At 40.0% G+C, this 72089-nt stretch overlaps 1 long non-coding RNA gene across 1 annotated transcript; it reads left to right on the forward strand.

Moving 5' to 3' along the window:
* The first annotated feature begins 1601 nt into the window (after nucleotides 1-1601).
* Nucleotides 1602-52515, forward strand: LOC116449098. The gene is made up of 3 exons (XR_004242235.1): nucleotides 1602-1685; nucleotides 50523-50670; nucleotides 50771-52515. It is a non-coding gene; the product is annotated as an uncharacterized LOC116449098 (long non-coding RNA).
* The last annotated feature ends 19574 nt before the right edge of the window (nucleotides 52516-72089 follow it).

Genomic DNA, 72089 nt, shown 5'->3' on the forward strand with positions numbered 1-72089 from the left:
CTATGCCATTTATTTCAGTCCTGATTTACACACATCAAACAAAATACCTGCAAATCTTTTCCCTTCTCAACTTCCCCAAAACGTCTCGCCTGGCACATTTAAACCAAGACAGTCTGCAAGAGTTGTAAAATGAGTGTGAAATTTTAACTCGGGTCAACATAAAGTGCCCACCTTACAGTCTCTGGAGGGGATGGTATTATACCTTATTAACCTGTTTAAAATGCTGCCTGGAAACTGCTTGCTATTGCACGGGTGGTGGCACTGCTTTTTCTACTTAATAAATGGAGTCCTTGAGTTTTCCAAGTGCACACGAGAGAGAAACTCTTCTGTTCTATAAACAACTGTGTGTCCAGTTTCCATGCACGGATACCCAATTTGTGCATGCAACTGTAGTTATTGTGCATTCAAATGGGGCACACCACTAGTCACGGGCCTGGGCTTCTTGCCAGTGTAAAAGTCAGCCCTTCTGTATGTAGAAAGAGAAAGCAGTATCCAATAGAAACAGTGCTCTGCATGCACTCACAGCTCTTATTCAAGGCTCTCAGAACAATGTCTAACTGTTAATCTTCCCAACACTGCCGTGAGGCAGGGAATATTTTATCTACATTTTACAGTCAGAGGAAACTGAGGTTAAGTGACTTGCCCAAGGTCAAAAGACAGATTTAATGACAGGCTCAGGATCTAGCCATGAGAATATGCTGCCCTGACACTGCCTGCTACACCTTGGAGTGGGTGAGGAGTAAATGTGTCCTTCCCGCAGCATCCGAGCACTGTCGTTTGCTAAAGGTCTAATCCAAGGAAGCGCAAACAAAAATCTGCAGTGGTGCCAAGATTAGGGAAATATCTCCTCTGTGGTTGGGCTCTTTTTGTGTTGTAAATGCAGAGGCTGAAATTTCCAGAGATGTGGATGCCCAATTTCCGCTAACATTAATAAGCTGATGTGTCCAAATCCTGTAGGCAGCTTTGAAAGCCTGTTTGTGCTTTCCCTCTTCCTACTATTCAAGCATAGAGTAAGGTCAGGGCTTTCCCATACCCTCTCCCTTCTCTGCCGGTGGAAAAATTCTGGCCATACCTTCACTTACTCTGCAGTGAATGGATAATGTCACTGGGGATTGATTGATCTAATACCCACAAAAGGCCAGAGGAGAGATTCCCTTGGTTGCCACAGATACTGGATCAGGACCTTATCTTTTTATGGCACTCATATCACTCTCACTATTTTAATATCTGAACATCTTGTGGTTTATAATATATTCCACTTCCTAACTCACCCATGAGATACAGAGGTAGCATTAATCACTTAATCCCATTTTACAGATGATGAAATGAGGCACATCAGACTCCATACTCATTTCAGTCTGAACTACTCTGAGACACTCTTGGCATAGGCAAGAGGATGAGATAAGCACCTGCAGCCAGAGATTTAGACACTGTCTTAGGAGGGGATACTACAGCAAGAATGAACAGCCCTTTGGAAAGTGCCTTTTTTTACATTGACTGCAAAGGGAGCCCGGATGATGAGGTAGTTAAAATCCCTCCCTTCGAGACAGATACTGCTGGGTCAGGCGAATCCCTTCCTAAATGACTTGCCCAATGCCATGGAGAAATGTTGTGGCAAAGGAAGACATTAAGTCCCAGACACAAAATCACAAGGCTGTTTTCCTTGGACTGAGCTTTGATTTCAGGTAAAAGATTTTTTTTCTTAAGGCAGGAAAAAATACTAATAAGTTTAAAACTATCAGCTTTGCTTGGATTAGTCACTGGGAATCTCAGCAGCCGGGCTCTTGAGCTCTGGCCTCTTTGACTTTCGTATGTTTAGATGTTCAGGCCCTAATGAGTTGATCTCGTTGATCTTTAGGTACCTATTCATATGCAAATCCTGGCATTCTACTTTTGCTAAATAGTCTTTGTATTAACACATGAAATAAATTTTTTAAAAAAGAAAGTCAGGCTGTGGTAAATCCTCATACTTAGGTTTGTTTGCATTTGGATAAATGATCATGGTCCCTCTTTATATGATCTTGCTGTACCCCTGTTAGGAAAAGGAGGGGGAGGGTTGGGTGGGTATTGAGAAATCCAACTTTTAATCTCTTCCACATCATTGTAAATGTTTTATCAAAGAAATGAATTGTCCAAGAACTGAGAGATAAAGATGCAAAAATATGCTAATTCCTCAATTTCCTCTTTGGCCAGATTTTTAAAATTACCACAGAAGGGTCCTCATTCTAGTGTCCTAGGTGGTTTTTCTACTAAAAAGACCAAATCTGTCTTCTGAGGCTCCAAAAACCATGGCCTGCCAGAGGGAGGATGCCTTTTCACAGCAGATTTTGCAGGTTCACGGTGCATGTGCATGTGAGAGACCTGTACATCACTGTGCCATGCCAGCACACACTCAAGAGATTTTGAGCATGAATCCTGACCCCAATAGTGAATGAAAAGCACTCAATGACTTCAAAGGGTCCGGGATTTCACCCATCATTTTTCAGACTCTGAAGCTTGCAATCATTAATGGTTTGTTCTAAAAGTGGTGGCTGCAGAGCAGTAAAGTCATATGGGAATTTCATTCAACTCTGTGACAAACTTCTACTATCTCTGTTTAAATGCTGTGTATGGTACAGTTATGTATATAATGCCTACAGTACAGTTATTTATATATTTTTAACTAGATTAGTCACAGAGAGTAATCTGAAACACAAGAAAACTCTTGAAGGGCCTTGAAACCTACCCTGGGCACTACATATACACTTATATGTATTTATGGATGTGTGTAGGCACTTAAAACTTCCAAAAAAATCTCAGCCTTCATTTGAACAACTTGCTTGGAGTTGTAGCTGAGTTTCATTTGCTAAAGAAAAGCTGTTTAGGAGCAAATGCAGGTTGCAACAAAATGTTAGGAACAAACTGTCCAGGATCTTCTTTCACAACAATCCCACGCGCTTACAAATCTCCCTTTAAGAATAAAGTGGTAGTGCAAACACCTAATTAAAAAAACGGCTTGTATTCAGAGTTACTAATTAAAAATCCTCATGTTCCCCCGACTTTTTCCCCCCTCTGTGGAAATCTGCAAGTTATTTAATTGAAGTCCCATTTTGTCGGTGCAGATGCACGAAGTGTCTGAATCATCAAACAGATTTAGGGTGTTTTGATTGTTGTGTGTGCCTCATTGCTATTCCCAGAATGTCGAGCTGAGCTTATGCTGATCGGCAGGACTTAGAAGCATGAAACAGTAAAAGAGTCCTTTCTTCTCATCCCAGCCCCATCCCCCTTGCCCCCCTGGATTTACATTGAAACTTTGCCAATCTCAGATCGCACTCTGTCTGCTGCCTCTGCATTAAAATGGAACTGCTTGCCTGTTTTTTTGGCCCCACACTCCATCTTCAGATTCCCCTTGGCTGCCCTAAGACGCCCCTCATGTTGCTTCAGAGAAACTTCTTTAAGAAGGCAATTTCATTTTCTCTCTATTTTTTCCTTCTTCTTCTTCTTCTTTTTTTTTTTTTTAATAAAAATCCTTCTCTGTTTTTACATTTGTGTGCTGTGTGAAAAGAAAGGAGACAGAGGAGGAGAGAGAAGCCTGTTTTCGTCTAGAGGTGAAAACAGCCTGGTGAGCAGCAGGTGCAAAGCCCCAAACCAGCTGCTTTCTGCTCTCAAGTTGAAGCGCCTTGGTCCCCCACCCTCCACGCCAAGAGCACTTCATATAATCCTCTCATGCAATTCACACTGTAATTGCAGATATCCAGACTGCTAGGGCTCATTTTATTATTATTTTTACTGATAACAAGATCTGCAAACAGGGGACCGGTTGCAGTAATTAGTTGTGTGTCGCTAGGCAGCTTCTGCAGAAGCAACTTGGATTCTTTTCCTTTCTTTTTCATTCTTTTTAGGGAGGGGAGGGCACGACTGCTTTGCCCCCTCCTAGCTCTCCTCTTTTTACCCCCTTGAAGGCCACTCAAAGTAGCACATGGAGAACTTTCCTGCTGGCTCTGTTAGGTCCCTTTATTATCTCGCCTGCCTCTTTCACTCCTTGAGTCGCAGGCTGTTGGATGGGTGCTAGCAATGAAGATTATTGTCTTGAGGACCAGCTTGTTTTCTCAAGGCTCTGCTTGTTACATTGCTAATTATGGGTCTATGGGATCCTTTTCTGATATTTGACTAAGTGGCATGGATTGCTGTGTAATCATTTCCCACTGGGGAGGGGGATCTTTTTTATTATTATTATTATATACCTCTGGACAACTTTTCAGTTGCTTTTATTTAGGTAATTGCTCTTCCCTGTAATCCAGGAATTCTTATTTTTTTAATCATATTATGGATTTCACCAAACACTAGTTAACATGTTAATTACTGGTAAATACACACTTCTTTTTCCTTCTGTTCAGAGTGAATACAGATCCTATGAATGTGTTGTTTGTCATCTGTACCCCTTATGTGTTATCTCTGTCTAATAGGACACTCTTGTTTACAGAATGAAAAGACTGAACATGGACATTTGGCTCCAAACTTTTGTTTTAGATTAGGGCTTAATGAGTTTATGCCTTTTTTTTTTTTTTCTGTTTTATTTTTCAAGCCAAAACATAAAGGAATAAAAATCAGTTTGATGACATAATTATTTTTAATAACCTGAACAGATTTTGCAGTGCTGAGACACCATACAAAAGCCGGGAAAATGGGATCCTTTATTTAGTTGCAGAAAGCTTGATCCAGCTGCCATGAAGTCAAGGCAAATTTTCCACTTAGTCAGAGAAACTCAAATCAGTTTGGAAGACCAGACAAGTTTCTTCCAGTGTGTCCTGGTAACACACCAGGGTCCAAATGGACAAGTGTGGTTCAGACAGAGGGGAGTGGAGTGGGGAGGAGATTCTGGTAGTATTCAGTTATTGGAAATGTTTTCAGTTTGCCTTAAAATGGTTTATTTTCCTGGCTTGTGCCAACCGTGATTTTTGCAAAGCTGTAAGTTACTGAGATCTTTCTTTTATGCTGCAGTCCCATGTTTTGATAAATAAAACTATTGCTAAACTGACCATTGCAAAAAAAAAAAAAAAACAAAAAACTTGAAAGACTCAAAAGCTCCAATAATTCCTCTGGATGAGTGCTGCTGGGAAAATGGTGCTTGGCTACAGTGACTTTAAGAAACCTCAAGTCAGATTGACACAGAACTGGAAAAGTAAAAAAATACTTTATTTTGGGTACTGGATAAGGGAATTCAGACTGAGATGTAAATGAGAACAGTCTAAGGCTGATTTAACCCGTGCCATTCTACCTAAGATGTCAAAGACTCTTTCTGGCAATGAGGAACACCCCAAAACATTGGTGCCCTCTGGGGACAACTCTTCTCATGGGCCTTGACTCATATGTCAGGATGTTGAGCTTCACACCTTTTTATGGCTTTTTCAATCACTCCAAAACTTGTGTGGCAAAAACTTTCAGCTGAGATATGCAGGCCAGCTGAGTGTTGTCAGAATCCAATGACACCACGACAATAATCCAGCCAAAACACACTGTGCTGGTGCAAACCCTCCTTATTTATTACATTGTTTTATAAGGAGATACTTGCCTGAAGAAACATAACAACTCTGAGCTCTGCAGCCTCTGGTATGTTTGCCTACAAAGTTGCATGGCTTAGACCCATTTGTTTTTAAAAATGGCTTGGTAGCCTCTTCTCAAATTTCAACCCAAAGAGCTGCTGGACTTGGAGCAAAGTAAACACAGTCCAATACTAATTCTCAGCAGTCAGTCCAAAAGTGCTTTTCCCTGGGGGGGCCAACAGGGATGTCCACAAGCTTTCAAAATAAACATAATTCAAGGTGACACTGGCACACCAGGACTTGCATTAAGGATATGTCAGAAGTAGTAAATTGCAGGCTGGCAGAGTGGGAAAGAGCAGGTCAAGTGATATTGTGAAAAAAATCTGTGTTGGTTCCTATAAAACTTTCAAGCAGTTCAGTCGGTTCAGTGTAAATGCTGTTATAGTTGTACAACTACGCTGAATTTAATCTACAGTGTCAAAACAGTTTGCATTCTTTGCCATTAGAAATGTGAACTTCTTAGAGACACTCCTGAAGATGAGATTTATTAGGCTAAAAAGTGACAACTCCTGGCTATTTCCTGGAGAAATGTATTATTCCATCTCAACTAAAATTAAAACAGGTCAAGTAAACAACTCTGAAAGCTGGAAAACTCAATTTCTTGCCCATCCAATTATGCCTAGCTAGACCAGCCCGTACAATTTTCCATTATGACTGTTATGAACTGTGTGTGGTCCCCTGACTGTACCATACGAGCTGGAGCACCGGAGCACAATAAGGCATGTTAGGGGCTGTCAGCGTGTTTTAGGATCTCCTAATTCTTGTTCACTGTAATCACATTGCTGTGTACAATATAGCATTTGAGATGACCCTTTGAACAAAATTTCTTATTTACATCTACAGACTTTGGAAAAGTTCCGTTTGAGAGATAAAGAAAGTTAATTTTTTTTTTTTTCATTAGATGCAATCAAAACTTTGGGTGCTAATATAGGAACTTTCTCCTTGGTCCTAGATTGCGGCCTTAGCTGTGCTTAAACATTTTCATCCACGTTTATTTATGTATGGATTTTTCTTTTTTTTTTATACTGGCCTGCTTTGCCCTGTGATCCCCTATCCTGCATTCTGGTTGCTTTGCTGTAATTAATTTGTTTACTCTTTCAGTGCTGCTTGAGTAGAACACTGTAAAATCTTCTTAAGCACCAAAGTACCTCCAGCTCTTAAAGAAGAATCTATTTTTTATTTAAATCAAAGCAATACAATCCAACCAGCTTCTCATTCTCTTGCTCCTCCCAATGCACACATACTTTCCAGCAGTTACGAAACTGTAGAACCATCCTACAGAAAACAGCTCATATTTTCATCTCAGCACTTACCAGCTTTTTTAATAGTGCAGATGGGCTGCAAGAATAATCCTTCCACAGCAAATCAGGAAGTTATGGCACCAGCTTGGGAAAACAGTGACAGGAAGCAGCAGCACAAGCAGGATTTTCCAAAGGTGAGAAGTCCCTCGTCACCTGCAGGAGTATGGAAGATATTTCAGAAAGGCCAGCAAAAAAGGAGGAGCAAATGTCTCATTTGGCACAGTCACAACTTGGTGCCAAGGGTCTGTGAAGGGTAGTGTGCTCAGGCTGGGAGCAGGGTGGGATGTTCTAACTACTGGGCGATGTCTGCAGTGGTGGGAAGGGTGCAGGGGTCCCTGGGCAAGCATGCCTTGTCTCATTTTGGGACACCACTGCATAGAAGGACAGGGCTTCATATGGAGAGGCTGGACTCAGCCAAGGTGGCGTGAGTCCTGCAAAGCAGGAATGGCATCCATAATCACGTTAATTACAGTCATTGAAATATCATGAGGGAATAAGAAAGACTCTGTATTCCAATGTGTGTTGGAATCAGCCCTTTCCCTGCAGGTTAAAAGCACTATAGTGTGGACTGCATGAGGGAGGAGCTGCTCGCTTGTCCCCTCCTTTAACTCCTTGAGGTGTCAGAGTCAGTTACCCTAAGAGATCTCCTCACATGCCACTTGTGCTTTAAGTGTCTCCTCCATAGCTGGTCCTTTGTCCCCATATCACCCACTCATTAAGTATCAAATGGCCAACCCAGATCCTAGTCAACTCTGGTCTTTGTGATTATTTCAGTCAAAAATACCTTTGGGCTTTGCCTCTCACTTAGGAGGATAAATCTACAACAATTGTCCCACCAAACAACTCAAAAGGGTGGGCAATAACTCGCTCACCAGGATGCTGACCCCACCCTCAACTTCCTGCTGTGGGAAGAGTTCTGGTGTCCCCAACCTGCCTGCATCTCTCTGCTGGCATTGCTATGGCATCAGGGAAACCGGTGCTTGCATAAGTCCTGCTCTGTGCCCAGAGCTCTGGGACTCTGTAATAATGCTACAAGATGTAACTTAAATAAGAGCAGTATGTGGGCAGGCAGACACCACCCAGTGATTTGCATGTGCAAATACTTGTACCAAATTTAAAGGCTGCTTGTGAAACTAAGGCTGTAAGTATAGCTGAGGCTTGAAAGCAGTAAAAACCACCATTAAAGCAGTCCATTAAAGCACAATTACACACAACAATAACACACCTAACTGCTGTGGGCCCAATACAGCCATTCCCAAACTAGTCTGAAAGATTTCATATGGCAGGTTTCACATTTTGTGCAACTGTGCTCTACTGGTTTTATCTCTGTATGTATTAGAGCAGCACTGGAAAAACCCAGGTAAAGCTGGGGCCACATCCTGGTAGTCAACATAAAAAGTCATAGGAAGAGATAGTTATCTTAATTTCAGCAAATTTAAATAGACACAGGAGGGGAAAAAAGTGGGAAACAAAAATGGGTTAAGGCACTTGCCAGAGGTTATAAATTAGGTCAATACCCAGGGCTTTAGAGCACTGGTCCAGTGACACATCCACTGCACAGCCCTGCCTCACGCTGACCCAAACACTGAGAGTTTGGTTTCCTCCCGTCTGCACAACACTTAAGACACCTACTAATTTTCTACTCTCACCCGCAATGAGGACAAAGGGCAGATGACTGGATTTTGTTCCTCTGTGGCTGCCAGCTTTTCAAAGCCCTTCCACAAGCTTGAATAACATGTGTTGCATCTGGAGTTCTGAGGGCCATATTTTAAAGGGCTCACCACCCGGCAGCTCCTCCGGGAACTCTGCCGGGAAGCAACCACCAGCCAGATGTTCAAAATAGCTCAGTACCAACTTGCTGAGACCTTTGGCCATTTACCATGGGGTCTGAGAGAGAACAGAACAATTTTGAAAGTCTGCAAAATATAGTGTACTGGGTATTTTTAAAATAAATGTTCTTCAAGATCTAGTACTTGTAAGCCAAATATTTAATGAGCCTTGGTAGCTCAGCTTTGGGCAATCTGGTTATAAAGCTCACCTATCTATGGAAAAAGGAACTGTTTTGCTTTACGAATGGAAGTGCACAAATTCTATGCCATGATTAAAGGGCTTTTTAAAAAATTGCAAATAGTAACAATTTTTGGAGACACGTAAAAGGCCTACTCCATTCCCCCACAGTTTTGTAATGGGATCCTGTTTTCCTTAGAATCATAGCAATTATTAAGTGGGAAAAAGATCTTTAAGATCATTAAGTCCAACCATTACCCAGCACTGCTGAGTCCTCCTCTAAACCACATCCCTAAGCACTTCCTCTACACATCTGCTAAATACCTCCAGGGATGGTGACTCCACCACTTCCCTGGGCAGTGCTTGACAACTCTTTCAGTGGATAAATGTTTCCTAATATCTACTCTAGACCTTCTCTGGTGCAACTTGAAGCTATTTCTTCTTGTCTTATCTCTTGTTTCCTGGAGAAGACGCTAATCCTCACCTGGCTACAACCTCCTTTCAGGGAGTTGTAGAGAGTGAGAAGGTCCCTCCTGAGTCTTATTTTCTCCAGGCTAAACACCCCCAGCTCCCTCAGCTGCTCCTCACAGGACTTGGGCTCCAGATCCTTCCCCAGCTCTGTTTCCCTTCTCTGGACTTGCTCCAGCCTGTAAATGTTTTTCTTGTAGTGAGGAGCCCAGGACTGGACACAGGGCTTGTGAGGTGTGGCCTCACCGGTGCCCAGCACAGGGGACGGTCACTACCCTGGTCCTGATGGCCACACTACAATGGCCCAGGTGCCATTGGCTTTCTTGGCCACTTGGGCACACACTGGCTGATTCTTACCCATAAACACCAACCCTATCATCACCATCATTAAGCTCTAGACAGTTAAACCAGTCCCTAATACACAGAGCTACTCACGGCCTCTCCTTCCTCGCTTGTCCCTTCTGAAGAGGTTACAGCCATCCACTTGCAGCCCTCCAGTTGTGGCAAGGATGGCAAGGATGTCATAGTCTTCCTGCTGCACCATGGCTTCCAGGTCTTCCTGTTTGTCACCCATGCTGCCTGCACTGGTGTCCCTCAAATATTTGTGTGCCTCCCCATGCCTTATCTGCTGAGAGCCTGGGGACTTACACCCATCTCATGTATCAAACAGAAGGGTGGCTCCCAGTGTTAGCAGTGCCCACACTCACTTCCCCCATGTCAAAGCCAAACTCTTTAGCTTTTAAGTGCTTTTATTCATTTTTATAAGCCAAGAGTGACATGTTCACCAGAGTTCATCACAGCTCTATTTCTCCCCAGCCCCCCCCATTTAATTTTAAGAAGGGGCCAGCCCCAATATTTGAAACTCCTGCTCCATTTCTTTCCATTCTCTTTTTCTTCCTTCCTTCCCCCTCGCCCCCTCCCTCCATCTCCTACTCTGTCCCCTTCAGAAGCCCCCAGGATGACACCGCTCATTGATGCTTCTCCTTCATTAGCATTTCAGCAACTTGGCTCAGTAGTTTCAGAGACAATCCGTCATGAGAAAACTGAAGAATGTGCCCCATTTGCATGATTCTGTGCCAGAATGCAACTTTTTCTCAGCTGTTCATTGTGTAATTTCCCCTTGAGCCTTCAACTTTCCCATGAAGTCCCAGAAATCATATTATAGAATTCCAGACCAGCTGCAATGCTCCAAAGATTAGTTTTATGGACATTTTAACCAATCTCACAGCTCGACAAAGAGAATCACATACATAAGAAACATGGTTTTACTTTCTGTTGTTAGGAAAGGCAATGTGCCTACTTGAATAAAGTCCTTTGAAACTACAAGAAGGAATTTATGCCCCATGATGAGAATGATCCAATAACTGTTGTGAATCCTTAGGCATATTTTTAACTTCCACTTGTACTGCCTTAATTATTTTATTCCTCTTACAATTAAATGTTTGTAATCCATTTTGAGAGTCTTTCTGAAATGAATGGATATGCAAACAACTTGATTGAAATGCTCAGTGCATATGACTAAAAGTTACTGGCTCTCACACATCAGCAGAACAAATCAAGCTTTTCGTTAGTTGGTTTTAGAAATCAAAAAGTGGATTATAAAAAAAGACAGGCAGATAAAACCTGCTTCTAATTACTTTCTAGAGGGCATCTGAGTTTGTAGAAATAGAAGAGTTTATTATATGAAAAGTAAGCAAGGAACTGAAAATTGGTGTGAAGCAATCAAACTACTTTGTCAATTAAAATGTATCCCATTAGGAAAATTAGGCACCTGTTCCACAAAAAGTTAGACAATGGAGCATGGGAGGAGAACACTGCATTTTAACAATCTGGTTGCTAATTAAATTCTTTACTTTTTCCTATGTATGCCAATAACTATCATTTTTCCCATGTCATTTTTAACCTACTGAAACAGAACTCATTTTTAATTATTCTGCCTCTTAAAACCAGCAGATCTCTTCAATGCTTTCGGAGCCAGAGCATATAAAATACAAGCATTTAGATAAATATTTTAAATACTGTCTGGAGACTTTTTAATACAGATTTTTGTTGTCCCCCCCCTCCCCCTGTCAGTGGGGTTGGCTGTGTGAAAACCATCTTTGCTGACTCAGGTAAATATATGAAACAAACACAGGGACACACTCACACTATGGTGAGTGTATACTTATATATATCCTTGCATTGTGTGTGTGTGTGTATATATATATATATATATATATATATATAGTGCAAAAATCCTATGGAATTAAAGCTTGCCAAGATTAGGACTTCTTAAACAGATAAATTAGGGTTCTTCCGATGTGAAAGATAGGGTTGGTTTTTTTTTTGGTGAGAAGCTCACACGGTGATTAGAGTGAGGTTGTGGAAGATTTCATTAATTATAGGTGACTGGTTTTCCTCTCAGAGGACAGCTCAGGTCCCCCAGCTCCCCCTTGGCAGCTCATCTTAAATTGTTGTCTAACCTTTCTCTTAATTCAGCTCATCTTGAGCTGATGGGAACTGCTTTCATTCCACCTCTTGTGGAGGTAATGAAACAATCTTCTTATTCACTTGGTTCCTCTGAGCCAGTGACACACAACAAAAAACCCAGGGCCCTGATTAATGGCCGCTAATTAGCAATGTTAATGACCAGGTGTCCAAGAGCATGGCCAGCTTCTCTCAGCATGGAGTGATCCCTCAATGAGGGCTCTGCAAATCCAGCCCCAGTGACCCTTCCCCTCAGCTGCCAGTAATGAAGCTGAGCTCTCTCATTACACCCAGGAGAGGCTCAGGGGGAGGCCCAGGCCTTGAGAGCCAAACCCTTTCCTTCGGCTCTAGTGGGCCTTCCATTAATTAAGGTCAGCATTTTTGCTCTCCATCCCCCCCAGCCTCAGCCTTTTCCCCCTTAAAAAAAACCAACAAAACAACACCAAAAATCCCCCAACCCTCAAAGGTAAAAGATTTGGATGAAGGAAGGCTTAGTTTTTTCAGCTTTCTCTGCTTTCCCAGTGAAAAAGGTGCTTTTCCCCAGAGTGTTCAGGCTGCTTGCAGCCCCTCTTTCCCCTCGTGTTTTGAGCCCTCTGGATCCAGCTATGGACTGAGGGAAATCTTCACTGGATGCAGTTGCTCTCTGCCAAGCCTTCCCTTCCACCTCACAGTGAATAAGTACTTGTAAGAGCTCGAAGATGGAGAGATATTTGCGCTGGCAAAGCAAAAAAACCCATGTATATCAGCTAAAAACCCAAATGCACATCTCCACAGCTCAGGCTGGCCACACAGAAATGTATTCATATATTATTTCTCATCAACACTTTTGTTATGCTTATTATTCTTAATTTTAGACACATAAAAAGTGAGTTTCAACATAAACAGCAAGTAAAATATGCTCCTTTGGCTGCAGTTTGTAACTCCTTTCCTGCAGCAGCTCGAAGTGGAGGTGCTGTCTGCTCTCTGCCTGTGGGCTTGGGACAGCAGAAAGGGGAATTCTCCCTGTCCAGCTGTGGCCCCAGCCTGGGCTGCCAGCTGCTGCCCGAGCCTCTGATCATCATGACACAGCCCCTGTCTGTCAGGACAGGCTGGGGGGGATGGCAAGAGTTTTTAAGTTCTATAAATTGATCTTGATTTTGGCGGGAGGGAGCCTTTACAGGATGGGAGATGTTTTATCAGTGTGCATGCAGCACATGGCTACAAAAAAAGAGCCAAATGTTTAAAGAAATACAGAACTGCTTCATTTTTGCTTTTGCTTTCATTTTGCTTAGCAAATGTAGTGATATATGGAGCAAGGAAATACTTGTAGTGCACCTGCCTGCAGCCTGTGTGGTAAGGCTGAGCACTTCTGGAGTTTCCAGAAACTTCAGAAGTTGACTTTATTAGCTTAAACTTTGACAGTGCAAATGTTTTCTTTTAGCTGGAAGAATATTACTACAAGTTTCTAATTTTTTCCAGTTGTGCACTGTGAAACGAAGGCACAAAATTAACATGCACTGAAAGGGAGTAGTTAAGGGAGCTGATGGGACGATAGGAAGCTTTTTACTCTAGGTCACATCTTGAGCTGGAAGTGACAGAAAGTTAATACTGCAAGAATGCCATTTGGTGGCTGTTCTAAGATAAGGGGGAGCCAAGCTCAAGCCTTAATGTGTTAATGCCTTCGCAAGTGCATTAACAGTAGTTGGGGACGTAGCTGGACACCATACTGCACCAATTGTTTTCCTATAAATCCTTAAGGGGGTGATTTCCATCTAACTGTGTAATACTGTCTCCTTCCAAATGACAATTATTCTCTGCTCTCTTGACCATCTGGGAATTACAGCAGTGACTAACATGGCAAATTAATATCAGGGTGATAATGCATTTGGATTTCTCCAGTACAATTTAATGAGTTACAGAAAAGAAAAGGTGCTGCCTTTTGACATGGCTGGATGCTCAGGCACAGGAGGTGACACTCCAGTGACAAGGCTACACTCCAGCTTCTATGCATAAATAAATTATTAAACTTTTCATTCTTGCCTCGAGACAGTTTTACTGGCACCCAATTTGACTAGAGAAAAATCTTGCAAGATACTCTGGTTCATTCCCTGTCGATTAGTTGCTCTCCATGGATCCTTGGACTTTCTAAGCAGATGCAGCCTTGAAATTGTGCTGCTTTCACCTTGCACACAGCAGGTTATTCAGTAAGGACCTGCTCTGGCTCTGGCTTGCTTCACCTGAAACTGTAATCCTACAGTGGGTCAGCTGTCTTTTAAAAGGTGTTTTTGAACCTGACATGGATTTTGAATGAAAGTTTACATCTATTCCCTATCCAGAAGATTGCATTGACTGTCATTATAGATATGAAAGGTTCAGTTGCCTGCTCTCCCAGAGACCTCCTCAGAGATTTTGGGTAAGTTACTTATGGCCAATGAAGGTTGCTACTGAAAAGATGATATAATGATGGTGAGTGCATCAAAAATAAAAATGAATTTAAAAAGCTGATTGAAAACAAAACCCACCCAAAACCCAAAACCAAACCAGAATAAAAATTAGCCTGACCCTTAGCTTCCTGTGAAGAGTCATAACACCATTTCCTTTATTTTCTGAATTCAACACAGACTGAAGCAAGGACTGACCCTTCATGTGCATTTCTGTGGCATCAAAATCCTATGGGAAACCAGTGGCAATTGAGGGCTTTAGCTACATGACATAAAGAAGAACAACTCAGTTTTCAAAATATTGTTCACTCCTTGTAACATCATTTCTAGCACCATGCTGTTCACACAGCCATGAAGAGCAAAGCAACTCCTGCAAACTGTAAGAGCTTTTGTAACTCCATCCTACACATCTAATTGATCAGCTATGCCAAAAAGAACAAAAGTCTTTCTATAGCTATAGTTATTCTATTACAGGTTATGCAGATAAGACTACAACTAGAGCCAGACACATTTTTTTCCAGATAAACCTTTTCCACTGACAAATACACATGATCACAAACTTTTCATGAATGGGCATTGAGTTCATCTCTTTTCTAGCTACAAGTCTGAAAATGTTTTCAATCTAAATTTACTTGCAGTTAATTAGAAAAGTCTAAGAAGCTTCAAACTGTGAAATATGAAATTTTTTTTTCAGTGTTTTAGTTAATCAAAATTTTGCCAAATTTTCACTTCAGGCCTTCACCTCTGTTATTGCATACACACCCCTGTTATTGAAGAACCAGTTACCTGAACATCTTCACTGGCCTCCCTTCTGCCTCCTGGAAGCTTCTCCTTTCAGGCAGTGGCTGTAATGCCTTTTAAAAGTATCATCAAAAGTATTTCCTTCCTTACATTAGAGCATTGCTGAAGCCATTGCTTAAATAAAACAACCAGAACTCTGACTGCTCATTATCTAGTGGTAGTTCATTTATGAAGAAAATAGGGATCAAAAGCAAAGTTTTGCCTAGTTCCAAACTTTGACAGGCATTCGGACACAGCTTCTGTTCTGTGTCCCACAGGGAAGGAAGAAATGAGAAACTCATGAAAGCAGTGACCATCACGGGGACCAAATCCCAATCACTGATGCCAAGGAAGTTCTGAGACTGACTCATGTAACAATGAGCTAGACCCTTTGGAAGATGAGACCTACATGGAGTTGTGAAATCAGCTGACAATAAAGATGCTCATTCTCCTTACACCCATACTGTCCCTGTTATGTGCCATATTCTGTTTAGTAAACTCTTCAGCAACAGCAAAAATAAGTCTCCAAAACTACTGAAATCTTGGCACTGGCAATATTTTGCTTTTATTCCATCTTGGTTTATGCCTGCTATAAAGTCCCAGTAAGGATAAATCTGAGGAGTGCACAGCAAGCATAGAGTTTGGGATAAATGTTTAGATTGCTGAGTTAAATTCTTGGTTTATCTGACAATTTACTTTGCAACTACACTTTTTCAGGATTTTATGGATGATTTTCCAGTTGCTTTTTCTAATCACTTTCCATTACAATCTTTTGCCTGTTTTCCCCATTGAAAAATGGACGTAGAATTACTTTTTCAATAAGACAAGGTGGAAATTCATTTGGTAATGTTTGCAAAGCAGTTTGCAATGACTAGTTTGTAGCTGTGCTAAATACAATGTACTATTAATAAAGTAATTAAAGAAAAATAAATAAGGAAGGAATTATGTGGATTCTGATAAAAGGCAACTAGTAACAAGGGAAGAATTTTGCCCATTATTGGAGCACATAGCTCCATAGGCAAATTAAAGCAAAGGCCCTGTCCTCAAAGTTTTGGGCAATCCAGGCTACATAATTGATTTGAGAAGAACTACTCCAGGCTACTGTGTAATTACAGAAGTATTCACTCTTCTGGCTCCCACTCTCCTTGTCATGTTCTACCTCATTGCCCTTTATGCTAAAGCAAGCCTTTGTTGATGAGGGAACGGAAGCAGTAAGGACAAATAAAGCAATTAGCAGGTAGGGGGAATGCTACCACTGTTTAAGGATAACACACAGCTTGTATTGGGACGTTTATTAAGTAGAAGTCTAGAGCCTGCAGGCCAGAAAGAAAACACAGGTAATCCAGAAAAAAATCCAAAATTTTAAAAAGACCCTTTCTCTTATGTATGTAGTATTCAAGAAATCTTGGCAGGAAATAAACATTTTCAAATAGTCTATACAAAACACCCATGATGATTTTACTTAATATATTTTTAGTGGCTTTCTAATTCTAATTTCTAATTCCAGCTTTCTAATTTTACTTTTTTAAAAACCAGAATCTCATCACAAGAGCGCTCTTCTCTCCTGTTTCATGTGTGCATTGGCAGTAAGCAAACACCAATTTTTGAAGGGCTAAAATCTCATTTAAAGTTGCTGCAGAGCCAGCCAGGAGAGGGAGCCAAGACCTCGAACCAACCTTTCTTCCTGGCTCTCTGACACCCTGGGAAGGAAGCTGAGCCATTTTGGCCAGGGCTCCTCTGTGCTCACAGGGCTTGTATGAATGCATTGCATGAGGAGGGGACAAAAGTGACTGGGAAAAAAAATTACACATGGAGTCCCCAGGCGTCAAATGTTGGATGACTCATGGTATAAGGGAAAGAAGAAAGCAGAAGGATAAATGAGGACCAGTGGAAACGAGCAGTACTGTAGTTCCTCACTCATCAGGAGACCAGGACTGGAGATTGTTACAGTCCATGGACTCTGGTTCTCTTCATAACTCATTAACAGTTGAATTTGAGATAGGTATGAAGAAAATAATAGATTTTCTGCTGAGTGTGGTGGACTGAGATCATGGATGGTCTAAACTCAGATCAGAACTGCAACCCCAGGCACTGCAATGCGCTGAAGTGCTGCTGCTCCTCCAGTGCTTGGGTGGAGTTTGGGTTCTGATCTCCAGAAATAAGTCTACATTACCCTTTATCTCCATAATACACCAGCCCAAGGTGGAAGGCCATTGCATGGAAAAAAAAAAAAAAAAAAGAAAACAGAGAACATGTAGAACATGAGAGGACAAAATAACCATGTTTTTAACTTTTAAGAGAAGAAATATTAGAAATTAGGAGGATCATTTCATTCAGGGCAATTTTTCATATTTTTCCAGCTGAAAAACTAGAAGAAAGGAGAAGATTCTGAGCCCAATTTAATTTAATCTCTTTTTTTTCCATTTCCAAGTTTTCAGTATTTATAAATATAATTTCCCTTCATTTTCTTCCAGTAAAATAAAAGACATTGAGACCAGTCTGTAATGGAGAAAGCAATCATTAGAAAAATTTAAAAATTCTTTTTTGCTAACTAAACTGAAAACTGTATTTCAAACTAAAACAAAAATGGCTTCATTTTGACTCCTTTGTCCTCAAACTTTACTCTGAAATGATAAAATGTTGAAGTGTACACTTCTGGCGTTTTTTTCTAAAAATCTTTAGGAATTTCATTTTTCTTCAAGCATTTTAAACATTTTTAATTATTGCAATTGCTACAATAATTTATTTGTAGACTCAGATAACAAATTAGTTCCTCAAATTGATTTTTTTACTATATGGTTTTGATTTCTTTTTGCTCATAGTGCAGATACCAACTTCTCAGAAGTGCATCCAAAATAAATTAATCATGAATAGTGACAAACTGAATTGAAAACAAAGAGAATTTTTTGTTATTTTTTAACTAATCTTACAGATCAAAGTATTTGGATCGGAGACAAACACGTTATACTTTATTTCCTGAACTACTTTCTCTTTCTGGAAGCCTGGCAGTATTTCTTCAGGCACTTCACCCAAGCTTTGAAATGGTGAGGTTATCCAGATCCCCCAACAGGAAGTGAGGGATCAGCTTGGAGATGTTTCTGAACATCAACCCCAAGAATAGAAATCAGTGGAGAAACTTCTCACAGCTCTTTTCTGGAAGCTCAGGGGAAACAAGTTAATATCTGTGCCTAAAGTTAGATGCCAGGAGCATTTTTTACTCCTTCTGGTCTCTGCAGAGCAAGATCTTCCTCAGGCAACACTGATACCAATCTGCAGAAGAGAAGACTGAGGCACATGGAGAGGCAACTCTGCATGGAAATGGTTGGCTGGAGACCTGAACCAGATATCTGAAATCCCATTCTGGTGCTCTCTCCTTGAATCACAATGTGCTGGGATGCAGGGAAATCTGCCTTGCTACGCTTGCTTTGTACATAAACACACAAGTTAATTTCCCAGACTTCAGAACCTGGCCACGTGCTGCAGAACTCTATGGATTATTGTGTTTCCAACAAGTGGGAATAAAAGCTAGAGCCTGCTGTATGAATGACTGCAGACTGTGTCCTGTCAGTGGCTGCGTGGCAGTGGCAGAGGCAATATCATGAATCCCCAGAGCTATCCTGTAAATCTTTGTTAAGTCAGGGGGAGTTTCAGGTCTGTTATTAAATGTTCAATTACAATCTGCAAGCAACAACAGAAGCAAATTGATAAAAATAGGGTAGGAGACAATAGATTTCAAGCAAAGGAAACCACTAAAATATGTTTTTGTAGAGAGTCTGGAGTAATATGAATAATGAACAAATTTGTAAAAATCAAAGTCTATTTGCAGATGAATAATAAACAGGGAAAAGGGCAGGACTGGCTGAATGAATTATGCATTATGAATCATTTAACAAGCATCAATATCTATAAAGATAATGGTTCTAATGTAAATAACAAGCTTTAATATTTATGCAGCCTTAATAGTCTGGGGAGTCTGTAATGACAGCTAAGAATTATATCTCCCCTCAGTGTTTTTCAATGGAAAACAGGTTTATCACAGTGTCACAAACCCAACACAGTTTCATGCTAGGTTTGATACACCCTTAACTCCACTTTGGACCCCGTCTGCCCTAATGCTGGAGTCTGGACAGAACCACCACTTCTAATTGACAGCAATGCCATGGCAATAAAATCAGAGCCTTCTGAGCTAGATATCACAGAGCATTCAAACAGTGACAAAGCTGGCTATTTCACTTTCTGCTTTGAGATAAGGATCTCTGTACCAATTTAGTGCAAGCTCAGCAGTGAGAGGAGAAATGAAATGAAAAGTGCCCTCCCCTCCCCTCCATGCACACAGTTCTGTGTGGGAACAGGAGAGGCCCCAGAAAGACCTGTGCAATCACAGCTGGGCTGTTTGTTGCCTGGCCCTGTGCACAGTCACACCTTGTTGCTCCTCTGCCACAAGAAAGGGCCACCCAGCCCAGCAGTCCCAAGGCAAAGGCAGAAAGGTTTCCATAATTCCTGTGTGTCATTCTCACCTCACGGAAGTGCCAATGTGCCAGCATGGGCACGACCCTGCCTGGGCTCCCACGGCTGACAGCAGTGCCAAAAGTCAGGGAGTGACTGGGAAGGGATTGGGTTTCTCTACCCCCTTTTTGTTAGACTGAGGTTACATCACAGGAAAAATTGTTTATTCACAGGAGCAAAAGCAGCTGAATGCAGCACCATGCACCCAGCCCCTGATCATGGCAGCAGAGGGCCCAGTTTTCCCAACCATTCTTTCTCTTTCAGAGCAAGAACACTGATTCCTAAAGAATTTTCACACAGACCTTGGGGAGACAAGGTTGCCATGTCCATTTTCCTTCTGTGTGGCCATGGATTTCTGCAAAACCTGCTTACTTGGAGGTCTGATCTGGTACTTGGAGGTCTAATCCCCAGCTCTTAATTCAGATGCAAAACTGGCACATACTAAGGGTGACGCTATATTGAATTGCATAGAACCTGCAAAATATGTTGAGGGTTTTTTTAGAAATAACTTGACCTGCAGGATATTAATATAATGGCAACTACCCCTGCAGGATATAAAACTGGCACTGACTCTAAGAACTTCCATTAGTGTTGTAGGTTTCTAGGCCCAGTAATGGTCATTTCATCTGAACATGTGGAAATAAAACCAAACCATAATAGGACTTAAAAAGCATTCAATGCATATTTGTCCATAAACACATCATATAAATAAAAACTCTTTTTAAAAAAAAGTGCCAAATGAATCAATGTGTATTCTATTATGGAATAACAATATCCCTTACCACATGTGTTGCTGAAGCAAATAACTTTAGCTGGTACAATAGTATTTTCCATTTTGTGGTACAGTTTATATTTTGATCTATTGATTAAGGACCTGCCCCTGAGGAAGTTAATGACAAGAGTTCCCCAGGCTTAAAAGAAGGAAAAATGTGTAAAAGATTTGGCTGCAAATAAGGAAACAAATGTATTTCTCCTCCCTTTCTCCTAGCGAGAGTGAATGCTGAATACAAAACCAGTTGAAGACAGTGAAAAGATTTGCTCTTTACTTCAGCAGCTGGAAGTAAAGTTTTGGATCTGGCCCCTAAGCATGTATGCGTGAGATAAATTTTGGCACTACTGGAAACCCCACCTCATACCTCCCACTGTGAACATGTCATCTTTCTATGTGCTCATGCATGCCAAAGCTTTATCTCTTTTGAAATATTGCCCAGAATCAAGCTATGTTTACTCAAGTAATAGGAGATTCACTTATATGCAATAATTTCTTCAATGGAGAGGCTGTCTTTCCGCAGTTGTACTTTGGACTTTGTTCCTAGTTTAGCTTCTGTTTTTCTAACTTGATGTTTTTATCCAGGTTTGACAAGAGGGTTGGATTTTTGTTGGGTTTTTGGTTTTAGTTTTTTTTGAAGTTACACACCTGGAATTAGCTTTTCCTGCCAAGAATTACAGTGCACCTGGAAGTACTAAATCATTTAAATCTGTTTTTTAGTGGTTTTGCACAATGGAATTGCATGTCTTTAAATCTTTCTTACCTTTTGCAAAACTAAATTGCAACTCTAGACAGAACATTTTATGAGTATGTAGATAGTGATATCATGAGATAGTTGTGCCCTACTAGTGTCTGCCTCTAAGGATCCCAGAGGCAGTTAGCTGAGAACTACATCTCCGGGTTTCTTTCCTCTGCGGTGGCTCTGCTTACCTACATAACATATGGAAATGTGAGCATACACTTACAGCAGATTGTTTGCTATGTTTACACCAGTTCTAACACTAATCCCCATTAATGTTTGATATTGCTCCCAAAGAGTTTAAATAAATGTCAGGCCTCAGATCCATTGCATACGTGTTAGGCATCGTATAAACTTCAGGTAGAAAGATACTGGAACACTGTGGGGTGCCCTTTTTTTTAACATTACTTTTACTGACTGGATTAACCACATCAGTGTATGCAAAGCCCTGCTACTTTCATGATTTCTGTCATCACATTTAAGAGTCCTATTTTCAAGAAAAACATAAGCCAGTTTCACATCACCTTAAGAGTCCAGTGTCTTGCTTCTGCTCTCAGTTACTTCCATTTATCAAATGTGTGTGTGAGTGCAAAGTGAAAGAACAGCCAGATGCACACAAACATAAAACTTTCTTCTCCTCTGTTAAAGAATATCAGACACAGCCATACTAGTTGCACTTTGCTGCAGAACAATAACCACCAGGGTCATGGCATAGATGGCCCCAGGCTGTGTAGCCCATCCAGCAGCAGCCTGGGTGCCTTAACTTGCAAGAAAATATTTAACTGCTGTGCAGAGAGATGTGCAAGGGAACACCCTGCGGACCACAGAAATGACAAGTGCCAGGCAGATTCCCAGCTCAAACTGCTCCTTTTCCCAATATGAGCTGTATGTGCTTACTGGGACTTTATTTACTTTACAGTAGAGACATCTAGAGACCTTCATTCTTAGCCCACTACGTGGACACTGAAGATGGTCAGGCCTCCTCTGTGCCAGGCATTCCCTTTCTCTCTCACCTTCCTTTCCCAATTTGATTATTTTACATGAGGCTGTTTCTCATGCTGATTTTTTTTTTTTAATTACTGTTTCAGAGGCTCAGCTCTGAGGCTGCAAAGCATTCCTATCCACCACCACCACCTCTATCAGACATATTTGGGATGCAACCACTTTGCATTTAGAAGACTGCTTCTCATTATGTTTACATAGTGCCCAGTTCAACAGGACCCTGATCTTAGCTGAAGACTTTCTGAAACCCTAGTATTGTCATACAGGCAATAGCAACAATATTCAGCTACAAAAGTCACCAGCACAAACGAGCAACACTGTGGGAGAGTGCCTGGGGACAGCAGTCAAGAGTAGAAAGTGGTTATTGAGACAGGCTTGTAATTGAACAGAGTTGATCTGCTCCTTTAGGCTAAAGACAACTAATTTTCACTTCAGCCAACCACAGAAAAAGTAAATAAAAGCTGTAGACACAGCCATATCTCTTAGAACACAGTGTTGTTTAGTAACAAAAATAATTGGACTTCACAAGTTAATAGGTTTTGCAGCAGGAGATAATTTTATGTTAAATGATTAAGCTGTGTCTCAACCTTTGCTGGGCTCATTATATCCTTTAAGTAGTTCAAGTTTCCAGATAACCAGCAGCAGGACCAGGTAAGCAGGCAAAATTAGTATGGCTGGGAAAATTTGTATCTGTCACACAGGTCTGGTTCCCACACACTCTGGTTACATCATTACTTAGTCTGTTAACTAGGAAACCAATTAGGCCAGAGAGCTACTGTCAGGTGACCAAAACACGAAAATGCACAAGAAACCCTACCCGAAAGATGGGATTTCAGCAGAGGCCCACAGATAGCCGACTCCTCTTCTGCTGCACTGCAATTTTCGTATTTCATTTCACCTTTGCTTTCAGGCTGAGCTCTGAGGTCCCACAGATTGATGGTTGAAGGAGCCTTGTTTCTCCCCTCAACAGGTGCGCTGAGAAAATTGTTTCCTGCATCAAAAATTACACAAAATTATGTAATAATTTCTCCCATTCACTATGGCAAATTTCCTTCTCCTTCACACCTTTTAATTTACAGGGTGAGAACAAGGCAGTAGGTGCAGAATTGAATGCTGCACTTTGGTTAACAGTATGTTCATCTTAAAGGAAAAGGTTGTGTAAGACCAGGGTGCAGCTAAAATTCAAGGCACAAACACCTTCAGCAATGATTGTTTGTTTTCTGCAAATGCTGAAGACATTTCTCCATGCACAGAGGAAGCACAAAGGTCTCTGGGCTCACCCTCAGCAGAGAAGTGCACGGGCAGAGGAGGCCAGCATAGGGCACTGGGAGGACAGGTGAAAGCTAGTTTCCTGTAAAGCATGCATAAGAAAGGAATAAATACACCTAATTTCTATATTATATCACTGATCTGGCTAAAATACAGCTTACATGACTACAATATTTTTTATGTGCATGTACTGTAGACACATGCTCATTATATATAAATGTATGTGTATGGCATACTACAAGTGATGCAGATATTTTCTAGCTTGCACATCTTTCCTGATTCTGGCATCACCTGAAGAGCTCACTGACCTGCTAAGTCTTTGCTCTTACCTACAGAAAACCTGCAAACACCTTCAATACCTTTGCTCTGGGCCAAGAGCACTAACAAGCCACACGTTCTTATGTTCTTGTTCAGATCTGTTTTCTGTTAGGACAAGGAGAAAGAAGGAAAGAGTTGATTAAACCTCACCTCAAAAGCCTCAAGAAGAGACTTCATGAACCAGAGGAGGGCAGGCTGAGGGCACAGGGGGCCCTCCCCCACTGGAGGGTGATACTCAAGTACCAGCACTGCTGTTTGATCCATAGCACAGTGCCATTGGGCTAGAGGGCTTCCTCCAGTGTGGCCCCCTTCATTTCTGATGACCTGTTATCTTTGGGAAAATTTTTTGGAAAATGGTTATCAGAGGAAGAAAACTAATCAGAAATACTTTCCTTCCCAATGATTTTGTTGAGCAGACGGTTTGATCGGTGGGTAGAGAAGAGCAAACCAGTCCCTGCCGGATGCCTGTCAGCTCAGGGAACCAGGCTCTCACATGTTTTCCAGCACAAGCTCCTCATTATTAATTCATGCTCCAGGTCCTCTGTACATGCTGTTACTAATACTAGGTTTCAACAGAGTAATGAGCAACAGCAATAGACTGACTATCTTAATATATTTTAAATAATGTTTGAAATATTGAATTTGAGTTTGGATTTTTAATTAGAGCCTGGGCAGGGTATTGACAATCTTCCTACTGTTTTGCAGCCAGCAAGCAAATAAGATAGGGATTGTTCTGATCTGAACACTGAAAGCCAGTCTGATTTAGGGGATGGATCTGAAATACAACACCAAACTTTAAAGCATGGGGGAAATTTGGCTCTAGCTTCAGCAGACAGACTTTGACCCATCCCTATACTAAAAAAGGACTTTTGATATGGGACTTTTGTAAAAGTAAATAGTTGTGAGACCAGCACTTACAGATATGCTCTGGAACATCCTGTCAGTGAGTTGCCCAGGGACAGTTTGACTCTCAAGGACACCACTATTATTAAATAAAGGGGATATGGGGTAACTGGGCATAGAAAAAAGGGATTTTTGTGGTATAAATATAAATATATAGTATAAATTGATACCTTTAGGACATATACAGTAGGAAAAAAAAAAATAAGGCAGGCAAGCTGTGGGTCTGAAACCCTACAGGGCTTCCAAGTCCTTCCCACTGCTGTGCTGCAAGCAGGAGCATAGGTCAGCATCTCTTCCTTGGTTGGACATACATATATTAAAGGACTCATTTAAAATTGGAGCTGGGTAAAGAGCTAGAGCCATTTTCCTGTGAGCATGCTCATTTCTGAATGTGCTCCCTTTGAGAGGGAGTTCTCAGTGAAGACTTTGCTGTTCTGGAACTCACTCCTCCCACTTGGTCTGTTGGAGTCTGAATACATTGACCTACGGGGCACAGTGCGAAGCCTAACTATTTTCCCAGGATTTTTCTGAATGAATGACTTGAGTAGGTAGAGGGAAGAATGTTTCATTTGTACAGTACATGGAGGCTTTTAATTAATAATGTTCCCATTTGAATGCCTATTGTATTTTTAAACGTGCTTTGTACATAGACCTAGAGCATCGGATAACTGCAGGGGGTTTTTTTTCCAATTAAAACAAAAAGAAATCTCACAACAATGTGGCATTGCTGCCACATGTCTTTTTGTGATATCTTTATACAGTGCCTAGCACAGTAGTCTCTGATCTGGACCATGACTTCTAAGTGCCAGCACCTAGACAGAACTGTCCAAACTATGCCAGATCTCAAGGAGATGAAGTTTCACACCAGTTGGAGAGCTTGACCCTGCTGATCATCACTGTAATGCTGGGGATGTTCTTCAGTCAGTCGCTGACATTAGAGAAGTGCCCAGGCTCCTCAAGGCAGCTTTACCTTTTTCTTGTCTGGGTTTGGAGCTCTTGAGAGATTGGGTCTTTTCTTGGTTACGTTGGGCATTTCATATTTTTATAACATGAGAAACAGCCTGGTGAGTCTTCTCACAGCAGACAGGTTTTGTCTAATGAAAATAAAGGTCTTTGTAGGAATTGAAGTTTGTACTGGTTCCTACAGTTTGAGTAAGAGTTTTTCAATATTTTTTTTTTTTAACCTTTCTCAATAAAAAGATATTCAGTTTCGATATCACAGATTTCCAATTTTTTTTGTCTGCTTTGGTCCTCTCCAAACACCCTGACACAGCCTGAAGAAAAACATTTTATATTTTCGTATTAAAATGTCTCCGAATTTAAAATTTTCCTACAGAGAGATTTATTTAGCTGTTGGGTTCAGCTGGTGGTCTGTGGGTGAAATGTGATTCAGGGAAATGCTTTTATATGGTCCAATTCTTTCTCCCTGTGGGAGATGCAGGCACCTTTCCTGTAGGGCATGCTTCTAAAGCACCTGAGTACATCATTCTGTGCCCGATCACCACATTTTTCTGATTTCAGTCTGCTGTTACTTTTTTTTAAATCTACACCTGGACCAGGGTGTCAGATATTTTAAGGAGACAGGTGAGGGCGCTGCCAGCAAACTGGAGTTTTATTGCTCAACTCATTATATTTAAGCTGTTTTCTTGATGAAGAAGTTGTTGTGCAAAGACAAGTACCCAACAGGCTCTTTCCACACACTGCATTTGTCCTTGTTGTTTCAGTTCTCTCTGTGTTTTGCTGCTGGAGCAAACCACCCTTCCTGAAAGCCTTAAAAACCCCTCCTGCCACCTCCGCTTTTTCATTCCTTTTCACTGAGTAGGCTGCCAAAATTGATTTCTGGTTATTTACTGCAACATCTTTTACTCCATTGCCATGGGACCTTCCCTCCCTGATCAGGCAAGCGCATGGCAAAGGACCAGGTGAACTCAAACCTGTCACCAGAATTTAAATGCAGACCTCCTTTGAGAAACACCATGGAAAACCACACCATTTTTCATTCTATCTGAAAACCCTGTAAGAATCTTACACTTAAATCAGGTATTGCACAAGCTTCCTTATGTAGCTCACCACAACCCTGATCTGCACTACTCTTGTATTTCTATCTCCCTTAGGAAAGATGGAATGGTTTGTACTGAACTGTGAGAAGAGCTCAAATTTCTACAACTTCTGCCCTTACATGAGGATGCACAAGGGTCAGTTACAAGGACAGGGCTGGGTTTAGCTTTAAGACAAGATAAAACACCACTTTCCAGAAGAAAAGCGCTGATGAGATGCATTATTCCTCAGAGTAACTAATCCATTGCAGGTACAATGGTCAGCATCTTATTCTGTTTCTTGATTTTACTATACACATGATGCATCTTCAACAGAGTTAAAGGCCCTTAACTTTCCATTGCTTTTGCAGTCGATGGAATCCCAAGAATATTTTGACTGGAAAAAGATCATACTTTTCCACAGGAATGACAGTACATAGGTAGGAGGAATGAACAGTTTCAGATCTAAAAGCCCTTCCTATATAAAATATGTTTTAAAAACCAGTTCACAACAAAGTGCTCTCAGGCAGTTAAGATCTACATCCAAAGGGATGAGGTACAATCACACATATCAAGTGTCCAGCACTTCAGAGTATAGATGTTCAGCTGTGCTTGCTTACGCTGGCAATGAGATACCAACAAGCAAAAGAATAGTTTACTGCAACTGCCTTTCCCTTAAGGGTTCCTCTTTTAAGACACTTTTCTGAACACATGCTATGGTGGAGAATGTTGTGACTGAATTATTCAGTCTGTTTTGTGTTAGAAATTTGTACACAAAGTCTGAAAGATTGGCAATCCCTGCTCTTTTCTGATTATGCTGAGTGTGACGAGCTCTGGGACACAGCCTTGCAACAATGCTAGGAAAGAACACACTCCAGAGTGACTGAACTGACTCCAGAGTCTACAGCAGACAATAACTCTTCAAAATAAGCCACACAGGTAGTGATAACCCATTACAGATACCTAACTCCCAACACTAGAAAAATACGAGTGATAGTGGGAAATGCTTACAGTGGCTCACCCTGGGTGTTCACATCTGTCAAAAGCAGATGTTTTTTCTCCACCTAAGCTAGACTGTAGTTTTGGTGTTCTCAGGTCCAGAGCACCCATGGGTATTCAGACAACATCCCTGGCTTGCTATGACCATTCCCATCTCATCTGGCTGTGAGGTGAGGTGGTAAGATCTGTATCATATTTCTATGAGCTGCACAAATACTGCTTCCAGATTCAGCTGCTGCAAAACATTTTACATGAGTCTGAACAAAGAGCTTCCAGCTGGTCCAGGCTGAAGCAACATGTTTGCTTCCTTCTCCCTTTCATCTCTAAGCTCATTCATGCTGAGAGTGAATATAATTGCTCTCTATAAATACATTCAGGTTAGGCACTAAAGCAAGAGAAAAGATACTTGAGCAAATGGACAATGATGACACAAGAACAAATGATTACTAATGAGTAATGAATAAATTCAACCCATAAATTAAAGCTTCTGAATATCAAAAGACTGAAGTTCTGTTCCACCTTTCCACTAAAACTAGGAAGAAAAGAAATAGAATTATTTTGTCAAGCTTAGTAAATGTATAGACTATGAGATACAGTTGCTTACAGCAGCAGAGGAATGGACTTGGTAATATACAAGATCCCTTCCACTCCTATGCAAATAGTAAACACAAAGTATAAATCACTGCCTGGAGTTTATATGAGTCTTCTGTTTTACTTTTATTTTAGACCCTTTGGAATCTGACTTTTTTAGTGTTCCACTAAAGTTGCTCTTGCAAAATCTCTTACAGGTTCTTGATGTAAGAGCCAACACCTAATAATTTTTGTTTCTGACTTGCCAGATATCTACTACTTGAGCATGAGTAACCTGATGGCTTATCTTCCTCAACTTCTGTGAAAGACTTTCTTCATCTGCCTTTTTCTCCTCTAGAAGTTCCACAAGTTCAGTTGTGATTCTTTTCTCATGTCTCTTTACACCTGACCTGAAAATGTAGCCCTTCACAGAAATATCACAGTAGCCATTCTATTCCAAATTACCTCCCTTTCTCTTCAGACTTTTCAATGGACAACTTGCTACCACCCAGCACAGTAAATATAACACATGGTAAATAAGAGACCTAAAGCCTGTTTGGGGAATTAGTTACGGTGTCAACAAGGAGATTTTCTGAATTAGGCTGAACAACCCCGACAGAATCTTCTTCCTACCTGTCACCCATACTTAGGAATTGCAATTTCTGACCCGAGCTTCTCTAGGTCCTCATGCTTCAGCTCTGTGGAAAATTTACCAGTTCTCTCCTATTACACAAAGCTAAGGGTCCTGCACTCATTATATTGTGTGCTGCTGCTGAAATTTCTTTTTTCTCTTGTTTTGATGAGTGCAGATTTAACCTATTGCCTGCCTGCCATCCATCCATCCATCCTGCTGTAGCAAGAAATATTTTTTGTTGGCCAGTTTCCTTCTTAGGTGTCTCTCAACTATATTTCCTTCTTTTATCAGATGATACAAGGCTTTGTCTTTAATCACAAGCTCATTTGTTGACCTCCTGCATCATGTTGAGCCCCTAGACATGAGCTCCCCCTCACAATCCACCCATGCACCTTCCCACACCTACTTGCTTGATTTTCAGTTTATGTTTTTTTCTAGCCTTCATCTCCTGGGAGCAGCTCTCTGGTGACTTCAAGTAATTTCATTATCCTCCTTCAAAATGCTGATGTAAACTCTTCTGACAAATTACCTACAAAAAAATCAGACCAAAATTTTAAAGTTATTTCTATGATTATTATTTATTAATGTCATCAATAAGGTTTGACTGGTTCTTTGTGCCTCCTCCTATCTTGTCTGTTATATACTTTATAAATGGTCATGGGCAATGACTGGCCTCTTAATCTGTATTTATACAGGAGTTAGTTCAGTAGTATTCTGGATCTTGAGAAAGCCCTATGCTGATGCTCAGCTGTGACAACAGAAGAAATAACACTGTTGGGCCAGGAACATTGTTCTTTCTTTTGTTCCAGCTACTGCCATTCCCTGTCCAACAGCGAGTACTGTTCAGGGGTTTCTGGTCTTTACTTTTTATACTGGACCTCTGGGACTCCCTCTGCTTTGCTGACATTCCTCATAATGATTTTTTTTCTGGAAGAACAGAACTGTCAATGCATTGAATGAAGAACTAGGATATTTTTAGTGAGAAGACCACTGAGGTGACTTCATGTCATCCAAAGAGCAAACTGAGCGTGTCTGACTGTGTTTGCAGGGAATGGGAAAAAGAAAGGGAACCAGTGGAGCTGTGGTCTATTCCCAGGTCTCCTGTGGCTACTTTGCTGGTGAGGTCAAAATTTTTCACACTTTTGGGAGTCCATTTCCATTTGTGTTTTGATTGCCTTTGAGATTTCAACTAAAAGCCTTCAAGCGAAGGGACAGTAACATAATGTTTTGAAGTCCCCAGCACAAACTCTTTTAAGTGATACTGTGACCTCCTGCACCACCATCTTTTTTATAACTCAACATAATTAGACCCAGAAAAGCGGCCAGTCAAAAACTCTTTGCTAAGGGGGAAACTGTGCCTTCTTTCGGGAAAGATAGATATATCACAGAGCTGTAAGTCAGCAGGTCCCATGATGATGGTAGCAAAGGGCAGCCAGCAGCCAGCAAGGCATTAGAGGGGGGAGAAGGAAGAATTTTCTGCAGCCTGGACAGAATTAACTGCAATCAAAAGTCCTCAAGTCAACTGTTACCAGGCATGGAAGCAAGGACCTGCCAGCAAGGATTTTGTAGGCAGGGAAAATGCTATAAATGACTGATTTTGATTTTATTTCTTACCCAGCTACTTTGTGTTTCCTCTTATCAAAAGATTACCCTTCTTGTTTGTGCTCTGCACAACCTGGCTTTATAGTTTAAAGTCTGACAGACTTCTCTTGGGAGCTCACTGTTGGCAAAGGTCTAGAAGGCAGCTCCATCTCAAAGCTCTGGCCAAACCAGAGTCATATCACACCTCCACAGTACAAAATCCTTGACCTAACATTTTTCTTCCTTTCCATATGGCATACTAAGAAGGAAGAAGTGGAAAATATATTAAATATAACAGAGTATTGATCTTGGTAATACTGTACCCCATATACCAAAAGCACTTTAATGCCATAATGACTCCATTCACAGTGAATAAGTTCAATGAGAAAATGCAGGTGCATGCCCACCAATTCACCAGAAGAGGTTGGCCAGTCTGTCAATAGGGTGCAGAGACTTCTTCTGAGCTCTTTTCCTTCCCCACGATAGCCCTTAGGTAAAAGTTTGCAGGAAATTCAAATACCCGTGAGCTGGCGGAGTTGCTGCTTCACATGCCCTAACAAACGTAAACACTTCTGTTTCAGCACATCTGCCATTGCAATACCTACAGCTTTTCCAGAACCAAAGGATTAACTTTATTGTGCTTTTGCTCAGCAGATCTGGTAACACAATATTGTACTTCTAAGAGGACAGATTACTCACAAGTTTCTGGATGCTACATCTTTAGAAACTCACTCTACTTAAAGATAAGTGTTGAATCTTGCAATCCCAGAGACATCCAACTGATGTAAAAAACAGTTATACCAACGGCCAGATGGATGCTATTTTTCCTCAGGTTATTTGGATATTCCAAAGTAATGGTTCTATTATTATTTTTTTCACTTTAATATTAAACAGATGCAGCTTGTTTGTAAAGACTGTTATGAGCTACTTTTTCTTTAGATTTATAAAATAAAACAATAAAAGATGTAAGGAGTTAGGAGGAGGTTTTGTATTACTTTATCATAAAAGGAAAAGAGAGACATTACATCAATATAATTACATATGTATTAAAGAGCACTTTATGGATCTGTACAGAGAGCCCCATTCAGCGTTTCTAGAAACCAGGTGTAATGCCACAGACATCAACTATTTTATTTTTGGTAAGGGTAGACTCAAATCTAGAAGAGTCATATTTCTGTATGTGTGTCTGCTTGTGCAGCTGAGTACTTCAAACACCCTTTATTAAATACTGAGGCACTTACAGAGGCATTTTCTGGGAAAGTCAGGTGCCATCCTAGTTTCTGGCTTATGTTTCAGGATAGCCACCATCTTGTCCCAGTCTAGGGACTAACTGTGAGAAGTGCTGAGATCTCCCATTTTCCACCACAGCAGCTGAGATCTCTGCTGTACATTGGCCCTGCTGCCCAGTACTACTAGCAAGGCCTGAAGAGACTAAAAATGAACGTGCACTTGTATCAAAGCAAGCAAAATATGATTGAAAACCTTCAGAGCAACTTGCCTGCTCATCAGTTAGGAAGTTTCTCCCACAACCCTGGTGTCCCCCATTCAGGTGATCTCTTCTGTGGAGTGTTTTGCCCTTTGACCTAAGGAGAACCCAAGCCTCCAAGTGACTATATTTCACCAAAATGTGTACTGTGACTGATTTATTTACACAGACATGAGGCAATCTAATTGCAAAGGCTTGGAGATAAACCATCTCCCTAAAGTAGATGTACAGTGAGAATGTCCACTCAGCTGAAGGCGTTCCATTCCTCACAACCAAGAGAAATTGGCAAAACTGATGAGCTATTTGTTTTGTGAATAGGCATCCTTGAAATGTGAAATATTTAATCACAAGAAGTATTGTTATTGCTGCTATTTATTTCACTTTGTCTCCAGTTACTTTATTTTATTAGAATATGAGGATTTCTTCTCAATCAGATTATAAAACAACTTGCATTGTAAGAGCTTAGGTTCAGACAGTGATAATTTTTTAAACATTCATTTTGTCTCAGCTGGTAATTGCTATGCTAAGTTCTCGTTCGAAAGCAATACTACTATTATTGTTGTGAAATTCAAACATTAAGATTTCAAAGACTATTGAGTGAATGACAAAAGTACAGTTTCCAAACTATAAAAATATATTTTGACCTTAGTTCTTACAAGTACTATGCAGCCAACATGGAATGAATCCATTCCATTTTAATGTGGAAATAATCTTAACTGAGGAAATAACACTTAGTCTTGCTGCAAGGGAAACTGGGCTTATTTGACTGAGTTCTGAGAGTTTAAATATCCAGCCTGATAGGCACATAATTGAAATGCACTTCAGAGTCCATGTTGGCAACATGCTGAGCATCCTCCCTTCCCAGGGGCTTTAACAGGGTTGAGGCTGCTGAGGACTTCTCAGGTTTGTGCTGCATCCCAGAATTGTGTCCGTAGGATCAAAGGACTGTGTGTGTGGGTAGAGCTCACTTTGCCATGCTGTCACTGACTAGTCTTAAGAGTGGATGGCTTGAACTTCCAAGTCTTAGAATAAAAGGAGGTCTTGAATTCAGGTGGTGTCATATGACTTTTAGAACTGTACCATAACATGGTCCCTTCCTGCTTTTACAGAACAGTGTCTCTGTTTCCATGTCTCCAAGACAACTTGAAATTTGTTTGTCAGATCTCCCTCTTTGCCCTGACAAAATATTTCCCTGTGCCAAAAACCTAGTTTACCAGTTCTGGATGCAGACACTTCATTCACTCAGTAGGGATTGGTAATTACACATAATTCTAAATTAATTGAAGATAAAATTCAAGCTGAGCAGTCCAGGTCTGAGCTTTTCAAGACCAACCTCAATATAAACACCTCTATAATGAGCATGTAGACAGTTCATAATCTGCATCTGTGTGACCATATGTAATTTAGTTTCACATGAGTTTGCTTCAGGCAGTATGGCAAAGCTCCAGTAACATATATACAAAATCGAAGCTAGTTAAGATGACTCTGAGCTTCACGATTGCTGATGGCATGGTTCTGGGCAGGGGACCAAAATGGGCTTTGTGGATGTCACCCTGTCACCCTGGAGCTGCTATGCAGTGTGTTACTGTCTGCAAAATGATCCCCTCCTCTCCTGCCAGGGGGCCACTGCATATACCTGCTTCACTCTCTACAAGGATGAACATGGTACAGAACACCCAGTTCAGTACAATGCAGGAGATGTGGGTTGGGGTACAACTCCTGCTCTTTCAAAGCCACCAGCTGTGAGCTTAAATAAGAGGCACAGCCCACCAAAGCTCAACTTGCAGCATGGGAACAACAGCCCTTCCTGCCAGGAACTGGGGAAGGTGACCACACACACAGGATGATGTCTGGGGATGTGTTAATTGTGTGAGCATCAACCCCTAAAATCGAGGTGTGAGTGGTGTGGTGCCTGCAGGACCCTGTTCCCCGTGCATTCTGGGGAGAGGGTTTATCCTTGTTACATCAGAACGGACCAGTCAACATGGGATAAGTGCACTCTCAACATCAAAGGGTATTCAAAGCTAATTGAGATCAAGTCAGGCCATCTGCCAGGCACCATAACAAATCCTCTCCATCCTCTGTGCAGGGAGCCAAGGTCCTGTACATTTCCATAGCAGGTATTCCTTCTCTAAGTTGGGTGACCATTACAGACTTTGATGAGGTAGGCACTATGAACACTCCAGAGAGATGTTCTCAACTGTTCTAAAAGCTGCCAAACATTTCAGTTTACTTCAATGTTCCATTACCTTGCACTTCTCCTACAGCTATATTTGGCAGAGTTTTTCTACTGATTCTCTGGACTAGTTGTCCTCTCCCTTTGGCAAAATTATTGGTCAGGACTACAGATCCAGTTCTGCATTAATTTTTCAGCTCTGCTTATAATGCTCATACTAATAAATATCTTCTATTCCAATAGCATTTATCCACAATCAAGATGGAAACCTGACATGCCCAGCTGGGAGAACAACAGCTTACCATTGGTTTTATAAAAGTACCCAATAGAGATTTGAATATATTTTGCAAGGTTGGGTTTTTCCTTTGGGGAAAAAATAAAATTTAAGATCAATCTCTATGCCAGAAAATGTGGACAATGAAAACAGATGTGAGCATTGACTTTTCTGGCCCTACCTTTGGGAAAGTGCTTCAAGAAACAGAACTCTTCAAGGAAAAATTAAAATTATAATAAACTCCTGTTGAAAAAAAAAAGTGTTCATCTGATTCATAGTTTTGATGATTAAAACCCCATTTTCCCCCCATTATCTTGAACTCCCAAACTGTCAGGCTAAGGTACTCGGGTTTTCCCTAACACAACAATAAAAGCAGAATCTGTAGTGATAACCAAGACCAAAGATAGCCTCCACAGAGTGCTCATAGAAGCAAAATAAAAAATCAAAACTGCTGCAGAGAATAAACAAATACTGCGACAGCCAAAGCTTTATGATGGCTTGAAGGCTCTACCTGCTGATAAGCAGCGCTTTAGGTACTTCTGTGGCCTCTTTACCATAATATCTTAAAACTTCACACCTAAATGATCACATTTTCAGAGAGGCACTATTCATCTCAATTGTACACCAGGGGAGTTGAAGCAAACACAAAGATTAAAGGCTTTTCCACCAAGGTATTCAGGTACTTGTATTCCGATTGTTTTCAAACGGAAGGTAGGAGCCTGAGTATCTTCAGATTTTCTAGGTCTGTGTGACTGTCTGGAGGCCACAGGGCAATGATGTAGCAGAACAGGAAAGAATTTTAACAGGAAATTTTATCCAAATTTATTTTTAACTCTGGTCTTCCTACCAGCTACTGGTTAATACCAAATCAATTAGATCATCTTCCTTGTGTTTCATATCATCCTTATTTCCAAATCCTGCCCTACCTCTCTAACTCGGGTACAAATACACAATGTTGCCTCAGAAAAAATGCTCTTTATATCCCTTTGCAAGGTACAGACACCTGTCATATCAATGCTGCCACACACGTGGATCTATAAAAGAGTTCAGTATAAATTGTTGAGACTGTTCATCAGTTTTCATTTTGACCAAAGGGCTTGTTGGACACAGCAATTGGTAAGGACACAGGGCACAATGATTTGTATTAGAGGAAGTAGTTGCCACCCTGTAACATTTTAAAGGTTTAAAATTGAGAAACGAATTTGCATTAACTTCTGTGTCATGATATCACTTGGGACAAATACTCATAGTGTATTTTCCATCATCTCCAACTCACTGTTTAATCTATTTGTATTCCACAGTGTTTCTTGGTTTTGTCCTGTATAACATACAGAATAAAGAGATTTATGCAGCCAACACTTAAATTTTTGTAATAACTATTATAACAGTAAATGAATGTGTGTAATAATGACAAGTTGATTGAATGTACAGTTTGCATGTACAGTGTTCAAATCTTGCATGCTTAACTTTTGGATGGACAAGGAGGCAGATTGCTTATATTAAGTGGTTTTTGACATGCTGTTCAAGTTTACCAGCAGAACAGGGAATTTCAAAGGCTTAACACTTTTCTTCCTTATTTCTACTGGTCCTCACAGGAAGAGACCAGGGTCTTCCAGGCATCTGTGGACCCTAGGAAGAAAACTATTAACTCACATGCTTAAAATTAAGCAGTGTTTGGAAGGTTTGTTGAATCAGAAAATACAGGCTTACATTAGTTATTTGGTGAAATTAATTTTTAAATAACTTCTTAGATGAATGTAAATTGGTTGTAATTGTAAACTTGGCTCTATTTCACTTAGTACTCTTTGCTTGGGTAATGTGTGCTTTGACATTATTTCCATTTTACCACATTACTAATGTGCACTAATCATGTTTTTTCTTGTAAGTAAATAGCTGGGGTGTTGCACAGAACTGTTTGATCAGTATAGCATGATTTAAGAGAATGGTTATGCCTTTATTTGTTTCATAATCCTACTTAACATCTGTATGAATCATTACAGTAAGGTGCGTGTTAATAACAGCTTCCACATACACATTTATATATACAGAAGTTAAAATATTAACTGCCTTTTATTTCAGTAGATTTAAAGTGTCACTGTATTTTTCCATTCAAGCAAAATACTGAAAATGTTTCACTTATCATATGTGTTTTCTCCCCCCACTGACTTGTGCCTTACTCCATGAGCGATATCAAACCATGTTGCATGATTTGAAAATCGTGAGCCTTCTGCTTTTCAAACTCTCGTGTGAGAAAAAGGCCACTTTTGTAAGCTCCCTGACAATATCCATAAGGAAATCTCTTGGGAATAAGAAGGCATCTTGAAAACAGACACCACCAATCCCATTTCAAATCTCATGTGGCAACAGACCAAGCTGGTTCTCTGCACACCTCATGTATGTCTGGACTGTCTGCCAGTGGACTTCCTGCACCCCAGACATGCATTCTTGAGAAGTGGGGGGCACTGGAGGAGGGAGATGGCCATGTCTTAAGAGAACATTGCATAGATCCATTCAAGTGAGCCTCTGTGGTCTCTTCCTTCCTTCACCATCTCCCTATCTTTGCTCTTCCATAGATACCCCAGACAAAATTTATCTCTATGTTGATTTAACTGTTCCATCCTTAAGGCTTGAGGAAATGCAAACATTTTGTTTTGCAACAGGCCAGTCAGAATTTGATTTGTCAGGCTTTGCATAGAAAGAGGCACTAAACCCCTATGATTTCTTCCTTCCCCACTACATGTCATGGGCTACAAACTCTAAGGCAGTAGTACCATGTCTTCACTTGATGCCAGTTTATATGGCCCCTTTTCTGGCTTTTTGCCATAACAGATTGCACAGATTGGCACTTCTCAGCAGACCACACAGGAATTACACCCTATTACACAACCCTGCTGCTCCATATTGTAAATACCTCTCTCCATCATTTCAGTCACCATCTCACTCTTTTGTATGTGGCTTGAATGTGCTAATCTTGAGTTCCAAAGTGTTAATTGCAACCTAGAATATGAAGAGCAAGAAGGAGAGGAGAGTCACAGCTGAAAAAGAAGAGGTGCAGACTCAAGGGGTGTGGATGTTGAACAAGATGCAAGCAGTTGTGTACCTTGTCTGTGACCTGCTGGCAGGGCCTGCCTGCTTGCCTGCAAAAACCTCATCTCAACACTAACACATGTCCCACACATTAGTTCTAGTCAAGAGCCACAAGACAGGGTAGCAGGAAAATGCCGCTGTAAGTCCTGGAGTGCCCTGCTTGGACGAAACAGGATGTTCACCCCAAGGTGCTCTGGAAATCCATCATTTCAGTCCTGAAGCTCATTCAGTAACTTGCCTGCTGCCCCTCCCACCTTAACCCTGACACAGACCTACTTAAAACAGAGGCCATGTTTTTAAAGATCTCAGTTCCTACTTAAGTCCATATGTTTCAGGCCAAAATCCTGATCATAGAAGTTAAAGGAATTTTATCCATTGATTTATGTGGGGCAGAATTTTATATTTGATAATTTATTGCAGAGAAACTCTTTCAAAACTTGTGGCATTTCACCTGCCCACTGGAGTTTACTTTCCAAATCTTGTCCACTACTGACAGCAGAGACTGAAATTTTTGATAGCCACAGTAGAAACCACATATTTCATACCAATCATATTAGAACATATTAGCGAATAACCAACAGGAACATTAGGTAACTGATAATCACAGCTTGTATTTGCATAGTACAAAGCTTTTCATCCACCCAAAGAAGCTTTGAGAAAGATATAGGCCATAATCAATGGAGTTAGCCAAAATAAACATGTCCATATTAAAAATGATTAAAAAAGGATTTTAAAAAGTTTTAAAAAATTATACCCTCTTGTAAAAGCAATTTATTTTAATTCCCTTCCCTACTTACCAAATTTGAAATATTTCACAATGGGTAAGAGAAAGCTATTAACAAATGCAACTTCTAGTGTCTTTTCTTTTCTGGAGAAAAAAAGGGAGAAAAGAAAAGAGAAAAGGTTTAAAAGAATAGTACCCTTCCCATAAAACATTATTCAGTTCACATTTCAAAATGCAAGTTCAGACTTTCAGTAATTTCTCCTCTTGTATATAAAGTGCATATAAAATACTCTTTTAAGATGAAGTTCAATGCTGTTCAGTGGGCACATATAATAAGCAAGTGCACTGGGGTAAACCTGCATCTGAATCATTAAGTGGTTGCTAATAATGTTGATTATATTCATTATGAAAAATTCACTGTATAGTTTGCAAGTGAAATACCCCAGTCTTGTCAGCCTGAACCTGATCTCAGCTGTATGAATCTCACCCACTTTAATGGAGCAGAGTCAAAAAATATTCTACTGTAATGACTTATAAAAATCAGCCTCTCTTAATTTCCAGGCACATTAAAAAATTCATCAAGCCATGCATCCCGTGATAAAGAGTTTCCCTTTTATAGCTGAAGTATAATAATTTCAAGCTCTTGAAAACATCTTAGAATAATTGATCAAGCCCCAAGGTTATGTACAAGCCACATTTGCACAACAAATATTACTGTAAAAATTGTAAAAGGCACTGAAGATAGTTTCACTACAGTTTGGAGCTTATCTACATGAAACCATCCAGAAAGGTCAATTTATATCCCTGAAAGTAGGTGATATCTACACCCTGCAGTGAGTAATTCCTGAAATTACCTGCTTTTCCAGAGAAACACTGCTGATACTGGTCAGATTTTTCAAATTTTCAAGTATGTCTTTCTCAGTTCCATTATTATTTTCAGTTCAGCTCAGCTGAACATAACAGTTTGCCTCCTCTTTAATGATGCACTGAGTGGAAAACAACATACACCAGCCTTTTCAATCACATCAGTAATACTGCCATTTTCTGAATTTTATTAATTTTAATAGAACTTTTAATGAATATTAATTTAAATAGAACCTTTAGATTAATTTTAGTTAAAAAATATTGTTTTCTATTTCATCAGGGCACTATTTATAATGAAGTGAGCCAAATAAGAACCAAATTATTTTCTCAGGTGTGTGTACAGTATCACTTATTAAATCCTCTGCCTGCTAAGCCATTGAATTGTTCACATATCTCACCCAAATTAGTTTAGTCTTAACATAATTTTAAAATTATTTTTAATATTTGCTTTAACAAATATTGTCATATTTTGAGATATAAATTCAAAATAGAAGAAAATAAGTTTAGAGTTTTTCTACTTCATTGATAAGTAGGTGATTGTTTCCTGGTACATCCCATTCCTTCCACACTCTGTGCCAATCCAGAGTTGTTACCTGCATTAGTTTCCTCTAGGCAGAAGATGCTGTTTTCCAGCAAACTAAATGAAAACTCCTTTATGTGCATTGACATGGGAAGCAATTGCTAAGAGAATATCTTTCTTGTTTTGTCTCACACTGCCCCAGGGCTGGGCAGACGACAGTTGTGATCTTTCTCATTGACTGATTTTAAAACCTGGTAAGAAAAGAGGAAAACCTTTTAATGAGGTGAAATCACAATCCCTTCTTGAGTTACTGGGTGATTTACCTCACATTGCTAATGCAGATATATAGATATGTTTTTTTCCTTTAAGATGGGAATTCAAAATAGAACTGCAAGGTGATTACATGATTTGAAAAGATTTTCTAAGTAGTATTTACAGGCTACCCTTGCTGTGTAACAAACATTCATCCAGAAGAAAAAGTGCCATAGGGAATATACAGATAGCCAGATTACAAACAGACAGACATGCAAATTAGAGATAATCATTAAGTTAGTAAAAAATATCACTTAGGAAAAGAGTATCAAGTGAAGAGATGACTACAAACAATGGTAAAAAACAAACAGAAAAGACAAATGTCTGCATTTTTAGGAGGAAGAGACAGAAAATAAGGCTAATTAAAATGGTGGTAAGATGAGAAGAGGGCCAAGAAAACAGAGACATGAAAGAAGAGTAAATACTTCAAGTATCTCTGAGTTAGCTACCAAATGAAAGAAGTCAGGAAGCCACAATGATGGTCACAAAGAAGGAAAGATATCAAGAGGGAATCAGAAAAGATGGACATCAGCGGATATTGTTTTCTTTGAAGAGGATGGCAAAATCCTCCTCGGAGATCAAAGGAAGCACAAAGGAAGTGAAAGGATTTATTGACCAAGTGTCATCCTTAGCTCACATACTCACTTCTCTAGCTAGAAAATAAGTGAAATTCTTGGTCTTACATAATATCTCAGATAACTACAAGCAGAATGTCAGCTCAGAGGAGCCTGTAGACAGCAAGAATATCTAACACTTTCTTGAAACTCCTATAAAACAGCAAAAGGAACTTCCTGAGGATGCCAAAGAAGGTCATCTTACACTTATTTTGGAAAACAATTACATAAAGTGTTATATGAGAAGAACTCTTACATTGGAGCAAAGTTGAAAAGGAAAAAGATTACCTTTTTAAAAAGGTTAAGTTTGAGCCCTTCTGTGCTACCTTTACTGACATTTAAGATTAAACAAGAGATTTCACTTTTCTAACAGTTCTGCCTGGAATTTTAGTGAAGCCACAATCTTGTGTCTTATTAAGTTTCACACAATTTATCACGACATCATAAATGCATGACTTCAACAAACTATACCTGAAAAAAGCTGTTTGCATTTCAAAGGTCTCTAGTAGATTTAGACAGCTCCTTAACTAAGAAATTATTACCATGAAAGCCATGATAATAACAACAACATGAATGTGTTTTCTTCATTAAAACTTTCCTCCATGGAAATGCAGTCTAAAGACCATAGGGAATGTGCTGCTATCCAGGTCTATGTCCAAGTGTGCTTTCTGCAGGGGTTATGTTGGTAGCTGTATTATCTGTGCTACACTTACACCCAGCCCCAGTAACACTGAGGATTTATTATGCTGAACATCACAAACAGAAAATGCCAAGGTAGAGTTTCTGCCCCACAGGGCTCAGTCACTGGGTAACTCAACAAAGAAAAGAAAAGATACAGAAAATAGGGATGAAATGAAATTTTCAAGGTCCTGCAGTGAATCAGATTCTCCAGGAAGACAGTGGGGATGTGGTAACTTTGGTGCCATTTTTCAGGAGGGTACCAGCATCTAGGCTGATGAAATTAAAGGAGGATGTCTCAGTGTTTGCCACACCAGTATTCTTTCCTCACAGTGCTTTCCTTTAGTCAAATCTTTCATCTGTTTCCCTCTTGTCCTTGCTCAGGTGCCTCCTTTTGCTTTCCTTCTCTTGATAGTTGCCTTATTTCCTCTCTTGTACCCTTCACCACTCGCTCCTGGGGCAGGGAAGCAGAAGAGAGAGGGATTGGGATTCTCTTCGTGGTAAAAGCTCAACCCTAGTAAGACAGACTTGGGCAAAGTACCAAGCTCCTATTCACAAAAACATCTTGCTGGACAATTGTACATCTAATTTGCCATTTGCACAGGCAATTTATTCCATCATAACCAGGACAATTATTTGTATGAGTAGGTGCTGTATTATGGGAATGAAAATCAGCACTGAAGTGATTTTATTTAGTCTCCCTAAAAAAAATGGTGTCAGATTTTGTATACATTCATGACACTTGTCTTACATTGCCAACCATCAGTAAAGTTAGTGATTGTCATTAGCAAAAGAATCAAACATTGACTGACAGTAAAAGCTAGTAAAATATTCACTTGTCAGTAAAAATGGCAAGATAATTTAGAACTTTTCATTGCTTTGGCATAAGTTCCTGGACTATTTGAGTACTTTTAATATCAAAGGGCTTCATTTATCATAGTTGAAATGATGGGTTGTATAAAAATTGACACATATGACCATAAACAGAAGTAGTAAGAATCCCAAATTGCCTTGAAAAATGTACTCCAAATTGCACAAGTTAAATCAAAATTTGAAATCTAGATATGAGTGGGAAGACAAAATGCAACTGGAAAAAGCTGCCCAGAGAAGGTGTGGATGCCCCATCCATGAAAGTGTTCAAGGTCAGTTTGGATGGAGCTCTGAACAACATGGTCCAGTGGAAGGTGTCCCTGCCCATGGCAGGAGAATGAAACTGGATGAGCTTTAAGGCCCTTTCTAACCCAGGCCATTCTATGATTCTATGATTCTATGTGTTTGAAAGATTGTTTAAATTGAGTAAATATTTTGAGGAGTGTATTTTTCCCCTCCCCACTGAGGATCATTTTCAAAATCAAATAATTTAGGAACCTCTGTCCTTAGTCCTTTGCAAATGTACTCTCTAATGTTAAAGCATGGGTTGCACAGGCTTGGACACAGTGGTGATTGCTTCTAGGTATCAGTACCTGCATTCCCTGTGACCACCACATGAATTAACAAGGCAAAGTTCAGTTTCAACACCACTGCTTGACTCATTACCACAGCCCTCCTAGTAAGTGAGGGGGAGGCTTCACAGGGGACCTGCAAAACAGCTGCCCTCTGGGTGTCTTGTTTTGGCGGCCTTTTCCATCTGTTTTACCTGTCTCCCTTTCTGAATAATTTATTTCACCATCTCCCTAAGTAGAGCACCTGGCCTAGGGCTAACTCTTTCACCTAAATTATTCAGAGCTGAAAACTCTTTGGTTTATACTCAGATAATGTAATGACTTAACAGGACAAAGCCCTTAACTTTGAAGCAACTGTGAATGTTTCTAGGCTCTGGACTCTGTTAGCAGTTTGAAAGGTTGGCTGTGTAAACTATGTACAAAAGCACCACAGAAATCCTTCCTCCTCAAACATCTTCAAAGCCTCTTTCAGAAGCTAAAACTTTCCAAAGCAGGGTTCTTTTACCTTGATGCCTCTCTGCCACATCTCAGTCCTGCAGGAAGCCAGAGGATGCCTCCATGTGTGTGCACTGCAGCTGGCTTGTCCCTAGTCTTTATGCAGGAAAAGACACTGAAAATTGGCTGCAGGGCTGGACTTTGTGCATGTCTGTTCTCTTCACAAGCAGGTTTTTGTTCAGAAACACCAAAACTCACCCCTGTGCAGTGCTCCCATCCATGTTCCATACTTCACTATCTTTATCTTATGAACTCTACAGTTAAAATAATTCCTCCCTGCCTCTGTTCCTAATAGCACGGAGAGCTGCCACGCTCCAGCAGAAAGGGGCTGTACAAGGTCCTTGCCCGGGATGCCACAAACCAGCTGCTCTCAGACTGAAGGCTCACTGGTAATTTTGGGTGCGACTTTTTGACTATTCCTGTCTGTACTGACTGTGGCTGAGGGAAAGATCCAGATTGCTTTTAAACATTTGTTCCATTTGTTTTCCCACAATGTTTCCACCGTTTTTAGCCTTTCAATTATGCTCAAAGAGCCTGTGATCAGCAGTTTTCTCATTACTTTTGAAAATCTTGTATTGATTGTTTGGAAGACATTCAATACAAGGAGATGATCTCCTGTCTTACGAGATACTTGCTTCAGCAAGTGTCTTTATTTCTGAAAGAAGTTTTACTTTCAAAAGTCATGATATCAAGGGCATAATTTGAGATTCCAAATCCAGGGATATCTTAAAGCCTTTCCCACTTTGGGTTAAGAGGGAATGATAATTTGTCCTGAGTGAGAAAATGAATGAACAGAATATTCATAAACAAAGGGACAGTTTTTGAGGAGGCTGTTTCCAAATGGCCCTGCAGTAAAATATTTAAAAGTTAATTTGTGCAATTTCTATCTGGGTTATTCTGGATTTACCTCAGTGTCACAAAGACAGGCATGGGAAAAGAAAAAGAATTATTAAAATGAAATCAGTTTTGGAAAATCAGTGCGTTGTCACTTCTACAGTCAAGAAATCCCAAATATTTTTCACATTAATTTACAGGAACCAGCATAGATGCTGTTGAGAGAATAAAAAGAACATACAGTAATCTTTATCCTATCCTACCCAAAGCTAAAATTATTTTCAGTTGGATTTTTTTCTGCCTAAGTACCAAAGAATTTGACACACTTTGCAGCAACTAGCATTGTCTGTTTACTGTAGGGATGTGCATAATGCCCATCACTGTTGTTCTTACAGGCACTATATGAACTGTTTCATTTTCCTCTGAGAAGTTTATCAAGTATCAGGTATTTGCTTCTTGCTCCAGCTTGGGAAATCAGGGTCATGGATTTCAAATGAAGTGCTTTGTACTCTCCAAGGGCAGTGAGAAAACACAATAGTACAGACAAAATCTAATCAAAGTATTTTGGCTTTTTGCCTCCTTTTTATTTTACAGTGGGAGAAAAAATTCAAGGTGCGACTTGAATCCCTTCAGGAGTTCCCTTCCTGTGTGCGCTGGCTCTCGCCAGAAACGCGAGACTGACACAATGATAAAATGCGCTGCCAGGTCCTCTTGCCCATTCAAAGACCCTCCCTCAGGTATCAGGTGCCTTCCCTGAGCTTTGAGGTCAACCAGACACCTCCCTCGAGGCTTACCTGGGCTGAAGGATACATCTACCCGAAAATCCGCTCAGGTAGAGCAGCTGTTATCTGAGCTAGGATCAAAGTCCCCCTCTGCACTCCCGAAAAACATCTTCCAAGCTGGTCTTCTTTCTCCATGATTCAAATGAATGTTGAATGAGTCTCTGGGGACAACAGTTGTTGTGTTGAGGAGTGAGCTGTCAGAAATATTTTATCATGAAAGTTCAGTTCCTTTCAGGGCCTTTTATTATTAATAGTCATCGCTGCAGGGGAGCATTAAACACAAACTCTATTTACTGTACAAATTGATATATTATAAACCACAAAAGCCATCCTGGTGCTTTGCTACTTCACCTTCCTTTTCAGCATGCTAGCATGAGGGAATCTTTAACCTTTGTGTGGCTAGAATACAGACAGTGAATTTTGGTTTAGCATGGCCAGTCTGGACTGCTCAGAGCTGCTGATTTTTTTGCGGATCACTGTCTTGAGGAGTGGGTAGAGAACAGTGACATCTGTACTCTATGAAAGGCAAGACATTTTGCTCCATAGTGACACTGAGTTCATCCATACAAAAAGGCATTTATCCCCCTGAAAAGACCACAGGATGTGTCCTACAGGATCTTATGTTTTTGTACCAGATTTCAAGCAGCTCCCACAGCTTTCTGCTGCCTGCTAGGGCATTGCACCTCATGCAAAAGATGGGCATGTTTCCTGTAGGTGGCTAACAGCCTGATTGCTTCAGCAATATCCAGTGACAGAGGTGAGGGAATAGCTGCTCTGTGGCATAAGAAAACATGGCAAGATGAGTCCCAGCTGTGGGAAGAACCCAGCCTGGCTCCAGCCCATTGTGGCTGTGGTACCATAGGCAGAAGAGACTTTGCAAGGTCAGTTTGCAGTGCTATATTGGATTTTAGCGGCTCGGCAGAAAACTCTCAGAAACAATCCGTACAAGGAGCAGTAGAAACGAAATGCAGCAGGACAGTGAGAGCCCACAGGCAGGGCAAGTAACAAACAAAAAAATACCATGTTAAAAAACGGCAGTCTATTGTACTTAGTCGAAGACAGGCCCTTGGCCTTGCACTTTCTGTCCTCTGCACTTTGGAATCAATCTTAAAATACCTCCCAGGTTTCTCAATAAAGCCTTAAAATCCTGCTGAGGAGAGACAAGTCTCTCCCACCGGCCACTGAGAGCAGCCACATGCTGCAGGGGCAGGGGGGTGTATGTGTCACAAAGACATCGCTCGGCAAGTTGAGGAGTCAGGATCCTGCAAGTGGCACCTGAGCGAGCTGCAGATCATGAAGCATTGACTCAGGGAGCCACGGTGTCACCACACAACGAGGCAGCAGGGGTGACACAGCCTGTGCAGGTGTGCTGAGCCAGCAAGTCACAAAGTACCTCCTCAGCAAGATGTGATGCCAGAAAGTCACAAGAGCGAGTGACTCTGCAATTTTACAAGAGCTGAAAGCAGTTCTAGAGAGCAGTTTAAGTGCAATGCACCCATGCTAAAGAGGCAGCACTGTATGGCTGACATACTGTGGCCTCTGACATGTCTCAAAGGGCTCATAGTCCAGGGAGAGTCTGTGGGAGATTGTAGCTCTAAACACAGATTCACAGTAGTTACAAATGGGTAGCACCAGGAGAGACACAGGGAATCAGAGGGATGTGATGCCTCTGTTGCTCTTGCACTCCCTAAAGTTGTGTCTCTGGAACAGGTTTGAGGCACAACCCCAGGGAAGGTGGATGGGGGACCCGTGAAGCAGCTGCTGTGTGTGGAGACAGCGTTGCTCTCCAAGGCTTTTGATCTGGTCTCTCATGAATATTGTATTCAGTGGAAAGAGCCAGACAGCAAGGGGGTGGAAAAGACTTCTTTTTAAAGTACAGAACATGTACTCAAAAAGAGTGTTCAGAAGTGCTTCTTCCAACCTACAGTATGCTAAAGATTGGTGCTTGGTACATTTAAAGGATGAGAAAAAAAATCACACCACTCAAGTATAGCAGTGACTTTTTTCAGTTGAAGAGTTTCTGGTATCCAAAAATGTTGTGTGTGCTTCTGACTAAAGTGGTTAATAACAACTGAAACTTGAGCTTTTTCTTAGATAGAAAGCATACTGAATCTTTCCTTGTTACAATAAGAAAACTCAAAAAACCAGTCCTGTAATTTTGTAACCAGACTTGGACAAACTTCTGAGAAGGACCACACACTAGATTAGATTATTTAGATTTGTTGTGAGAATAGTTGACATGTGTTCCCTTCCCTTTCACTGTCCAATCTTTGTTGTAAAAGTGGACTCATGTTGTGCCAGTTGAGATTAATATTATAACATGAAAGGGCTAGGTTTGTATCATTTTCCATGCTCGTTACATTCACTGATGTGGGAATAGAGTTATATTCTACCTGAGCCACTTTGTGTTTTTTGGCCAGGATTAACAGCACACCAATACTTCACAGATTTAGGTGGGTAGAGCACCTTCCCATTGGCATCAAATACTGTGGGTGTCAAAGTATCTAAGACTTTCTTTCAGACTGTGAATTATCCTTCAGATTACTCTAGAAGATCTTGTCATGTTCTTTACCCTGACACCTCTTTTGCTTTTTTCTTAACAGGACATGGGTCATGACTTCTTGCTCTGACAAAAATTCCCCCAAGAATGTGTTCTGTTCCTTCCATTTAAGCCTGTATTCCACTCCAGATATTCTTATTACCATCATTGTCACTGGATGTAGAATTTGTTATGAAGTTTCACTACTCTGTTCACTGGGCACACAACCTTATTAACATGAAATAATGCTCCATCCCACAGCCATAATTTCAAACATCCCCACAGTGTTCAGATAGGTGATACTATTTGTAAAACACATTATTAGAAAATTTCATTATTTTCACCAGCTACTTTTAAAATCTAATTCTTTGAAAGTGCTATTATAGTGCAGTTTATTCATTAAAAGCAAGGCTAATGTTTTATGTATTTTAGGTGTAACTTGAACCCAGAAAATGCCAAACTATTTACATTTATACAAACCCTTGGAAGCCATTTCAAAATGATACAACAGGGAAATAGTTGATACAATGGTTAGATAACATCAAAGAGTGGTTTGGGAACACAAATCATGATCCTTGTGAAAACTGATTCCTGAAGAATTAGCCAAGAGAGTTCTAAGTGCATTTCTTCCTATTTGTTGAAATATAATGTTTGTTCTCATTCTTCAGGTAGAACCTGGCAAGTCTATATTTGTACTTGTTGATCTTTCCCAACATAAATCTCTCCATTGTAGTCATATCAACAATATGTTTTCTTTACTTTAGTAATAAAATTTCTTGTAACATATGCTCTTTTAGATTCAGTGTGCAGTATTTATCAAGTTATTGAGGTTACAGTTACAGAACATTCAGTATAACATGCAAAGGACAATGGAACTTTGCACAGGTGTAAAATCTCTCTGATCTTCTTTTGCCAGCAATTAAAAACCACCTAGAGGTGTAAGAGCCCTCTGATCATTCTTTTACTTAAAAGAATGTGTGAACTTTGCTGGAATATGTCCTAATAAGCATGATGATACATCCTTAAGCATAAGACACACATTGCTCTCAAAACCTCTTTAATGTAATCAAGTAACAGACCATATCTCCCATTTCACTGAAATAATGCCTGGATATATAACTGCTCCTACTCCGAAATGGACACTGCAATTTCCTTGACAAAACATCAGCAAATCTTTGGCTACTAATCTTCATATATGTAACTTTCTTATTTAATAATTTACTAGGCAAGATTTGAGAGGAAGGACTGAATTTTCAGGGAAAAAAATTACCTGAAAAGCTTGCTGAAAATTTAATCTGTCTGTTGCTTAACACTTTCATAGCATGATAATTACTTTGGAAAAGTGTGTGTGGGAAAACCACTTCTTGTTCAGACTCACCTAAGCCTGAACTGATTGTCAGGGATGTGCCTTTCCTGGTGTTATTTTGGAGGATGATGAAAAGCCACCATTATCTTTAGGACATGGTTTGTCTCAAAATTCCACTGTGAATGTATGTAAGTACAGCCATGATCTTACCCAAAATGTGTGCTTACCTGTCTGTATGGATATACACAACTGAAATACACTGACCAAGACACACCAAGGTGGTTCTTACTGACATGTCATAGAAGCAAGACTCTGTCTAACTCTCCTAACTCCAGGTAAAACTCAAGAGTTTAATGTACTCATCACCATTTGGGCTGGAATTAACTGGGATGCATTTGAACAGAAGAAGATTTATTGAGTTTCTCACAGATTTAGCCTGACCCCACTAGGTATGAGAACTTATTTGGGATTTGCTACATAACCAAAAAGGAAGTCCTACATGAAGATCTCAGCATCTAAGATAATCAAATTGTGAAGGAGATGAAATCACTATGTACTGCCTCAGAAGTAACCAATAAATGCCAGATATACCACACTGAAGAGCTGATTGTGTACCCACTAACACAGTAATAGATATTTATCTCAAATAAGCCATTTAATTATTTACTCTTTTTACTCTTGATAGAAAGTGTGTGCCCATGCACATCTCATGTGCAGAATGCACAAGTGGTCTAAAAAATATTTTTAAAATAATCATCAAATTATGCATTTGGAGAATTAAATATGAAACTTGGAATGTGAAACAAACAAATAAGACAATTTAGAAAAGATTAAAAACAATTGTTCTGTTACCTTGGCAACACATTCAAGGTGCAGCCAATCAGCAAAGTTGATGCATTGTTTTGACATACATGCACATATTTCTAACATAAATAGCAACAGAGACTTAATAACAATAGGTTTTAAAACTAGGAACTGATGTCATTTTGAATGTGTCAATCAAAGAAACCTATGAAAGTGTTTCTTCTATCAAACTGACAGTAATTCCATGCTGGAATGGCTTTATAAGAGATAGCAGACTTCTGACAGGTCATACAGAAGATGTAAAATCTGTAATTACATTCTAGTTTCTTGGATTGTGTCCTTAAGTATGTCTAAAAAACTTTGAGAAGAAAATAAAACTTGAAGGCTATGATATATCATTCATTTCCGTAAACAAGTAACAAAAAGAAGAGCAGCATATCTGAGAATGGAGATGAAATATCAGACTGAAACAATCTGCCTAGCCCTCAAAATAGATGCACTTAAACTTCTTGTCTTATTTTATGATTGACTGGTGCCAGTGAGGTTCTGCAGCGTAAGTTTTCAAGGATACTAAAAATTAACAATAGGAGAAATGTACAGAGGAAGATTGCTGATGGGATACAGAGCCTTTCACCTCTCGGTCAGTGGTTTGAATCTGGGCTGTGTCAGCAGTAACAGGAAACCATTACTTTTTGACATGTGTCAGAAGTGTGTATGGAAGGAGTGCATCAGCCATCCTCCTCCAGACCTTGATGGATACGTGCCCAAAAGCGACCCTCAAAATGAGAATTCTTCGTGACAGCCTAGAAATAAAACTGGTGTCTCCACCCCTTCCCAGAGAGCATTGTCCCATTGTCCCAACCCCTCAGTCTAAGACCACACTACCATGGGCTGGCCTTTGAATCAACACCGTGGGGAGAGAACTTCAGCTCTAATTGAGCAACATTTAAAAATCTCATTTACAACTAAAATACAGTTGAACATATTTGTACATTTCTTCATGGGATCAACAGTCTTCAGGAAAGCTAGGGTTTTACCTTAGATCTCCCTGCTTTCAAAACTCTAACTTTAACCAAAAAAAAAAAAAAAAAAAGGAAAAAATAAAAAGAAAAGAAAAAAAATAAGGCACACATTCATAAAATCCTCAGATACAGAAACAAGCACCTTATTCTGTCATTGGGTGGGATTAAGTTACCCATTCTGGCACATCATCTTTTTTCTTTGACTTTTTCCAGATTTATATGACTCTCATCATAGCAAATGCTCAGAGAGAGGAATTTCCGACTGGAACACATTGAAAATAGAAAGGAAATAACTCACTATAAACAGCACTGAGGAGAAACAAGTGAACATGCAGGGTACCACACAATCCTTTGTCAGAACGTGAGTGGTGTACTTTTGTCTAGCAGCCATTATCTTTCCTTAAGAAACACTGACTTTTACTTGGAATTTCAATCTACATTTTGATTGATTTCTTTTTCAGGATATAAGAAGAGTGATGGAAAGGACTGGGGATAAGGACAAGGAAGAATTGAACAAAATAAAAAGTTTCCAGCCATGCTGTCAGGTTTGGTGAAAACATGCTGAGGATTAACTGTTTCAGTGCTGTGGGACCTGCAGGGTAATGGAGGCGAAAGAGATGGGAAGTTTCCTTGTGCATCAAACTCATAAGGCTTTATGCTGCCAGTCTTGTGGCAGAATCTCTGTACCCAAAACACTGCTGAAGTGGGGACAACCACAGTCAAGACTTGACAACAAACCAATACTACACAAATGTAGTCCTTAAAACAAATGTTTTAGCCATAAATTACCAGTTCCCATTGGTGGTACTTGACTTTCTGCAACATATTTTATGGAGCCTGAGGTGAGACAATTCCAACCTGACACATTGTGAATATATTACATCAAAAGATTTTTCTTCAAAAGGTCTACTTGTTAGAATTTGATTGTCAGGTCAGCTTGGACCTGAACTTAATACACTGTGCAATATGTTTCTCCACAGTCAATGTGCTCCCTATGTAGATAGATACTTCATCTAGACAAGTCCAGGTTCTTGTAATCAGGGTTTGATTCCTCTTCCTGGTCTTTCTGCTTGAAATTCAAATAGCAACACTCCTCTCCTTCCTTCTGATTAAGTATTTTCATAACTACTTTTGCACACTGTTTCTCACATATTTGTTCCATGTATGGAAAAGAACATATGGAGCCAGAGGTCTGCAGAGAGGACTGAGCCCTGGGACTGATGGAGATAAACTAACTGTATAATTTTGTAACTGGAAACAGAAAAGTAAATCCTTTTAGCTAGAAGTGGAGCAGAGAACTGTCCATGACAGCCTGATCACCTTTATCTCAGAAGCCAGTAATCTCACACTGTAACTCCTGTCATTCATGCTACAACATTAGAGAGACCAAGGCTTGATTTAAGAAGTTGCCATGGCAGAGAATCCACAATGTCTCCGGGTATCACAGATTAATTATCCTCCTTAAAATATAATTGATTCTATTAGGAATGCCTTTAGTTTCCATTTTCAAGCCACATATCATTATATCTTTTTCCTCTAAGACTGAAAAGTTAACTAATAGTAAAAAACCTCTACACTGTTTAATGCTTATAGTCACCTCTTAAGCCAAGCAGAGAGTTATATATATAGCAGGCCCAGTGAGGAGGAGGAGGAGGAGTTGTATATGATGAGGATTGTATAGGAGGCAGCAGGAATTCAATAACTGTACCAGAACATTAACATTTTTCATAATCCATAAAAAGATGGATGCCTTTTATAGAACTCTGGTACATGTATTTTCTTGTTTTATCAAACATTTCAAAAATATAAATGAGTGCTGAATTATATTTCTATAAACTTAGTTAGAATTTACATCTTCTCCAGTCTCCTCCCATACATTTAAATCCCCATCCCACACTTTAATACTTTCTTTTTCCTGCTTTTTTCCTTTTACCCATTATTTTCATATTAAGAAGCAATGATGGATCTAGGAGAGCTCTGTGTGACTCACTGATAAGTCTTTTCCTCTAGAAAATTGCTCTTGTAATTGCTCTAAAAGCAAAGCCTCCAGAAGTGATGACTCAGTGCAGGAGGTCGGACCAAGCAGCACTGCTGAGCAGCAGCAAAAGATGGATCTGGGGGGGTCTAACAATAGCTCTGAGTGCCAGCAGAGTCAAATTGGCTGATTAACAGCACACAGGAGATACAATAAACACAGGGGTGCCAAGTCCAGCCTCGTTGTGTCTGTCCTGAGCCACATCTGCACTAAGGGACACTGATCTGCTGAGCTGAATATTCTGCAGGTATTACCTCATGCTACTGAGCAAAAATCCCTTCCATTCCCCAGTATCAGTAGCTTAAGCTTTGCCAGCCTGTGCACAGGAGTTCATGAGAATCCACTGCTGTGCTGCTTACTAGTTATTTCCATTACAAAGTCCCTCAAGAGGTTCCAGTATGGAATGAAGGCTCCTTGGGCTCATTAAACCACCTGGAAACTCCCAAAGATGAAAGAGGTAGTTTTAGTCCTATTAGGTTCAAGGCAAATTTCAAACTTGAACATCAAGGAGGTCAGGCCTTTGTTGCTATTTAAATATAACTGTATGGAAAATGAAATCCTGCTGGAAAAGTGAGTGTAAAGATGCCCAGAAAGGAGAGAAAGCTTTAATACAGTACTTAAAAAGGGATTTAGTGCATGCTGGCTGCTATTCTGTTAAATGTTTTTTGTAATCAAATCAGAGCCAGAACAAAATGCCACATCTTCTTTTATGAATGGGTTATTAAAGGAAATAGAATAAAGAAATCTGAAGAAAAACTTTCTCGAACAACAATGAACTAAAGTCCTTAAACTACATAAATTCCCATGAAATTTGCACAAGGTTGTATCTTGTACATATCCCTAAGCCAAACACAAAGAAAATGAAAAAATATATATGTATGCCTCCATGCAGGGGTTCTCCTCTGTCTTTTACAAGCTGGAAAAAAAAAAAAAAATTCATGAAGTTTTACTTCTGGATCTTTCACTGAATTATTCCAGAAGTACAAAGACAACACAGTGCCTCAGTCTGTCAGTAGCAATGGTGCTCAGTGTTTATAAACTACATTTTCTTTATTTTTGCGACCGAAATAGTTTGCAAGCACTGACTAAGCCTTGTGACCCCTGTGTGAAGAGCAGAGCATTATTAAACCCTTTCTCAGCAGACAAGGACAGACAGGCCATGCACATCCTGTGGAGACAAGTGAGGAAACTGAGATTCAGGAGAGCTGCTGCAGATTTCCACTTTCACCTCAAGCAGAGCAGTGAATTGCTTTGGCCCAAAACATTATAGTAGTTATTCATTAATTACACTAAGACAAAGCTAGATAAATTTGAAGATATATGCCTCAATTCCTGTGAATTAATGGGAAGAATAAATAAGCATGCCCAGACTATATTTTCAAGACGCAACAGAGACTGTACACCTAGAAACATCCAGAGTTATTACCTACACAGAGATTCCTGGTAGCTAGACCCATTCTTTAAGCCATCAGATCTTGTGATTTATGATAGCACTGTAAAATAGTTAATTTCCTAAGCAGAAACATATCTTAATATTATGAACATAAAGTTTTTACTGATGTAATATATTTGCCTTTTCTATGAATCAAGATGAAACAGTGTATAATAGTTGTAATTATGTTGTATAGAAATGAAAAGACCTTAAAGAACAATAGGTCTCTCAAAGTGTTATCTACCCCTAATTGTAATCTCACCTAATGAACAAGGATTCTACACACAGTGGCGAGCAAGTGCCTGTTATATTTTTGACTGCATATTCTTTACACTTTTCCTTCTCAAACTAATTTGTGACATCCTGCAAAGCCCTATCTTTCCATAAAGTTGAGCACTATGCTACATGAAACATAGTTCAACAGAAATGTAGGTCAATTTTTAACTGTCTTTCCTTGAAATGGAATTTTTTTACATGCAAAGGGCCACAGAGAAAAAAATAAATTGTGTCTCATAGTCTTTACAAGTGTGGTAGGTCTTTTAGCTTAAAAGCTGCCAATATGGAAATAATAGGACATTTTAAACCATGTAAAACAGAACAAAAATGATGAGATAAAATGAGTCTGAGAAGTGTGATGGGTCAGAGGAGCACTGAAGGATGCTGAAAAAGCCCATTCAGGTTAGGTGGGTGGGGGAAGCACAGAAAGAGGGCACTGTGGAAAATTAAAAAGATTTCACATAGCTGGGCTAAAAAGGGGGATTACATAAATAAGTAAGCTCCTCACAGTAAGCAATCGCCATAGCCCTGGGTGCCTGACCCACCACTTGGTCCTCCTTCCTTTTATAGGCCCTCCTGATGGAGCAATTTGCTCCAGCTGAGAGCTGCATACCTGGGCTCCCTTGTAATCCTCAATGAGGGCAGACATCTGTGGTAGCTCGGGGACAAAATATTAACCCGTTCCTTCCCAGAGTCTGGGGGATTTGTACTTCAAAAGTAGAAGTCAAAAAGCTGGGGAAGAGGAATCAGCTTTTGTGCTAATGCTCTAAGACTAGCCCATGGAAAAAAATGCTATCAGAGATACAACTGCATGGTCAGTATTTTGGATACCAAAGAACTTTGGCTACCAAAGAATTCTCGTTAACTATAAGTTACCAACCAGGACAGAAACATCTACAGTGCAAAGCAAAAGAAAAGTTTTTACCAAATGAACAAACTTAATTATTCAGACAAGTTTGGGAGGAGATAGACCAATTGACACAGAGCCCAAAGGTAATTATCACAGAGCTTAATTAAATCCTATCTCATTTCTGGGACTGTAGCAAAATTTTGTTGTGAATTTGCAGCATGACAAAGTAGGGTGCAGAACTGGCCATTAGGTCTTTCTAGATGATATAAAGCCCTTCACCTCATGAAGGCACACCACCCTCACCCCCAGTTTCTCATCTTACACTTAATTAATTTTTTTTAACCAAAATAAAATACCAAAGGCAAAACAATTGTCAGCATCTTCTGTCTGCCTTGCAGAAAGTACTGCATTAGGAAGCTGACAGCAAAAGTGCTGCGCTCTGTTTCTGCAGGTCTGAAACCCTGGAGTGCATCAGGTACCTGGGGGATTCACTGACAAAGGGGAGAGGAGACAAAAAGGCCTGTTCAGGTTGCACGGCTGGGTAGGGAGCTCCCTGCCCTGACTAGGGTGCTGAAACCTGGCTGTTCAGGGAGAGTTGAAATGTGCAGGCATCTATATGCAGGGATGCCTTCACTAGGAGGGCTCAGGTGAACAAGAAGGGCTGTTTTCCCTCTTCCTCGAGGGAAGTTAAAATAGGCTGTGTGTTAGTATGGCAGACAAGGGTTTGGCTGCTCAGCACACGGGCCACTTCCCCACCAGGGAGAGTTTCCTCTTTGGTGGTTTCTGGTAACTGACTCAAGACCCCATCACAGGATCTGATTTTCAGAAAGTACAGAGGATCCAATGCACTGAAAATCAGGTCAGATAAAGATAACTCAGAGTTAGATCTCCCAAATCACCAGCTCTTCCTGAAAGCTGAAATCCCAATCCCTTGGTTATACTTTCTGTCTCATTGTTCCTGTGGCATCTCTCAACACCTTCACCTGAGACAAAGCCTTGGTTCTAAAACCCACCCAGCCTCCGTGAGACACATATAGGGAACCTTTGAGGATGAATCAAATGAAAGAAAGAACAATTGTTTCTTCCAAGACTTCAGGGTGTTTGGAATCTGTGTCCCTCTTATTCAGGATATATTTATTCATTCTTTTCAAAATGAAAGTCATATTCTTTTGATTTGTGGGAGGGGTTGCTGCAGCCAGGAACTGAAGCCTCCCTTTTATTGTTGCACAAGATCTAAAGGAATAACAACAATTAATAACACCAAAGAATTGAAAGGAAACTGTTTCATCTGAGCACTTAGGTGAGGCTAGGTGGATGAGTCTTTAGCTGCAGGGTCAGGTTTAGGTCACCTTTAGAGCTGGAATCAGGACAGGTTTGCAGTGTTGCACCTGGTCTGCCGGGCTTTGGTGGAGGAGCACAGGCAGTAAATTGAGCTCTTGCCTCGTGCCCTGACAGCACATCACTACAAGCCATCTTCTCCAGGAAGAATAATTTTTTAATCCTGGGTGCCCCATTTTTTCCATTAAGACTTAGACTCTTTTAAGGTGAGGCCCACATTGAGAGATGAGACATTCCAGCAGCTGACATTTAAATAAAGTCACCAAGTTATGCACATGTACTTGTATTGAGGTGAAAACCCCTTGCATACACAGGCCTACTTGAAAAGAGCAGCCCCTTTGTTTAAGTTTCCTGTGTTCTGGTAGCTTTGACTAGAAGTGACACCAGTGCTTCATTTCCTGACATGAAGTTCCTGAAACCACCTCTTCAGTTTAATGTTCCCTGTCTTTAATCCTCTCTTCACTCACTTCTTCCAGACACCTTCAAAGGTGGTCCCCTGGCAGCTAAATGCAGCTTCAAACTCTCCAAAACTTACAAAAGTAACTGGAAATAACTTTTGGTGCTCTGCATTAGTGCTTTATGAATTGCTGTCCATCACTATTTGATTTGGGTTTTAATTACTTTAAAAGCATGTGGTTTTCAAGAGTTTAAAATCATTGACTCAACGGGAGGCAAACGAGCATTACAGGACGAGATCTGGAGGATACTGTACCCTAAAGCAACTCCTTTCTCAGCAACTGCTGACCAGCACTAAAGGATAACAGAATCAACACTGCATTTCTTTCTTGCCCTGCTCTACTTTTTACTGTAAAGAAAGCAAATACTACTTTTGAGCAAAGCAATGTCTTTTGAGAACCTCCAGAACAAGGACCACCGCAAGCTTATCCAGCTCAAAATGCTTTGCTAATTCCAGAAGTCAGGTTTTGCTACCTTTAAATTCATTCTCAAAGCTAAATATGATCTTGAGGAACATCAAATATCAGCAACCTGTTATCTATGACTCATCACTATCACAGCCAGTAGAGTGCTTACAGCTCAACCATAAAAAACTTTTTGACCAAAATATATTATGCTGTCTTTTTAGGACAAAGTTGAGGATTTGTTGATGTGGATTTTAAATATTCTGCCCTAAAAAAATAACCAAATGAAAATCAAGTCCAAAGTGTTTTTCAGAATACTTGGCTTTTACCCTAAAACAGTGAAATAAGATTTTTTGTTTAACTTTATTTTAGATATCCCAGAAAAAGCAATTGGTTACTAACTCACTGATTTAGCATCCGGAAATCTCCCTGTAAGTGCCCAAGTTCATGTAATACTCCCTTTGGGCTGCATTTTGCATTGTTTGCTTAGTTGTCTGTGAAAGGATTAAAAATTAATAGATTTGGATCATCCTAATTTTGTTTCAATATATTGATTTATACTGGAGCCCTCTTGTCCGTTCCCAGATAAAAGAAAGATCTTGGCCTGAAAGATCTTCATTTCAAGCACACAGGAGAAGAAAAAGAGAAGACGTGTCACAGTTTCCCTTTTATAGTAGGGCCACAGAACTTTTAGGTGACTTTCCCAAACTAAAATATCCCCATTTTTGTAGACACCATTTTGTATCTCTAAAAATTAACAGAAACCAGCAGAAATAGGTATGCTTTGGAGGGCCCAGGGAATGCCTGGGTCTCTCTATGTTTACGCTTGGCAGTTAAAGTAAGTCCTTCAGACTTTTAAACCCATTCCAAATTTTCAGAGCTGCACAGCATGCAACTGAGACAACGATTTGACCACAAAGATCAAGATGATGTAAGTATTGTTCAAGAAAAATACAACTGAAAAAGATTCTAAAAAAGTATCAGGGGCACTTTAAAGTATTTCTTTAAAAATAAAAATCATAAAACTACCTCTGTTGACTCCTGCTGTTAATGTGCTTTTATTCAGGCGTTTGGAAACAATATTACTTTGCAGAGTAGACAGCTACTGTCAAGGGCAGCTTTCTCATTTGTGGTCACTTGTTATGTACTGTGAGTCTGAGAACTAATAATGTGCATTCTTCAAGATGGCAGAGAAAACAGGCCCCTGACTGCACAAAGAGGGAGAATAATTCAAAATGGTTGGTAACTTTGATGCTTTTGAAAATTTTAGTGAGGTAACTTTTAATTAAAGCTTAAAATAAACGTTTAACTTGTCTTGCCATATGAAGTTGCTTCACAGACATTTATCAGCACACATATATTTAGCAGCTGCCATTCAGTGTAACATCCATGTCTATCATTGTCTACTTGAAGCTCTTTTCATGCACTTCAAGTGTATTATGAAAGAGCAATTTCCTTATTAACGAGCAAACTCTGATTAAGTTACTTAAGCAATTGCCCCACCAAGTACTGAAGACAGAAGACAGATTGTGCAAGGACCCCGGCTCAAGAGCACAGTTGAGAAGGACAAGTGAAATTGTTAGGCTAGAAAGGGAAAGCTGGTACTCAGTGCCTCTTCCAGTAGGAAAGATCCAATCCACCCTTTTTGCCATCCTGCAGTGGATGCATACAGCTTCAGTCCAATAGTATCCCCACAAATATACATGTGGATAAGGATGAATCCTCTGGAAAGTATTTAACAACTGGGCTGATTCTTAAAATGCATCAAAATTATGATACTATATAAGCCTTCTAAAAAATTTTTTTTTCATGCTAAATGCAATTTCTAGCAGTAGAAAAAGTACTGTACAACATGGTCTCCAGCTCAATTTAAGTTTCTTACAATTACGTTCTGCATTTCTGTTTCTGTTACAATCGCTTTTCTGTTTCCACTTGTGGAAGAAATCCAACAGTACATCATTAGCATTATTCCATATATACCATAGATGTTTTTAAAGGTCAATTTGTTTACAGGAATACTTTCATTGAGGATTAATGATGACACTGTTTTGACCCCTCTGACCTTGATGGGCAGGAATGTACTTTTCAAGCATCCAGAGCCCCTCTTCACAATTTGTCTAATCCTACATCTCCCCTGCCCTCACAGGCTATTTGCTGTTAGTGGCCACAATAGACAAGCAATAGTACCATTATAGGCTTCTCTAACAAAAGACTTTCATGATCATTTTCTAGTGGCTTGAAGATTGACAAGATCCCCTCCTGTTACCCAGATGCATTTTCCCCTCCTTCCTGGTGATTTCTTTTCTTGTTTCCAAGGAGGAAAGTGCCTCCCTGAGTAGCGACCTCTCTCTCTGCAGAGAGACCTGCTAGAAACAACAAACATTGCATGTTAAACCTCCTCCGAGAGGGCATTATGTACAAATGGAGTGCCAGATCTTCTTTGATAAGGTGTACACCCGTGGCACAACTTAAGAATCAATTCAATTATCAAGACACTAAAATGCCTTTTGAAGAATGTTCCTGAGTTAGTCAGAGGCAGAGAGCACAGCTTATATATGAGTCTAACTTTGCCAAAGTTATTTCAGGGGAAGAAGTTGCACAGAATTGCTCCAGAAGCCTGATTAACTAACTGGGCACTCATCTGTTGGTGAAATCCTGAGTGTGGAAAATAAAGCTATCCCCCTGGCTTTGTCACATCAGTTGTCCTATAATGCAGTTAGAATTCCACTTTTCTGCAGGTTTTCCTTACTTTCTGTACATACGCTGGGCTATCTGAATAGCATGTTTATTTTTCAGAGATGCAGAACATTTGTACCTCTCACTGGTACATGAGAGCATGTCTGATAACAGAGCCTTCCATCACTCAGGCTGGCTGCTCAGAGATTGAGGTGCCCTTTCTCTGCCCCAGAGCAGTCACTTTGGAAAATTTCAGCTGTGCCATCTTTGTGCCTCATTTATAACATGAGCGGGTCGTAGTACCAGCCCACGCTGGAATATTTTCTGAGGGTTACAAGTATTTTGAGATCCCTCATAAACAGTGGTGCAGATTAAAATAGTAATACAAATGTTAAAGCTTATTTTTTGTCTATGATTCATATGTAGAAGAAAAAAAAGATCAGTGCTGACCTTTTCATATATGGCACTTGACATGGTAATGAGCTTTGGAAGTGTGCAATACACTTTAACATAGTCTGGACACTTTACAGGAACATCTAATTGACATGTTAGTGTTTGCTTTTCATTTACTAAGAATAGACATTCCTCTGTATTGTCATTTGTAGAAGAGGAAGAACAAAAAAGCCACAAATAACATTATTTCAAATCCTTGGATCTCAGTCCCTTCTTCTGCTGCAGGGCCGCGGATGTCAGAGGGTGGGGTTGCTGGGTGCCTGCAGGGTGAGGATTGGTTGATTCATCCTCTGTTGGAGCTGAAGGGGGAATCAGCAAAGAATTCCACTGAAGACAGGATGAGTAAAAAAGATTTTGTTTAAATTTGAATTAGGCTTAAAATGACACACACAGGGAGGTCTGCACTCAAATTTGGGGTTCATGGTTTAGTTTTGTGTGTTGTTTTCCTGAAAATGTTTGAGAACTGCTGTTGTCACAGGATTTCCATTATACTGGAATGTTTTGTTGTACATAAGACAATAAAGAGTTGGACTCACACCAAGAATCCACAAGAGAAGTTAGATCTAATGAGGAGGATCCAGCTTCTGCTGAAATTGAAAAGCATCGAGATTTTCAGTTGAGTCAAGGTCAACATGTTACTTCTTTACTTTCCTTCATTTGAGCAATTGAATTTATTGAATGTGTCAAGAGACCCATTCTCAGTGAAAAGCTAAGCAATATTCTGAGATCTAGTAATTACATGAATAGAACCTACACAGTGCTGAAGAAGAGAATGAACTGAACTTTCCCTAAATCTGCATTCCCGTTTTTCCTTCTTGCTCTTTATATTTATATATATTATATAAATATATAGATATCAGCATATAATTATTATGGTTAATTATATTATTACATGTTGTTGTATTATAATATATCAGATATTATATAGTATTATAATGGTGAATATTATTATTAACATTATATAATACATAATACATCTTTTGAATACACTCTGTGACACCGTTCCTAAAACTAGCTAGGTTTTGATAAAATGTTCATGAACTGTTGAGGTTAGCTGTATTATTTATTTTTATGGACTCCAGGGTAAGTTTTTCATTGGAAAATTCCATTCCCAAATTAAGCTGATGGTCCTTCAATTAAAAAGAGGTAGATTGTTGACCTCTACCTCTAATGTTACATGGGAAGAAAAGGATCACAGCGTATCAATGCCAATCTAAAAGCGATCAAAAGAATACTATGTTCATTTGCTCTCTCTTCTCTTGCAAAGATTGTTTTTACAAGAAGAGTTAAACTAAGGGCAAACCAACAAACTTTGTCACTGTTTTTTTCCCTTCTTTCTTTATTCAGTTGATCTCCTCCATTTAAATGCAATTAGTATTATCTTAATGTTGTCTTTTTATCCCTATCCATGGTTTCTCATCTTACTGTTTGCTAATATGATCCTTTCAACCAAAAGGACATCAATACACTCAGCAAACTTTTTAACCAGCTATTCTGTCTTACGGGGAGGCAACCAAGCTGCAAAGAAAGGCATGAGTCACTGGAAGCTGTGAGACACCAAGACTTTGATGCTGTAGGCAAAACAAGCTGCTTCATGACACAGTTTGTAAAATGTTTGCACGGGAGCAAAATTCTGCCAAAAAGCATTCAGGAGAGTTTACATAGTGCAGCACACAAGCTGCAGAGCATCCCACAGGATGTGATATTTAAAGACATTTAACAACTATGGGCTTTCCTTCAACAGCAATGGTGCCTCCCTGGTAGATTTTGGTCTTGGATCTAACACATAGAAAGCAATTGCCAAGGTAAACTTCAGTTTCTATTCCTTTTTTAATGCTCTGTTCAGAAGAAACATCTTCAGGTACCAGAAAGAATAAATTGGTCTCTCCAGTAAAACCATGCATTGCCCCTACTCTCTTGATCACTTCCTTGGTGCCAGTTTTCAAACAGTCTCAAAAGCAGAGGAAGGAGTCATGCTGGCTCCTGCAACATTAGCCTGCTGGCAGTGTTGCTCCCAGATGGGAAAGCAGAAGTCTAAGTACTGGGAAAGCCTTTCACCAACCTTGGCTGCCCCTGGGCTGAGGCACTTTAGAAATCTAACTACATGCAGCTACACTGCACCAGTGTGGGAAGTTAAGGAGAATACAAATAAAGTGCCACTGAAATCCTGGAAGGAGGCAGAAAATAATAAACACTCCAACTGAAATTTGGCCTGGACACATGTTACTTGGTTTAAGTGCATGTTTACATTTCTTTGAAATGTTCCTAAACACTCCCTCTGTCTGAAAAGAAAATTTCGAAACCATGATGAAAAAATCTGGTTCAGATCATGTGTATTGGTTTTAAAACCAGGCATAACATTGCAGCCGGCTCTTTTATCCAGAAAAGGTGCAACTGTCATATCAATTTAGAACTTCAGTCATGTTATTTTAAACCTGCATTAGTAAAACCTATAACAAAACATGTCTGTTGTCCACATCTTGCATCTGGAACAAAGTTATGCTTAAATCTGATCTCTAAACCCAGTATGGAAATTATATCTGGTATGTTCTGCACTTTGTAACATGGTCCATGTGGACTTTTTCACTGTGTAGTGATAACACTGCTCTATAGCCCACCTGGTAAAACCATTATACATTAAAAATGACAGTCAAAAGAAGCTGGTGCGAATATACCAGAATTACATGGGGAAAGGTTGCAATGTAAGGCTAAAACCAAACATCTACATTTATAGGCACTATCTGGCACCCTACTTTTAGACAAAGGTATCTTACAGTGTCATTTTAAAGGCTTACTGGGTTTTCAAGCTGGGAAACAGCAGAAGACCACTGTATTAAGGGGCTGAAATTTTGCTGACACTATGGAAGCTCTTACTAGTTGGTCTCCTACCACTTGATAATAGTCTACAGATGCTGTGGAAAAACACTATCAAAAGGCAATTCTTACATATAGAACCTCTCAAATCACGGCCAAACATGACTTCACACAAGTAATTCAGAAACTTATGTAACATATGGCAAAAGTATTTATAAGCCAGGATTAGAATACAGAGGGGTGTCCAGATGAGACTCTGCTGTCACCTTGTTGCACCAAGTCAAAGGAGTAAAGTGTCTTGCAGTGCTGGCAAGGCCACTGTGGATGCCCACAGTGCCTGGTGCAGGTGTCATGCCAGAGATGAGACTCTGTGCTCAGGGTAGGCCAGCAGTAGCCCTGAGCCTTATGATTTTTATCTTTCCCCATTTTATCCTAAGAGACGAGGGGGCAAGAGTTTAGCCTTGAAAGCTTTGCTTGAAAAACAGGGAGCCAGACCGATCTCATGGTGTGATGCTGGAAACAGCATCCTTTCCCAGAAGAATAAGTTTCTTCCTTAATTTTACCGTTTCTTCAAAGCAGAATGAAAGCTCTTGAGACTGAATTCCTAGCTAAAACCAAAGTGTATAAAAAGAATTTGTATGATAGGGTGTGAGGCTTCAAAGGAGATACCTCTTAGGATTCTGCTTCCTGTCATTGCGGGGGGCTCTGGGCACTGGGGCTTGCCAGCAGCCCTGGCTGCACTGTGCACAATGATGTGGCACCCAACAAATTTGATAATCCCTGCTCCCTGGTACTGAGCCCCAAAGGGCTTTAGGTGTTTCCTGTAGTGCTGTAAGTGTTGCTACATGTAAAAATATTTAAACCAATTTTCTTGTGCAACACAGAGGTAAATCCTCTATTTGACCAATGAAAACCTAACTTTTTTTCTTTTAAGAAAGTGCCCTGCAGAAAATTATGCGAGAAAAATTTAAATTTGCAAAGTAATGCCTTCCATAACACAGATTCCCATCCACAGTTTCTTCCCATCTGAAGGACTAATCATACTGCTCAATGTTTGCAATAGTTGCTATAAACCTACACATCCATTATATGACATATGCACAGAAAATACTGACTGAAGTACTTAAAAATAGTAAAAACACCTGACAGATGTTGTAATCAGCAAAGAGATAAGGGTACCTTACAATTTGCTAACAAAAAAATTTAATATTTCCAAGTACAACGTATCAAAAAATTCCATAGTAGGAATTTTTTTTGTGTGTAGACCTTGTTTTTACAACTTTAAAACTTTAAGTAGCTGACACAGTGCCAACTTTTGGGGGTAAAGAAATCACCTGTCTTATTTCCAAGCTGACACAACATGTTTTAAGTAGATGAAGGCTCAGTTTCATTACATTAGCAGTGTCTCTAGGTGCTCTTTGATGCATCCCTCCCGTGCTTAGTAATTTAGTAACAGGTTGGAAATGAACAGAGGGGTAAAACGAGACTCTGTTGCCACAGCAACTACTGCATACCTCTAATTTTTGAATCAACAGACAGCAGAAGTTGATACTTTGCCACAGGATATGAAGAAATATCTTCCAAAATGTTATATGAAAGCAAACTTGTTTTGTTTGAGGACTGGCACTTCCAAGAAAACAATTTCCTAAAGTTAGCCCAGATCTGCTATTGCCCAGATTATTGCGCTAAAATACTAATAGGAAATATTTAGCTTTATTTTGACCAAAAATCTGTCCACTTGCTCAAGTGCAAAGCTTTAGGAAATAATTCTCTCAGCTACTTTATCTCCTAAAAAAGAGATGCATTTTCTAATGGTGTTGACACTGAAATTTTGCTGTGTGTGACAGAGAAAAATTAGGAACAACAACAAAATAACTTGGTTTCATCATTCAAGCAAGTACATAATGTAGAAAAAAAGTCAGAACAAAAGGAGTGAGACAAGTAAGATTTCTGCCTTCTCAGTATCACAAATACCAGGACAAGCTAAGGCCAGACTGCCTCAAGATACTCACTGACTGACTCTTTCCTGGATGACAGGGGACTTTGTGCCTGACAATGTTTTCTTTGAGCAGTTTTGCTACTGGCAAAGTACTTTTTTATTGACCCAGGGGAAAAACTAAATGCTTTGCTGTCAGTTTCCTGGTGGATCCTAAAAAAACGAGCACAGATATGGAATGAGCTGAGGTTGGACTGAATTGTGGCCTTGCTGTTTTGTGACTTCTCCTTGGACTTTCTGTCCCTTGACTGTCATATCAGGATGTAAATCCTCCCACCTCATGAAAGCCTTGGAAGCTTCAGGTGGAAATGTGAAGCCACTGCAGAGGAAATGCAAAGCTGTCAGAGCAGGGGCATTGTGCTACGTCAGCCTCTACCAAAGAGCTTCTCTCAGCACAGTGATAGAGTCCACTTCAGTGATTGCATCCCATTGGATTTGCTCCACAGTACATTGGGATAAAGAATTCAATAGCACGGGAAGCAGCATTTTATTAATCTTTTGCCTGATTTTAAGTGCTGTTATGCACTGACTTCTACCAAAATCCTTTCACTGTACAGAAAGCACCATATCTTAAGGGGTCAGAACTCTTGCATTGTATTTAAACTCCATTTTTGCATATTTCATGTTCACTTAAAAGTGCATTACCATCACTTCTGCTTCACAATCCAGCTACTCAGAAGTGAAATAGAGGTTTCCTGACAACCTACTGAATTACAGATCATTTCAAATGTGGGCAAATTCTTTTTCTTTCACCTCTCATCTCCCCATCAGCTGTAACAATTCCCAGGACCTATAGCAGCTTCCATCAAAGACAGCCAGAGTTTTGTCATTGCCTACATAGCAATTGAAAGCTGTTTACTCTGGGTATAAAATTCTGCCATCCTGAGCCAGAGGCTTTTTGCTGCCACTGTGACTGCTGGTGCATGGAGTCATCTTTCCTCTTATCAGCCCTTTGGTCTAAGCTACTCTGCTCCCTGTATAATCTGTGGCTGTACAGAGAAAACCTCAGAAATGGCAGTTCATCACAGCTATTTAGACATGTATCTTAGGATGAGATGAAGTTCCCTGGAGAGGTATCTGTTTCTCTTCATCAATAAAAAACAACCTCACTGCCTAGTTTAGATTCCACAGCCAGCTTTCAGATGCTGGGGGTCAGTGGGGAGAATCCCACAAAAAACCTGATAGGAAAGGAGTCAAGGCCCTGCAGGGTCAATGGGAGCAGACCCCAGTCCCCAGCAGAGCACCCAGAACATGGCAAGCAACAAGCAAATGGATGACCTCTCTTGGTGGAGAACCTGTGTTGCTTTGTACAACACTTTTTCAAAGGATAAATTTGTTTTCCTCCCCCAAGGAAAATATTATGTCAATAGGTAGTTGACTAAGGGGAGCTGGAGAGAGTGGGCTGGGTAATCTCTGATGTTTCATCCAGGACATGCTTACAAAAGAGTCCCTGCAAACTTGCATCTCTCTGTACATACATGTGATGCTCACAGTATAAATGGCAGCACACAGGGATATTTAATGACAGCCTGAAAGAGGATGCACCAGCCAGCAGGGACCTGCATAATATGTATTCTCATCAGCGCCACAGATGGTCAAAGCAGACAAGACTTCAAAAATCTGACAGCTGATGTAATTTTTTTAAATATCAGAACAGAACATATGGAAATGTGATTCCATTCCCCTACTCCCCTGCACTTCCCTAATTTAAATCTGTAGTGTACTGAACCAAATGCAGCTATTCTGGTATAAGACTGGAGTCAGTAAAGAAGAATCCAGCCCCTGAGATTTAAAGCATTTGTGAAGAATTTTCAATTATTGCCAATATCAGTCTGAGTGCTCTAACAACCTGTACAATCATAGAAAGGAAAACAAAGAACTACTCACACAGATGATCCTTTTGGCAAACTGAGTGTGTGAATGTGTCTGAGAATCTGCTTGCATACCTTTAATACATGGACTTAATATCTTAAGAATATAAATCCTTCAAATTCCTTAAAATTCAAGAAGGTTTTACTTTCTTCTAAGAATGGGATGCATTAATAGCAATGTAGGCAGGCAAATGCTTCTTTAAGCACTAAACTGTTCTCCAAAGAGGAATTAAAACAAGAGATTTACAGAGTGTGTTTCCTAATGTATCAACACAGCAAGAAAGGAAAAAAAAATGGTGCTGGTGTTTTCAAATACTTCTACTAATGTGTTTTGATGAGCAGAGCAGCCGCACTTGCTGCCTCCCTAACCCCAAGAAGCAGATGCAATTGCACTACATGCAAACCTACAGAAGCTGGAAAAAAGGGACTCAACCATGGAAAATATTCAGTGAAACTTGTGGCTACAGCACAGATAAGCAAATCCTAAAACTGTTGAAGTATTTAAGATCAATGGCAGTATTTAAAAATCTGTCAAAGACAGGCATAACCACTGGGCAGTGAGTTAGCAATACTCAAAACTTTTATTTATCAAGTTTGTCAAGAAGTATGTACTAAACCATTTATAAAGCCAGCTGCATTCTTAATTTGAGTTATGTAGATAATGCTGATTTCTAATATATTTTATCTTATATGTGTAATCTAGGTGCTTATTTGTACGTCATTGTTACTTTTTTTTTAAGAATCTAACTTCTAACAGCATCTCAATGACTGCATCATGATGTACTCTGACCTGCATCTGTGTGCTCAAGGGCTTAGTGTGGAACTGTGTAAATACCCACTAACCTACTCCCTGTCTCTCTGTATGGGAAACCAGATGCACAAGAGTCTCACAGTCTTGCAGAAGAGCAAATGTGCATCCTACCTAATCAGGCTTTGCCAAGGACATCACACCTGCTTACCAACTTCTTGGAGGGCTTTGGTATGTCAGGTGAATGGTCTCAGTTTTAAAGGCCCCATTGACACTGACATTGCTATGTCCTCACACAGCTGGGTTTTCTAGGCAGTGCCCAGTTAATTTAGGCATTGAGGGAGGCAGTTATAAGAGTGAGTGAAAAAGTGTCATACCCAGGGTCACATTCATCACAAAACTTCATTTCTATTTCTCAGACTCAGTGATACCTCAATAAAAACTGTAATTAATTTGCAATTAAAAGATCTGTTTCTTGCTCCCAGTTCAGTGTAGGCTTGGACAAAAAATTAATTTCTTTTCTTTAGAGACTTTTTAGACCACAGATCCATCAAGACCAAGAGAAAAGGAGATCTAGTCTGTCCCCTCTTGCACAGAGAGGATGGTTTATCCAACTGCATTCAGCCACACCTGGGTAGTCTCTCTGAAAGCAATGGGTGGCACAGATGTCACTGTGAGTCTAATTTGACCTGTAAAACCTTAAATTCTGGTGATAATGTGCAACAAGGAAAGAAGCCAGCTGGAGCCAGAAGCAGTGGCAATTAGAAATAAACATCTTTGCACCAGCAAAATAAACACATTTGATGTGAGAAATCAGTGAGAGAGAAACATTGAAGCCCCTGATGTTACCCTGACAGTCCTCTTTTCAAGGGAGAATTATACTTTTTTAAAAAAACTGCTTACAGGTTTTCTTGCATGAGAATAATGCAAGTTCAAAACCAAAGGGTTTGATACAACCCATGAACAGGCACAGCTGGAAGACAGAGATCAGGATGAAGTGAACAGCAGAGCCTGTACGATGAGGGAAGAAAAGTGGTGAAAGATTTCAGTTTTAGTCAGAATTGAGTTTGGCAAAAATTCTCTTTCAATTCTGTTCAATCGTATGCTTGAGCAAGTTATTCACCAAGGCCAGTAACATCTGTTCAGGAAAGGGGCCAACTCTAAAATGTGTTTTTTCATCCCACAAAACAAAGCGTAATCTAGGCTATAAATATACATGTTTTTACTATGCTGGATAAAGTATCTCATGAAGAAAAAAAATTCTTTAGTTTAGGACTTTTTGTTTCTAGAGACATTACTCATCTGATCCTGGATCCTTTACATATTCAGGAGTGTTACTGCTTTCAGCAGGATCCTTAGGACTGCAGAGAGTTTTCTCAGAGATGTTCTTGCCCCTTATGAGATCAGAACCTCCCAGGTCCGCTCTCCACTGGCACATTTTTCACATTGTGCCTAGTAAGAGCGATTTAGTCTTTCTGATAAATCATCACAGACAAAAAAACCACTCCAAAAGCCCCATTGTCATGTGAAACTAGTGACAAACTTCAAAATAATTCAAAATAAACAGAAAATAAGACATTTTCCACTTTGGATTTTTTTTTGAGTTGCTTGATGGGGTCAGAATATATTAACGAGACACTTTCAAGCAGACACATACACACACAAAACAAATACTACAGTGCCTCTAAAAAAACCCACTTTAAATTGATAGACGAATGTCAGGTTTGCAGAACCTGACCCTGGAGTGGCTTGATAGCACAGAAAGAAAGCAATCTGCAAGTGCAAGTCTGTTTCTTTTGGCAGGAGAAAGACCTGCTAATGGATTCATCATTTTCTGTTCACCATGAGCATCAAACAAAGAACCATTTAGAGTTCTATCCATCTTCGTTTCCAGGTCTACACTTGCCAGCCATGGAGGCTCTGTGGCTTTGTGCTCCACAGCTCAGTTCTGACTCATGTTTCCCAAGTTTGGAAATGAAGGCCCCACAGGACCTGGAAACCATTGTCTCAATCCTTGACCTCCCTCCAGTGCCCTCTGCCTGTGCAGTGCTTTGAGGTCCTACTGACCCCACCATCAGTGTCACCACTGACCATCTTTTCCTGGTTTCCTCATCCTCTAACAAGTTCTTAGATGGCAGATGACTGATGGCAACAGATCCTGAAGCTGGTCAGCCATGAAGAGGCACAGAAATGCACCCACCAGTTCAGAAGAAAACCACTAGAAAATTAATTGAAATGAGAAAGAGAAACTGGAAGGGCACTGAAGGAGGAGACTTCCAGCAAGCAGGAAACAGGGCACCAGAGAAAAGGGAAGAGAAAAAAGCCTTATCAAAAGATATTTGGCTTCCTAGGAAAAGGCTTATTAGTGCAGAGGCTGTTAAATATGTTTGCACATTACTGTGCACACATGCAGGAGCAAGGGAAAACACCAATACCAATAAACAGATCATGCACTTGGGACACTTCACCCACTTCAAGGCAAAAAGCACCTTTGCCTTCTGCCTTTTCAAAAACATCTGAAAATAAACAGTGGGAAACTACAATAGCTTGTCTTTACTATTTACTTTTTGCAGGGCACTCACATGGTGTCTAATGTGCTTCAGATGAGCATTTTCTTTTTAATACATTGGAATCAGCAAGATGGGAATTTTTCTGATGGAAGGATGGAATAAAGAGAAAGGGTCTTACTGGAAATCATTTCACCATTTACTAGCAAAATACTTTACTGTACAACTGCAATAGTTCATGGCAGGGGCTAAAATTACAGCATTACACTGAAATATGTCATTAGGGTTGGCTTGTTGCTGTCATTTTTTCCTTTAGAAAACTGACTCTGTACAGAACAATTTATAAGAGATTTTGGACACCCAAAATATTACTGTAACTCTACAGAATCATATTTTAGATGTCTTGTTTCACTGATAGTTTCAACAAGGAATGCACAGAATGATCAAACCACATCTAAGTAGCAGCAATTATTGGTACATTTGAGATGAGCACAGCATGAAGGATAAGTCTAAAGAAAGATTAAGACCCAAATACTAAGGGAGGGAAAAAAAAAAAGAAAAGACAGAGCAAAAAGGCCTGAAAAGCAGGAAAGGACTATCTGTCTGCAGGAAGCTTGTATTCTTGTGTGAGTGTGAGTGACCCAGTGTTGGCTGGAATGTTATCTCTATGTGATCTACAGAATTTTTCTCTTAACTGTAGCAACTGAAGAGTGAATTAAAGTCTTAAAGAGAAAAAAATCAATAAAGAAGAGAAAAGGAAAATATGACAGAAGAGCCTTTCAGTGGCTATATAAAATGCCGCTGAAATGATCATGGGGACAAACCCCAAATTTACGTGCTTGCAACAGAAATACCTTGCAAAAACCAAATAAGACAAACACAAAAATGAGGATATTTTTCCTTTTGTTTTGAACTACATTTGTCAGTGATCACCAGGGCTGACTCATTAGGTCACAGCTTTTCACTGATGCTTCTAGCCCCCAAAGTAAACTTCTGCTTGTTCTTCCTTTACAATCTTGAGTTTTAACCCAATTTATCTGTTGGAATAGACAATATTTAGCTGGAAACTCCAGTGAAAAAGTCCAAAGGATAATATCTGGCTCCTTGCGGCCTTGTCAAGCCATAAAGGTCAGTGGAAAGGTTTACTCCAACCACCCTTTCCTGCATTCGGTTTTATCTTTAATAGAGAAGTCCTGCTCTCTGTGCATCTCAGAGTCACCCTTTAATAAACCTTTGTAGCTTCCTTTGGTTTGAGCTGCACTGAATCCTGCTGTTCAGGCTCTTGCTACAAATCTGTAGCGCCTAAATAGAGCACCTCTCTTCTGAGAGACAAGGCTTTGTATACCTGCTGTCTGCAGCCAGCTGGAGTATTTCCCTTTTCCCTCCAGACTTGTCTTAACCTTTTCCCCACCAGCTGCATGAAATGTGATATATCTTTCATTACAACATGAAGATTAGTTTTTTCTTGATCAGTAGGAATTTGCCATTTGTATTCTGCTGGTTGATCAAGGTCCTTTTGCAAACTTGAGGCATATAAAGAAAACGTAGACAGTCTTAGGTTCACCACAGCAGTTACTACCATAGTAATCAAAGTAAGCAGATCAGTATGTCCACGTTTTCCCAGCTCCCATTCCTGCTTCTGAGTTCAGGAAAGGCAAACCTTCCTAAAACGGATCATTTTTCAAGCCCTCAACTGAAAAATCAGACTATTGCAGTAGAGTATACACCAATAAAAATAACCTTCCACTTCCTCCTGTGAGCCAAAACACCACGTAAGACCAAGAAGTCCAAGTCCAAGAGGACAACTAACTTTAGAAGAAGTAAACATATCCATGAGCATTTGAGAATGGCTGCCAAAACAAGAGCATCCTTTCTTAAATTCTAGGGAACAGACTTTTAACTATTTTTCAGGGCTGAGAATATA

This window comes from Corvus moneduloides, chromosome 10 (assembly GCF_009650955.1).
Source record: "Corvus moneduloides isolate bCorMon1 chromosome 10, bCorMon1.pri, whole genome shotgun sequence".
NCBI lineage: Eukaryota > Metazoa > Chordata > Aves > Passeriformes > Corvidae > Corvus > Corvus moneduloides.